The following is a 72,089-nucleotide window of genomic DNA, read 5'->3' as shown; positions in this document are numbered from 1 at the left end:
TTTGCACGTTCCCCCTCTGTAGCTTCCTCCTACATTCTGGGGGAAATGAAGCATAAATTACTTGAAGATAGGGATGGGCTATATGACTGAAAAGTATGTCCCAATATAAGTGTTTCATATTGGTCAATATCAATTTATTGTTTTTTTGTTTTTTCCCATTTTTGCCTATTGAAAATAATGACCTGTAGAAAAAGGAATTTAGGTTATTTTATTTTAACATAATATTTAACCTTTAATAAGAGGTCAACGTAACTACGAAAGAATGAAATAAACTGGTCAATATAAAGATGAAATAATCCTCCTTTACTTGTAGGTGTTTAATTGGGTTATCATGCATAATATCATGCACACTATCATTTTATTGCAAAAGTTTTACTGGGTCGACTGGTCATTTATTTGAACGAGGTTACGACGCGAGTGTGGCGCATGGCCACCGGGCGCGCACACATGCTCTGTTGGGTTAGCTGCCGCTGCTTCGTTGGTTTAGGCTTCTTCATTGGTTTAACTTCTTCATGTAGGCAGCGTGCATGCGCTCCCAAACATCACGCACCATGCCACGATCGGGTTTGTTTTCTAATTTTTTTCGAGCTATCGAACATTTTACCGAAGGCATTATCTATTGATATCGATCACGTGTCAACTGCGATACATGGTAATATTGAATTATTGGTCCAGCCCTACTTGAAGACTACATTGTCAATGGGTCTGAATACAGTTCTGAGCGCAGCCCTTCGGCCCAGTGTCAGCTGCGATATAGGTTCCACATACCTTGACACTAATAAGGAGTAGCAGTATAGAAAATGAACATTTATGGATGAATTGTTATTTTTACTCTTATATATTGTCTGTTGGCTTTTCCCCAAACATAAAAAAGAACTAATTCAGACAAATTAATTTGCCCATAAGGTTAAATGTCTGTACACAACCTTGCAGAAACGAAAGTAAGCTACGTGCACATCGCTTTTACACTGAGCACAGTTGGAACATTAATGGAAGTTCACAGAGTAAACAATCTATAGTTTATTATTTTTATTTTTATGTGGGAATGGAAAGAAAACAATTTAACACAAAGGTGCAGTACTACTAAAAGTGCAATTGAACCAGTAGCACATCTTTGCGTGTCTCTCAAAATGTGGTGGTGAGAATTGTGTTGTTTTTGTGTGTGTGTTTTAAACCGAGATAGTCCATTCATTCGCATACACTTCATAAGAGTGGATTTATACAAAACATCATAGCTTTAGTATTATAAAGCAGACAAGGGAAGTCATTTGCCCTCTATGCACTGTAAGCTCTAAGTTTTGGTTTTGGTGGAGGTAATAATAGACATCACTAATCATGTGAGTGTATGTACGTCGCTCGATGAATCAAACTAAATCAGTCACGATTTTAGTGGGAAGAAGGTATTGTTTATTTAGAATTAAAGAAAGATGGAAGTTTTATTAGTACAGTATATACAGTATTATTTGTTCAAATTGCAAGCTTGCTGGCCTGTCATATAAAATTGATTTGCTCTGTTAAATGCTTTCACAGCTACCGTCAGGCGCAAGCAACAGTTCTTGAGGCTCTGCCACTCTTGAACAAGCACGGCATTGCCACCAAGAGGCCTGATGACTACTTTGCCGAGATGGCCAAATCTGATCAGCACATGCAAAAGGTGACTTTACTCATGCACTCTTCACTTTATTGGGACTGGAATTACAAGGGGGAGGAAAATTGCCATGGGAAGTTTACCTTGGAAATGATTAAAAGCCGGACACCTGATAAAAGGGGGGTTAATGGAAATTGATAATTAGTTATTTATACAAATTTGATCGTAAACAAATATAGACATTTTTGTCATGAAGCATGACAGGAGCAACACAATGTTAAGATGTACATATAATTTTGTGATTTCCTCAGAAGTGGGCATCATCTGTCCGTCACTAAATTCCCGTCTGTATTTCCGTCCGACCCGCGTGGTCCCAGTCCGTCCTCGTCGGCGACAGTCAATCGGCGTGGAGAACATAATTTTCATGTCACGCAGGCGCTGCACCAGCAGACACACCGCTGAATAAAGGAAATATATCAAATAGAAACAAAAGAGACACAGACGCACGGCGTGGTGATCGGTGAAATAAAAACAATACGGGGCACATGTTATTGCATCTGTGGGACCGCAAGGTACACAACACTGTTTTATTTTTTATTTGTTTGGCTGTGTGTCAGGACTGCGGGCACCTGCGTATGACGTGGTACCGGTAAGTCCAGTGTCGATGCCGTTTGGCTGACTCGGACCGACCGGGCGGGCGGGCGGGCCTAAAATACAGACTGACTAAAGCATTGGTGAATGCCCACCTCTGGGTTTACCATGCAATAGAGCTGTCACTGTAGCTGCATGTTCGGGCATTATTATTAATATGAAATGGAGGTAGAAATTCAACTGCTTTTGCACGGAACTGGTCCAGATAACATATCGTTGCTGTCCTGTGAAAAACACCTATGTCCAATTTTGGAATTTAAAAAAAATTTCACGTCAATGCAATATCTGTAACGCAGAAACACCATTCATGTAAAAATAAGAAAAATGAAAAAAAAAATGGACATAACTGATTTCACAGGACGGCGACGATATGAAGATAAGGCGTTGGTGTTTTTCAATTGTACATGCTTGCGTGTGCTTTTTCTGTTATAGGCTAAACTACAATTTTGTTCATTTCCAGTTCATGTATATTAATTCGCAATTTAGAAATTCTCAGAAATTTGCAATCCAAACCGTGACTTACAAGTGCCTTATTGTGATGACTTTATGGACTTTCATAATTATTTTTTCTCCATTGATTGCCTCAGCTGCTGTGACTCTTGAATTTGTCTAAGCTTCACAGTCAACTTCAGCTATTTGCACACTCATCTTTTCTTGTCTATTCCACCTTGCAGATCAGGAAGAAGCTACTTTCAAAGCAGGCAATAATGGAGAGGTCAGAGAAGGCAAAGAAGTTACGCGAGCAAAGGAAATATGGCAAAAAGGTTACTTTTCAATGTTCTCTAATTATGAAGTGGAGGAAAAAGGTGTCTGTTTCAGTATTCGAGTCTTAAATAATTGTATTTTGGCCCGTTAGGTGCAAATAGAAGTGATCCAGAAGAGACAGAAAGAGAAGAAGGCAATGTTGTCTGCTGTGAAGAAATACCAGAAAGGTTGGTCAGGAGAATTGCGTTTGCTACAACAGTTTTTTAGCACGTTTTGTTTTGCTTTAAATGCAATTCGGAGCTTTTCTTTCTCGCTGTTCTGTAGTATGGTAAAAGAAACTATTGTGATCCTCCCACTTTCAGGAATGACTGACAAGTTGGACTTCTTGGAAGGAGACCAAAAGGCACCCAGAAAAGATACTTCTCAGAGCTCCAAAAAGGCATTGAACAAGAAGAAGTAAGGTGTTCGCTTTCACTTGGCATGCATCAGCTCTAACAATAGTTAATTGCTTCCCCGACTCAATACTTGAATTGTGACTGCTCCTTCAATAGCCCCAATGCCAAGAGAAAATATAAGGACCAGAAGTTTGGCTTTGGAGGCAAAAAGAGTGGAAAGAAGTGGAACACTAAAGAAAGCCACAATGACGTTTCCGGTTTCCGTGCTAAAGTGGCTAATGCAAAGGGTGCGAAAGGAAAGAAGGGCAAAGGAGGAAAACAAAATGTAAGTTACACAAACGCTGTGACAAAAAAAACATGTATGGGTCTGCATGTTAAAGATGCTGATTTTACTTTTCTCGATACTTCTAGAAACGTCCAGGGAAGTCTGTACGCAGGAAGATGAAGGCTCGTGCTTAATAAAGCACATTGTCAAGTTCAGTGTGCGTTTCCTTGACCACAACTCTGCCCAAACTTGACAAAAGGCCTGATGAATAGTTGAAGAACGCAAAGGACAACTCAATTCCTCATATTCTTTGGTTATTTATTTTCTTGAACATGGGATTTGGGGTTGAATAGGTTGCTAACCTTCAATTGAAACAAATGAAGATATGCATCAAATAAGGTTCAATAAGCATTTTCACAGGTTTTATAAAACAAATGTTACTAGTACATGTACACAAACAATTATTCCAGCATCTCAAACAATTGAATGAATTGAAATTTAAATTGACATCATACTCAAGTATTAACTTAACAGTTTCAGTTAAGTATTTTAAACAGTTTAAATTAGCAAAGGAAAATGTATTGAACTTGTACATTGCATTTCACTTCCTAAATCAACTAAAAAGTCCATAACACATCATTCGAGGTGAAAGTTTGTAATCCTACTAGTTGCGTCTTCTGGTTCATCAAATGTTGTGGTAAGAGGAGCAGGTCCAGGTGCAGTTGAGAGGCTAGCTAAGCTACTTGCAAACTTTTTATGCCATGTGTTTCCCAGTGGGTGCACAGATGAATGTGCTGCCTTTATACACTAGCACTTCCTGAAATTTAGTGACCACCCTACCCTCTAGCTTGGAGTGCATCCTGAATGTGGTTTGGCATTTGATCGCCCTCTGGTGGTCTGGAGGCCAATTGACTTAAACTTTCTGCTGTGGAGGCTGTTTCAATAACTCCAATCCTTTGTTTGGATCACACTTGTTAAAGTCCAATATACCATATTTTTGTAAAACTTCTAACTTTGTAGTTAAGACATTTTAAACCATTCTGCTTATTAAATGTCTTACAAACATTCGTTTTGGTGGTTGCTTTTTGTTGATGGTTTATTTTGAAAAGCGCAGGACAGACTCTTGGTGCTTGGTGATGTCTGAGCTGTGTCGGAAGAAATTTAATCTGATGTCTTGGCGATTTGTTGGGATCTGGATCACACGAATATACATCTGGACTTAGTTCTGCAGGGAGACTGATACCAAAATGTCCTTTAAGCTTTAAACTTTAAACATCCTCACCAGGGATGTGGACACCCATCCAATCTCCTGACTTTCAGTCAACGGCATGGCATATTTCTTCGTGGGCTCCTGTCGAGCTTTGTGGAATGCTTCAATGAACTCCGCTTGAGAAAAGAAAAGCGCGCGATCAGCAGTACTCCTGAAACTGTTTTTTCAATGACTCCAAAAGAGCTACTGTACCCCCCAGAGGTAATAACACTTGCTGTCATTAAAAAACAAAATGGATGTGTAAGAATTGGCCAACAGCCAGACCAGTACTTCTGACCGGATTAACACAGTTGAGGAGGAAGACACACTTTAAAGTGATCATAAATATTTTCATAGAGCCAGAATTAGACAACTCTTCCACTGAATCTATTAAATTATTCAGGAACACCTTTGGCTGTGGCCGATAAATGCAAACCCTTTGAAGCAAGCTAACTACAGATTTTTCAAAGAAATTGAGCATGTAAATGACGGCCGCGTTCAATACTTGCTGAAATGAAAATGAATTAAGTAAAACTCACAGTTTTCTGGAATCGCTTCTTGTGGTTTTCTGCACATGGGTTTGTCTGGTAGAATATGTACTGAAAACCATGATGGGAGAGAAAACAGTGATTTATTGACAAAAACAAAACAAACCACCATCAATTATGTGTTTACCTCTATGCCAACTATATATAATAGCTGTTTAGTAAAAGTCGAGTGTCGACTTACACTTTCTGTATGGGTTGATGCTAAATTCAGTGTGGAGCCTTTGTTGTCTTTGCTCTTTCCGGATCATCTCGATGTGAATTGCATTCTGATGGACCACATCTTTTTCCTTTGCTTCCATTTTGCAAATCCAACCAGCCATCTATTGATAGAATAAAATGTTAACCTCTGATCCGCGAAGCTATTTTTGTCCCGTACATGGATCGTTGCCTAGCAACAGAAAACTCACTCTCCTGCCGCACTAACAAATGTAGGCCACACGGTGAGGCTGCACGCTCAGCATTGAGAATTGTGTGTCACTGGATTCTTAAAGAGACGTCTGTATTTAATCACACGATGCTTGGCTCCTAAACGGTAGAGGTTTAACGCCACCATTTAGTGAATGTGTACTTTCTTAGGCACTTAAGTCAACATATTTCCAAAACAAGTATCATCAGAGAATTAAGCCTTTAACCAAGTTCGGCCATAACGTATACTGTACATGCATGTGTGTGTTTGTGTGTGAGTGTATTAAAATTAGATTTATTTACATAGTTCCATCAACTCTGATTTTGATTGACTCCATAGATTAATTTAACATTTGATTTTTATTGCTCATGTAGTCAAATAAGGGACCCAAATATTAGAAACGCCATTCGATATGTCGTGCAGGCAACAACAATATTATACAGAATGGTCAGGTAAACTATCTGACAGTATCCATCAAACAACAGACTGTAGGCATTTTAACATCTCTCACTGTTGGCTGTACTTGAGGGGAAAAAAATACATTATATATTTTGGTTCCCATTCCCCATACATTTTAAGCAAACAATACCACTGTAAGTACAGAATGCACAGTTCATGGTTAAAAACAAAAACAGAAAAACGAACAATTGATTAAACTGAACACTGAACTAAATATTCATAAAGTCCTTGTTTAAGTGGCATGGGCAAAATGTCATCATACCATTTCCCGAAATTAGCTCAACCACCCTTGAAATTTGCCCATGTGAGCCTTAGTTCAGTGCCTGTTTAAGATTTTCAGTTGTACTTTACATACTGCATTAGCTAAGAAGACACTTTAAGATAAAAGTAAATAGAGTAGGCAACTCTGTCTTTTTAATCTTTGATTTACTTCTTTCAGGGGTTGAAACTAAAATGACATCAAGAGTCAAACAATTACAGGTATCACGGTAAAACATTAATAAATTTGTAAAAAATGTCTCTCAGCAGCCAACATAATTTTTCCTTGTTTAATAGAAAAACATCAATGTTCAGAATTAAAATTATACCCTTTGCTCTATTTTGCAATAACAATACAACATTTTGGAAAAGTTAAGAGTTGCAAGAATATCCAGTCAGAAGTTATTTTCAACTCCCACCTCCGGCAGAACTTCACCCACATTCCGGGAGAGGTGGGGGATATTGAGTTTGAGTGGACCATGTTATGCGACTGCATTGTTGAGGTGAGGTGAGGAGCTGCGGCCCATAAGATGGTCGGTGGCAGCAACCCCTGAACGTGTTGATGGCAGTGAGGGATGCCATCAAGCTGAAGAAGGAGTCCTAATTGGGTCTTTTTTGCCTGTGGTACTCCTGAGGCAGCTGATGGGTACCAACTGGTCAAACAGAATGCAGCTTTGGTGGTCACCGAGGCAAAAACTTGGGAGTTGGAGCAGGGGCGGAGCCATGGGTGGATTGACAGACTGCCCACCAAGTGAGATTCATGAAAAAATATATACTTTTAAATTGTTAGTAAATTATTTTTGAAATTGTGTTTCGTTGTGTTGTTTTTATTTTATTGAATATTAAGAATAGCATAATTGTGGTTGTCCTGAGGAACATCTGAACTTCATATTTTTATTACATAGAAACTCTGGCCTTCTCAGCTTTTTTCTTTCCTTTTTGGCCATTTAAACATTTCCCTTGCTTCTTTAAAAATTTTCTCCTAGTCAGTTTTGCCGTGATTGTCCTTCGTAGTGATGGGCGTTACAGTTCTTTTAAGTGAACTGAATCATTAGAATCAGTTCATCAAAAAGAATTGTTCAAAGACTCGTTCACTGAATCGTTCGCCCCACCCCCAAAAAAAAAACAGGTCCCCGACGTAGTGAGTAAAAAAAAAAAGTGCTCACTCTGGTGTTGTAATAGTTTTAATTTGTGCGTTTTAATTTGTGCGTTTGTATTATTATTATTATTATTATTATTATTATTATTATTATTATTATTATTACCAATGGGCAAATGAGCCATATTTTACATAAAATATATTTACAAGTTTCCCTTGTATGTCTCTTTTAATATAATGAGTTTTTGAGATTTCTGGTGAAGACTGTTAAAACATTTTGTGGTTTGTTGGTGGACCTCCTGCTCTGCCTGTGACAGCCAGTCAACTATGACACTTATCACACTACAAGAGCATATTCCACCCACCCACCCCCTCCCTTTTCTCCTCACACACTGTGATAACATTATTTCTCGCAGTAGTAGAACGACTGCGGTTGTTTATGTATCTGATTATGGAGTAAGCGCTCTCCTGGCGGCACAACTTTTATGCAAGTGCATGTACATTTATGTACAAATACAATGGACCTGTATTGCTGGGTTTCTCAAGCTATTTATTCTGCTCTGGGAGCACAAAGTGATTGTGGGTGACATGTACTCGTCCATGTACACACACATAACCCACTTCTTCTTCCTTATTTGTTTTGATAGTCCTGTAGTTGTCTAGGCTCAATGGAGACACTGTGGTCGTGGGAAAGCTGCTACCATCAGATGGAAGTTATGTGTCACTGTCATTCTTATCTGTAATCTCCTGTTTTGTCTCGTTGACAGACACTTTGTCAGGAAGGACAAGCCTGGTAGAGATTATGGGATGGACCTCGTTGCAGGTGGTACATTATAATGTCGGCACCTAATGGATATTTTTTAGATTTTATGGATTTTTTTTTGCCAGAGTATTGTTCTGTGTCTTTGTATGTGGTCATCTTGCACAACTATTTGTATGAGATTAAAAATGAACATTAATATACTGGGGAAATTGTGCTTTTCCGCCTCAGCACCTGAAGAACAACACTGAGTTTTAACAACACATTGACTGTTTCAAATGACTGGTTAGCACATCCACCTCACAATGCAGAGGTTGTGGGTTCAGATCTGGGCTCTGTCCTTCCTATAGTGTGGAGTGTTCTCCCTGTGCGTACCATGTTTTTTGTCCAGGTGCTCCTGTTTCCTCACACATTACAAAAAGATGAAACGAACATTCTAAATTATCCATCCTAATTGCGTGAACGTGAGTGTGAATGGTTGTTTGTCTTTCTGTACCATGCGAGTGACTGGCCACCAGTTCAGGGTGTACCAGTGAGAATTCTGATTTAAAGCGGAAGTCAACCTAAACATATTTTTTTCAAGAATATGTTCCCAGCAGGCCGACTAGTTGAAACACGGCATTCTGAATAAGTTTGCGTTTGTGGAATATAAATTAAGCAGCAAAATGCACTCGTTTTTAGCCATCTCGGGGGGCGGCCATTTTGTCTTCTGTCGACTGATAATGACATCACAACTGCTCACAACGACCAATCACAGCTGACCTGTTTTCTTAATCTGACCTGTGATTGGTTGTTGTGAGTAGTTGTGATGTCATTTTCAGTCGACAGAAGACAAAATGGCCGCCCCCTGAGATGGCTAAAAACAGGTGATTTTTGCTATATTCCATAAATGCAAAATTAATCAGAATGCCGTGTTTCAACTAGTCTTGAAAATAATATGTTTGGGTTGACTTCCACTTTAATTCTAAGAATTTTGACTTTAAAGTCAGAGTTGTTTCTTTGAGAAAAAAGTGTGAATTGTCACTTCAAAGTCAGAATTCTGAGAATAAATTCAGACTTGAGAATAAAATCAGAATTCTTTTTTTCAAATGTATTTATTTCTTCACTGGCCCCAATCCTCTTCCGTACAAATTAATTGAAACTAGTTGTTGCAGAGATGCTAGTCTGCACCATGACTATTGTCAAATGTACCTACTGTATGAGCAATGTGCCAAACTCCACATTACAAAACTCAGCTCATGCTGGCATTTTTCCTTGCCTGTGTAGTGTCCGCCTCTTTGTGCGGTGAGCAACAGAAATGTACAGCACGATGAATCAAGATAATAATAGAAAAAACAAGTCAAAAATATATTGACTGGACCAATGATGTATACAGAGCCTCCTCAAAATCAAAGACTGGATCAGTCTGAAAAGCTCAAATCAACCATGAAACTGAAATCAAAAGGAACTGTTCTCTTGTTTCCTCTGTGCAAAATAACTAAAAGTGCAATAAATGTAAGGAGACAATGTTTGTAAATTGTAATTCTCTGATTAAATTAAATTTATAATCATATATGGGGACATGCAAAGCATGTTTTTCCCATCCACACACAAACACTAGAAAGGAACAAATATATCTGCCCCCCTTTACAGTAACAACAGCGTCCGCTCATCTGGTATGACACGGAAGGCACACTTGTCAGGTCAAATGTCACTGATGGTGGATGAACCTCTGTTCACAATCTTTATTGTAGACCTACAATCGAAAGTGTTAGATGAGATTGGGGTCAGGGCTCTCAAATTCCTCCCCACCAAACTCATACAAGCTCCCTTACTTTGTGCACTGAAAGCCTACACCGCCACGCCAAAAAGTTGGAAAAATTGAATTTCCCAAAATGAACTGGTAAGACTCAGGGGCAATTATGATGTCTCACCCAAACACTCGTTGATCGATTTACTCAATAATTGTGACCCAAATCATTTGTCATATAGTGTATTTAGTATCTTCCAGACTAGTGGTGCATCGCAGTTAGTACGGGTTCAATGTTGGATATTAAAAGCAAGAAAAATGAAAACTTACAGTGCACCATTCTCAGCTGCCAGGCCATTTGTCAACTTTTACAGTCTACGCCACTCTGTCAAATGCACGTCTGTCGATCCCTGTTGTAAACAAACAAAAAGATACTGTGAAGCAATGATGTTTTTCTTGGGCCAGGTCCACAATGATACAGAATCTCAGAGTAGCTTGGGCAGGTTGTCGTCTGGGACAGAGTGGTTACACTCAGATCCGTCATTAGACCTCAGTCTTTAGGGGGCATATGAAATGCACGGGTTTCAATTATTATTACTCTTATAAACAAGTCCATGTGTACGTGCATGTGTGGCTCGAATGCAACAATGCAACTTCTACTGATTCCTTGAGAAACATCCATCCATCCATCCATCCATTATCTGTACCGCTTCTCCTCACAAGGGTCGCGGGGCGTGCTGGAGCCTATCCCAGCTGTCTTTGGGCAGTAGGCGGGGGACACCCTGAACTGGTTGCCAGCCAATCGCAGGGCACACAGAGACAAACATCCGCACTCACAATCACACCTAGGGACAATTTAGAGTATCCAATCAACTTACCATGCATGTTTTTGGAATGTGGGAGGAAACCGGAGTGCCCGGAGAAAACCCACGCAGGCACGGGGAGAACATGCAAACTCCACACAGGGAGGCCGGAGCCGGGATCGAACCCACGACCTCTGAACGTGAGGCGGACGTGCTAACCAGTCGACCACCGTGCCGCCTCCTTGAGAAACACTATCTTAGTAATCATGTCTAGCTTCACACAGGACCTCTCACCATTTACGATGTTGCCCAATGCACTAAAAATATCATGTCGTGTTTGTTTCACGTGATGTAGTGTAACATAATTGTGCTGGCTTGTTTCGTCACAATTTTTACTAAGTGAGTATAACAAGTACAACACTTGAGTCTGGTTCAGTCTTTTTTTTTCGACTTCCAAATACGTACCGACCTACCTCCAAATAATGTTGTGTGATTTATTTAAATCCGTCAAATTATGTTCTTCACGCTTCTTAACTTCCAGCCTGTATTCCCCTGTGTGTGATGCACTCGTTGCTTCCGCCCTCTGGTTTGTCATTGGCTGGCTTCATCTGACGTGCCACAGCAAGCATAAAATGAGGTTTGTGGCTATGTTAAGCAAGGACCCGGTCTAGACAGGCATGTATGAGGGGGCAGACACAAATCTTGAGGGGGCATTGTGCTCCAGCACCTTTTACCATGTCTAACTGACAACACCGGCTCATTTGAATACTGAAGGGTGATTGGAAGTTGGGTCTCAGCTCGCTGCAGACAGCAATCCCTCACAGCGAGCTGGCAGCAGACCGATACTCTGAGGAGAGTGAAAAGAGGAGATGGAGCGGAGTCGAGAAACATGACACGAGAAACAACTTGATATATTTTATATTTGAGGGGGCAAGGAAGACATTAAGAGAGTTAGAAGTGGAGGCATGAGATAATAAAAATATGTGAAATATAATATATTTTGGCTGTTTTGGTTAGGGGGGGGGCGGCACGGTGGTCGACTGGTTTGCATGTCCGCCTCACAGTTCAGAGGTCGTGGGTTCGATCCCGGCTCCGGCCTCCCTGTGGGGAGCTTGCATGTTCTCCCCGTGCCTGTGTGGGTCCTCTCCGGGCACTCCGGTTTCCTACCACATTCCAAAAACATGCATGGTAAGTTGATTGGATACTCTAAATTGCCCCTAGGTGTGATTGTGAGTGCGGATGTTTGTTTGTCTCTGTGCGCCCTGCGATTGGCTGGCAACCAATTCAGGGTGTCCCCCGCCCACTGTGAGAAAACAGCTGGGATAGGCCCCAGCGCACCCCGCGACCCTTGTGAGGATAAGCGGTATGGACAATGGATGGATGGTTACGGGGGACACAGCATTTATTTGAGGGGGCAGGGCTCCCTGATGTTAAGGCACTTTCACTTAACAAGCCATATTAAACAAAGCGTGGTGAAGCTGTCAACATTAAAGCAGCACTTGTGGTTTGTGCTCTTATTGTGAAACAGAATTGGAGCCACTTTCGGTACCTGACTTAGCGACGTGACAACAACTTAAAGGGACACTTGGATGAGTTTAACATTGACACTTTTATAAAAGGTTTGCATTTAAAAATGATATCGGTACTAAAATGCCCCCCAAAAGACTCTGTAGTGATTTAAGGGGCTTTTTTGTATTAGATTTACGACAAATTGGCCCGCCCCCTTTTGAAGCTCGGATTGTTATTTTTGCGGTCTCAGCGGTCACAGGAGGGAGGCAAGTGTGGTAATATTGCTCGCTCAGGAGGCAGACGGCGACTGGCAGCGGGCAAGCAATCAGGCAAGCATGGATCTTTAGACTATGGCCAATTCTAAAAATGTGCGTACAGACATGTAAATAGCAACAATATAACTTACTAGTCACTGCTAAATGAACACCATGCAAATGCTAGCCCCAGGCTTCATGCTGTGTCGCTGACGCCACATGTGACACAATGCATTGGTAAGTTTGCAATTTTTTTTGTTTTAGATTTAGTTTCATGTTTTCCTGGTGTCCCTTGTGTCAGTGTCTGTCCTGTTAAGTTATTGTGTCCAACTGTGCTCGTTTACCCGATCCATTGTGGTACCCAATCAGCTCCATCCAAACCTTTGCTCCTTGTCCTGGTGTTCCTTGTTGTCTTCTCAGTTTGTTTGTATTTAGCTCCCGGTTTTCCTTTCAGTGGCTACGTTTACATGGACACATTTATTCGTATTAAATGCCTGATCGGAATAAAAATGCTTCATGTACCCCATTCGGAATATTCTAACCCAATCAAGTCCATTCCAATCAAGATTTGATTCCGAAAGAGAGAGTGTAAATGCTCCTAAAGGTTTTCCTCCTAGTTTAGACATACTTGACAAGTCGACCAATGTTCAACAGGTTTTATTGTCCACACATCCATTGCTGATGAACACCATTTTTGGGGTGAAAAACAACCAAAATATACAATTACGTAATGCATTAAAAAAAATCGGATTCTTTTTGTGCAAGCATTCATATTACATTATAAATGCGACCTCGACCTCACCAACAAGAAGCTCTGCGATCCTTGGTTCATTTTTATCTCTCACTCCAAGAGGAACTTGGGACCTGACAGCCAATTTGAGTCACACAAGTTTGACACCTTGAGCCCCATAGATGCATGGTCAGCAGGATTTTTACTTGTTTCAATCCATAACCACTGATTTGGGTCTGTAGGTTGTCTTATTTTCTATTTCTATCTATCTATCTATCTATCTATCTATCTATCTATCTATCTATCTATCTATCTATCTATCTATCTATCTATCTATCTATCTATCTATCTATCTATCTATCTGTCTATCTGTCTGTCTGTCTGACTGACTTTATGGACACTCGTCTGTTCCAAAGTTTCACTCCACATACAGACACACAAAAACATTTATGAGCAGTTCTAAATTGTATCGTAATCGTTATCGTAAAATCTCAGTTTGCTCTCAAATTATGATAAACTTCCTTTGTTATTATGAAATTTTGTTGGAAATTAGTTGGTAATAATTTGTGGAGTGCTTTATATCGACTGTGTTATACATTACAAGGTCATATCATTTAAGCAACTTAAACAGACCATGAGTGTGACCAAGAAATGCAATGCTGTGAAAAATGCGTATTGGTAAGTGCTACAGTGTTACAATGAACCGTTTCTCGAATTGATACACATTAACCGAGTATTTTCTTGATTTAGCATTACGCTTCGAAAATCTTCCCGGCGGGGAGAAATCGTGAAGAAGGCGAATATGACGTCATTGAGCCACATCTCTGACTTGCTGACTGTGATGTGTACTTCATTTAGTTTCTGCTTTGATTGAACAATAAAAAAGAGCGACCAATACTATACTGGCAGCTTGTTATTGCCATTTTCAGAGTCTGAAGAGAACATGGCTGGGCCAGTGACCTCACGCACGCACTGGGGCAAACAACTCTGGAGTTGCCCAAGGTGAGAGGCTCCGAGCAGGTGTGCGCATACTTATTGCCACCCTGGCTTAGTGTCTGTACGTTGGGGTTCACCCCGGTGGACAAAAGGGCAGCCTACCTCCTTCGGGGTGGGGGGATGGGTCCTGACTGTTGTTTGTGTCTACGCACCAAACTACAGTTCAGAGTACTCACCCTTTTTGGAATCCTTGTAGGGTGTGTTGGAGAACGTTTCCGCTGGAGACCCCATTGTTCTGCTGCGGGTCTTCAATGTGGGCAATGAGAGTGAAACCTAGAAGGGTGTGATTGGGAGTTCGATGAAGGCAGGCCTTGGAGCAGCAGCAGAAAGTTCCGGATATTGCAGTAAACACGAGTTAAAAAGTGTTTTATTTTTATTTGTGTTTTATTATTAAACAAAACCTGTTTTATTTTGTCTTGCGTTGATGCCAGCTGTGCTATATTCGGATAGTTTTTTTTGTATCTTAGGAACAATAATGAAAATTATTGAATACCAAATTAATTCAACATTCATTGGAAAAAAGCCTGCTTATATTGACACATTTAAAAAAACAATAGCCCAGTTAGCACTTATCGACTTTCTTTTTTCTATGTGCTAATTTATCCCACATGGACTACCGCACTTTCCAGGCTGGCAGCCTATGATGCTGTCCAAACTGACAGATGTCAGGCCACTCACTTCCAGAACAATGTCTCACTTTCACACACTTGCTCAATCAAACACCATCTTCATTCAGTGGTGGACTAGTGATATATAAGGATTTATATACTGTACATCCCGCTTCGTGACTCCAAAGGCCCTATTTTGGTAGACTGAAGCCCGTGCGCTCGACGTAAAAACAGGCGTAACTTCATTATCGTAGCAGCGCAAGTCTGGTCTAGTGTGTTTGGGGCCATGTTGCACTCATCTGGGCATGCCAGCGCATGAAGCAGCCGTGCCCCCAATGCACCTGATAGTTTGATCACTGAAAGTAGTCTGTGCTTGGTCTATGTAGTATACAATATCGTAAATAGGCGTGTTTGTGAATTTGGTAGATGCGGCACACCTCCCTAGGCACTTCTGCCTTGCCCCCCAACGCATCTGCAAATTTGGTTACCAAAAGTAGTCCAGATATTAGACTTTTTGAAAGAGGATTTGTTTTGCAGCGCATGTGGTCTAACGCGATTGTGGTGTACTTGATCGAGGCGCAGGCAGACAAATCGGCGCTCTGTGGTGGACGTCATGTATTCCATTCATAAATATGACACGAGTGTGGGACATTCCCTCAGAGTCATTGTAGAAATCAACTGAACAGATTATAATCATCATCATTTTATATATTATAAAATCACCTCCATCACTATTGTGGGAGTGGGGTGTTCAGGGGGTGAGCATCCACAGCAAATGCAGTAGATGTAACATGTACGTTGATCATCTGATCAATAATAGATTCATGTGCATGTTGAAGGGGCATCCTTCTGGGACAGAGGACGCGTACACTTCGAGAAATCCCCGTCCACATCCCGAATATGAAAATGTATGGGTCGCTTGCTCGTAGCTCAGAGCAAGGCATTCTGGGAGGTCTTTTTTTTTGTACAGCAGCCGTCTTGGGAAGTTACGCAGGCCCTGCATGCACGCATACAGAGCTGTTAACAGTGATCATAAACTTGTTTTATTATGACATATTCAAAGTATTTTGATGACTAATACATTTATTTATTGTGGTCTATATAAAATAATCTCTTATATCACTACGATTTCAAAGGTAAGCAAACTTAGCGCTCACAGAGTGATCGCTGCACATACGAGCCCAAACTATTGATTGGCCATGGAGCTGTTACTCAGCCACTTCACTTGCCGTGTTTTAGACTTCAGCCCATGGGGCACATTTATCTTCTAAATCTGAAAGAAACATTGATATTTTTCTCTCCTGGCATTGTTATACTACCCAATGACGCAGCAAGAGTGCACCATTTTAAGAGCAACCGAGAAACGGCCTGGACTTTTAGCTCAGCGGTTAATGTTATGTGCATCCAAGCTGTGCATCTGGGTACTATCCCCAAGGTGGGTGTTTTTATTGTTTCCGCAATGTTAGGTGCAGCATACTTGGGTTTGCGCCACGACACCCCTGATTTTGATGCAAATAAGGGATCCCGCGAGGATTGGCCAGGAAAAGTCCATCCCACAAAGGTGCAAACACCCTGTGTGAAAGTATAGCAAAATGCCAAGAGAAAGTAAACTCCATGCTGGACTTAAAAATAAGGTCCCAAGTGTTTACTAACAGAAGCACTCTTTTTTTCTATTGCCAAAATCTATTACCTCAGTTAGTTAGAAAGGTAATTGATGATGCTGTGCAAATGTAAAATGCAGTTTTATTTGAAATTGTTATGACAAACAATAAAATATCATCAAATTAAAACATCATTGACAGTGCCAGTCAAAAGTGGATGTTTATAAAGATGGCCTTGTATTTTGCTGCCATCTCTAACATGTATCACATAGTAACACACTCAATGTAGATTCCCGACTATATACTAAAAGATTATCTTAGAGTGGAAAAATTCTGCAATCACACACAAACTAAAACGGTACCTGGCACCAAGCAGTGATGTGTCTGACAGGAGGGGGGTAAATGATGGACAGATTGTTGGAGGACTGGGGAGAACATGTCGGGGAGGTGGAAGCGTCTGGTCTGACACGCAGTCTGACAATCAGTAGTCTTGCTGTCTGCATTTTTCTTTTTGTTTCTATCTGCCTGTCTGCTGCCTTCCCTTTTGGGCTTTATTCTATGCTTAAAAACATTGGGTCTAAATTACGGAATAGTTCTTAAAGTAAGTCAACCGAAACATATCTTTTTCAAGAATATGTTCTATGCAAGCACACTTGTTGAAACAAGGCATTCTTATAAATATTGCGTTCGTGGAATAAATTAATCCACTCCTTTTTAGCCATCTCTGGGGGCAGCCATTTTGTCACTTCTGTTGACTGAAAATTACATCACAACTACCCAGGGCTCAGGTAACGACCAATCACGGCTCAGCTTTAGAAAACAGGCGAGCTGTGATTGGTCGTTCCCTGAGCCCTGGGTAGTTGGGATGTCATTTTCAGTCAGCAGAAATGACAAAATGGCGGCCCCCTGAGATGGCTAAAAAGGAGTGGATTTTGCTGATTAACTCATATTCCATAAACGCAATATTAATCAGAATGCCGTGTTTCAACTAGTGGACCTGCTGGGAACATATTCTTGAAAAAAATGTTTGGGTTGAATTCCACTTTAACGGGTCTTTTTTTTGTGATTAGGTTTACGACAAATTTCCACGCCCCCGAAAGGGGCGTGGCTTATGTTATGTTTTCGGTCTCAGCGGTCTACGTCACGCGAGGAAGGCATGGTTGGTAATATTGCTCACTTTGTCAGTTCTGTTGTCTAAAACGGTGACTGATCCCCTCCAAAATGCAAATGCACATTACCAGTATTGTCCATTTCAAACTGTGAAAGTATAAAAGTGTACTGCACAATAGTTTGGATTTGTTGACATAAAACGTGATCTCATCATGATCACCTCCACAATATAAAAAATACCGTGGCGATTGCTCCTCCACTTTCACAAGCTGAAGCGGACAAGAGCATGAATGCGCACACGAACCCCGACTGGTTATATTTCGGACATTTAGCGATGCTAAACTCGTGTCTCAGGAGGGAGAGAGACGCGGCTTGCAGCAGCAGCAGGCAGATTGGAGCCCCCTGCTTCCCTCCCCGGTTAAAGGTAGGATTGGGACAGAGGAGGTTTATAAGAAACTAGCTTCAGGCCGTTAAAACAAAAGGCCTTAGCACAACAACATTAGCTCCTTACTGTCCGCCAAGCGTGTGGAGGTGAAGATGAGCCTGTCATCATGTCGCGCGCGGTGTCTCTGCTTTTTGCTTGCAGCCCCCTTCTGCCCGAGTGAAGCGGCTTGAGAGTGACAAAAGCCCTCATCGAACAGCGAACGAAAAGTTCCAGCGAGGTTGACTGCACAGCCGAGAGTGTGGCCGCATTGGAACGTGCCATTTCGGCAGTTACCTTCCAAATTGGACGGCGCCTTGTAAGCCGAAAATCTGAGGCACTCCTCATCCAAATAAATGTGCACATCGCATTTCCACTTCAGTCTCTGTAAATATCCTGACTGGTGTTTAATGCCTCACCCGTCCTAACCGTGATCAGCAAAGAAGCAGTGTTTTTTTTGTTTTTTTTAAGCAAAGAAGCAGTGTGCGCTGCTTCCAGCCTATGTATCTCTGCTGACTTCCACATTTGCTCATTCTCATATAAATCAGCCACGGAGAGGTTAATCCTTTTGATATGTTGAAGTGGGCATTAGAAGAGATGTCCACATAAATTTTGGTGCCAATTGATCGCCATAAGCAATGAAAGTACAATGATTTCCAATGGAGAGTTTGGAATCGGTCCCTCGCGTGACTCAGACCGAACAAGGATGGAATGGTAGGGGGTGCGGCCATTCTGCTCATTAACAAGGGGCGTTATTCACAGAGTCACTTATTTCCTAATTTCTCCCAAATTTATTGATAAAATAGAAAATGACAACTTTTTTCATTTTCCTGATAAAAAAATATATAAAATGAACTTGTTAGTGAAACCGTGGACATCCTGGCCCCACCGTCCCTTTAAGAAAAAAATATTTGTACCACCTGCACTGTGTTTGAGAAGAACAATACATTTCATTCCAGTGGATGTTTTCTTATTAAGAACAAGTCACTTATTAGTCATACACATTGCTTCATAATTAACCAAAAAATAATTTATTTAATGTTCTACAGTTGTATAATACTAGCGAATTTGAAATTCCATACAAATATACATTATTACAATGAGTCAACACTATGTTTATGCCTTTGCTAAAGTCTTTTGATGGAAAGGTTTCTTAAACGGGAAGTCAACCCAAACCTATTTTTGGCAAGAATATGTTCTATAGAGGCCCATTACTGTATTTTCCGGACTGTAAGTTGCTCCGGAGTACAAGTCGCACCAGGCTTAAAATGCATAATAAAGAGGAAAAAAACATATATGTTGCACTGGAGTATAAGTCGCATTTTGGAAGGAAATTGTGCGCTTAGTACGCATCACTTCCACCGAGCTACGATGCTACATGTAGCTTACAAGAGAGATATGGTAAGATAACTTTAAACTCACCAAAACGGTTGTAGATCGATTAAATAAGTCTTTTATTCATCCCCAACTATGTAGAATGTTTCCAAGTCTCCAAAAATATTCATGTATTCGGTCGTAATTATGTCTTCATCTCCTTTGTGCTCCTCCTTACGTCTGTGGCTGCATGATGCAATAACCCAGCCAGAGGCAGGCAACTGCCTGTTTGTGGTTCATTCTTGTTCAACCATCGCCTTGTAGATTAATTTGTATTCATTTTGTAAAATATTCTCATCTGAAGTTGATTGGACTGTCTAAATTGCCCCTAGGTGTGATTGTGAGTGCGGATGTTTGTCTCTGTGTGCCCTGCGATTGGCTGGCAACCAATTCAGGGTGTCCCCCGCCTACTGCCCAAAGACAGCTGGGATAGGCTCCAGCACGCCCGCGACCCTTGTGAGGATAAGCGGTATGGATAATGAATGAATGAATGAATTCTCATCTGAAAACAATATAATGTTATTTTAATGTATTTAGTTGTTCAATGGTGGTCGACTGGTTAGCTAGTCCGCCTCACAGTTCAGAGGTTGTGGGTTTGATCCCGGCTCCGGCCTCCCTGTGTGGAGTTTGCATGTTCCCCCCATGCCTGCGTGGGTTTCCTCTGGGCACTCCGGTTTCCTGCCACATTCCAAAAACATGCATGGTAAGTTGATTGGACTCTCTAAATTGCCCCTAGGTGTGATTGTGAGTGCGGATGTTTGTCTCTGTGTGCCCTGCGATTGGCTGGCAACCAATTCAGGGTGTCCCCCGCCTACTGCCCGAAGACAGCTGGGATATGCTCCAGCACGCCCGCGACCCTTGTGTGGATAAGCGGTATGGATAATTAATGAATGAATAGTTGTTCAATGTCGCTAACCCATCTATCCATCCATTTTCCGGCGCGTTCTAATTATGCAACAACTATGATGTTATTAATAATGCACTTGAGTAGGGTTCGAAAACTATGGTGAGTACACTATATACTGTAGTCCAGTATATTAAAAAAAATCCTTGGGATTAGGAGTAGGCAATCATTCCAAACACAGCCAAAGACTTTAAATCTAGCACAAGGAACTGAAAGAAACTTTATAATTCAATTATTTAACATACCGGAAAATGAAATAACAATACACCGATGGGACACTGATGATGGGTTATTTATTGAGCACCGTTGGAAGAACCACTTTGCCGCTTCATGGACCTGCACAAACACACACACACACACACACACGCACACAATCTTAGTTCAAAATGGCCTTTCGATTGAGGTTATCCGCAAGGCACTTCACTTTATTTGTGTGTGAACCCTTAAATATGATCAAGACTTGTTAATGTCAGCCTTACTTTTGTCATCCATCCATCCACAAACTATAATACTCCCTCATTTTCTGAGAGGAAAGTAGACCCATTTGTCAACACTGTCGCAGCTGTGTTTTCTCATTTGTCCGCCAGTGATTCGCCTCAGTGAGTTAACGGCAACCTGATTCTCTGCAATTTCTTTTTTTTTGTGTGTTCAGTCTCTCTCAGGTGTTTGAGACTCGCTATGGGAAGTGATTGAGCACTCAGGAACTTAACTACTTGAAAGACACACAGAAAATGAAGGGCTTTCCTCACTTGTGCGTTGATTGATAAATGGTAGTCAGGCCCCTCGGACTCCAAGCTTCTCTCCCCTGCTGTGGTGAGTGGTTACACGGTGAGCGGAGAAACACGACTAAATCCTTCCACTATTCTATCCTGCACTGCCTTTCTTGCTTCTGTGTTTCGTTCCTCTCACTTCCAACAGTGTCTACACTGTCTACAAATACACACCTGATCTGCAGTGAGTGAAGTTTTTCTGTTCAAGGCGAACACATTAGTATGATGGATTATTGGAAAACAGTGTTGACCATATGCTGTAATTCCAAGGCATTTTTGAGACACATTAAATTAACATCAATTTCATGTTCACAGCTGGAATATTTTGAGAACTGTACAGTATGTTGGATCTAAAGATATGTCAGAGGTACTTGCGCCTCGTCGCATATCACGTGACCACCGTACCTGTCATGATGCACCGGCGCATCTCCGGCTATTTAGTGTGAATAAAACATTTATTTTAAACTGTATTTTATTTCATTTGTTGTGCATATTTTCAGTTAAATAAAATGTATTTTTTTCGTGGTGTATAGTTACTGTAAGGCTTTGATGCACATGCATGTGCCATATTGTTTACCTGTTCACAATGCATTATGGTCTATATTAACCTGTTGAGTGAACATTGAGGCTCACCACTTTTCAAAGTGCGTTGCGGGTAATTTTGAGTGCCCTACATTTATCCTCCTTGGATATTCGGACAGCCCTACAAAATGGCGTAACAATAAGACTAAATAGTGCTCTTAATAAGGAATAGTGTACACATTCAGACACAGCTATGTGCCGGTATACATCCTGCCGTGATGGTGCATTTTTTACTAACAAGATCAATTTATGTATTTTTTATCAGGATAATTACATTACCTGGCATTTTCAATTTTATCAATTGGCTTTGAAGAAATGATTAATAATAACCATCAACCTTAAAACCCGGCCATGTGAAATTAGCAATATCCCCTCTCTCCAGCTCTTGGCTCATTTGTCCATTCAAAATCATTGTAAATACACCGCAAATAAAATCTAAATAATAGGGATTAACAGGCCCAAAAATGTGTGTGGACATCTCGATTTAGGGCCACTTCCACCTCTGAAAATATGTCACAATGATTAGCCTTTCCATGGCTTACTTAAAAGAGGATGTGGAAATGAGCATCTTATGTGCAGTTTCTGTCATGTCTTGTCTGCAATCTTTAACAAGTCACCAAAATCCGCAAACACAATGTGTTCCGAGAGGCTTTTTGTAAGCTTAATTGTTCGTAGGTCATTATATATTATATTTGAATCTATATGTATAAGTTTGGCTTACTTTTTTTCTCCAAGGCCACTCCAGGGGAAACGCCAGCATCACTCATACGAAAATGACGCGTCAAACGCAAAACGCAAAAATAATATTGATATGAAATATAGTGATCTCGCACCATAGAGTCGAAACATTTAATATTTTAAATATGCTCATTACAGGTAAACTTTACCAGCTACAGTATGGTAGCAAATTTTGCATTTTTGCTTTAAAGTGTCAAAATCATTATTAAATAAATTAACCCAAGATAAAAAAAAAAAAAAGTACTGGTAACTTAAAAGTAACTTAAAGTAACATAAACTTGAGAAACGCATTATTCTACAAATAGATTAATATTGTAAAGAAACTTATTTTCACATGCAAGTAACTAGTACTATGTAATATATTACATTTTGGAAGTAACTTGCCCAACACTGCTCTTTCTGTAAATGCCATGTCAAAGTCAAGTCTGTCAGAATTCTTTGCCAGGCGATTCGCAAGTCATAAACTCAGCGACTCAAGTCAATTTGAGTCCAGGTCATATGACCCGCACAAGACCCGGTGAACAATTTCCTATTTTGACAAAGACAAAAGCAAATTATGTCCCTAATTCAATGTGTACTTGTCCTTTCTGTCAGCGAAATTGGGTGACATCATCTGCCCTGACCTACATTCGGCAAGTGTTCAAAATGCATATATGCATGCATTATGATTATTACAATCATTGAACGTGGAATTTGATACTTTAAGTAATCCATAGAGTAATTGGCTTCATTATTTTTTGGGCGTATATGCGATTACAATAATTCAGACTCTTGAAACGTGCCTTTGATATACCTATACCGTTTTGGCCCTGGGGAGAATGTTAACAGTTGGTACAGTCGTCTAGATTCACAGACAGAAATTGATTCCTTCTGAATGTCATTTCTGACAGTCAAGGTGCTCTGAAAGCTTACTCTCACCACAGCCCCCCAACCACCATCACCATTTTCCTCCAGATAAATGTTTTTTTTTCCATCTTAAGCTGTGACATTATATAAAGTTGCTTGCAGCATAGAGCATCTCGAGGTAGTGATCCATCACCTGTTTGGTGGAGAAGACCGCACGAGCAAGTGGTTACTTACTCGTATGACACGTTAAGTGAGCCTCTGGTGTAACAGGTTATTTGTGAATGATTAAGGTGATTAATAGCTCACTGTCAAAAACACATGACAGTTCAACTTGTCTTACAGAGCAAACATTTTGTTGAAAATGTCTGTCCATGTTTGTGCAGTATTGCAGTGTATGTTCCACCATTTCAAAAGCTCCTGCCCACACACTGGCTGTCATCTTGGTCTTTTGTACTTGAAGCAAAATTTAATTTGTACTTGTAGGGGAAATACTATTGTACCTGTATGGATGGCAATTTGTAGTTGAAGAAGTCGCCACTTGGGGTCACGAGTGGTTTTTATGCTGCTATACGCACACGTGACTTTTGCACCACATTTACTTCGTGACTTCTGCACCACATTTTCCACTACCATATGCAAAACAGGTTTGTACTTGTAAGGCTGACGATTTGTACTTGTACGCTTAGAGGCGGGTGCTGGGGGGCGGGGCTAGGTGAAATACGCCATCTCGACCAATCAAGCGCGACGGATTTGGGCGGCTGAAGCTCAACCTCATTGGTTAACCTTGGTCGCCCAGCGGGAGCGCGCACGCAGGAGGACCGTAACCACCACTTTGGCGAGTGACGATGTTTCATTTGGTGTTTGATGCTTCAGGGTACGTAGTGTCTCTTACCGTTTTTTTTGTTGTGCCATGCATGGATAAATTTGCATCTACCGCTGTGAAATACTGCGGTTACAGTACAACAGTAGTCAATACGTGTACTCTGGTCCCCTGTGTTGGTTTAAAGCATTTATTAGCTGACCAACAAACGGCTAACATAACGCACACTCACAGGTGCACGATGCACTCAGTAGTAATTACAGTGTGTGCAATTTGTGCATTGACTTCATATTCTTTATTTGACTTATGCAGAAGGCTAAACGTGACGCAAATAACATACATACTGAAGTAGGATGCAAATTCCCATCGGAATTGTTTAGTAGCAGAAGAATGAAGTAGGGGAAAGTGTGCACAATCAGAGATACTTAGACGCACTGCAGTTTCATGGAATTGGCATGCAATTGACTATGACATTCAAACCTCTTACGTGTATTTATTTGTAGTTAAAATAAGGACTTTTTTTTTATGCATCAGCTGCATTTGTCTTTTACTGTTGATAATTAAATAAAAAAATGTAAAGAGAACAATTTAGAGCAACAATTTACCAAAGGCCAGCAGTCATTCAAACGCAGCAAAGGACACCAATTTTCACCTTCTTTCAAAACATAATTGCTGTAGGGCTGCAACTAATGCTTATTTTAATAATCAATTTTATTTAGTAACCTTATGAATAAAAACAAACATTTTATTCCTATCCGTTCATTCTAAAACACGGCTTTCAAATTTTCTGTGCAGAAAATGCACACATTCTTTATGAGTCAGTGATTAGATTTGTCTTTGGCACATCAGAGCATATTGAAAAATATTGATCATTCTTAATTAAGTAAAAGCAAATGTTTGCAAGTGTCTTATTTTTGAAGAAGCAAAAAAATAGGTGTTTTCATCAAAGGCTACTTAGACCTGAGAATATTTATTGTTGAGACTGTGAAAATTGAGGGATTTGGAATATTTTAAACCAAGTAATGAATCAATCATCATAAAAGCTTAATTTGATAGCTGATTAGTAGATTCATCTTTGAACCTATACTCGATTTATTTTTTCTTTTATGACTCATATGGTTTGCAATGATATCTACTTATCTTCTTTCTAGACAAGGGTATTTTAAAAGATGAAGTAATTAAATTTGGACTTGACAGAATTGAACTTCTCTGACGAGATGTCCACGCAGCAATCACCTGCCTCCACTACATGCCGTGCTGCACCAACTGGAGGAAGATGATCTGAAGCTGTCCAGCAGCGTCCACTTTTTCTGCTGTCAGTGTCTTTGTTCCCCGCTTACAAGCTTTTAACTTTTTAGAAGTTTTCAAAGATGGCTGGGACAATCATCCAATGAGCACTAAGTGAAATGGTACCGCTAAAAAATTGTGGCACATAGGACTGCAGCACAATTTACAGGAGTCTAATGATTGCGGAAGTCCTTTTGAACTTTAGTAAACAAAACATGCCGTTTTTCAGGCAACAAAATGAATTATTACACATCACCTACAGGGTTTGCACATCCCCATGATTAAGTGGGAAAGTAGTGGCCTTGTGTCCGTCCAGTGGTTCCAGCTTTGTTGTCCATGTCCCAGAGATTGACTTGCCCTTTGAGACCCGAGGAGGAACTGGCCGGACTTCATGCTGCTGTAGACCCAACAAAGCCGTCCACATGCTTGGGAATCGACAAATATTTAGCAGCAGTGGACACGCACAGCATTGTATGTGTAAGGCCCTGGGCTCCAGACATCTTTTATTTATTCAAGGCATAGGCATAACCGGAAATTTTAGTAGTGAAAGTAGAAAAATCAGTGGCCACATGAATCACAAATTGATATGCAAAATATATACAGTATTCACAATTGCACACATTTAAACTACATTACCTAAAAATGGATGGAAGTGTGTAGCATGAGTTAATCCCTGATAATAAAATGATCAACAATTTAACACCACAAATCACCAAATTTATTGGACCACATTTACTTCCGCAAACACACCGTCGGGCGTGACGTCGTCTCTTCTGCGCATGCGGGCCACTTTGACGACGCATGTGTTCATACAGCAGAGAAGACCGAGGTCGCATTTATAATGTAATATGAACGCTTACACAAAAAAAATCCAATTTTTTCAAAAAATCCGAATTGAGCATTAAGACCTGCGTGTAAGTGTACAAGTACAAATCTGTTTTGCTCCATATGGTAGTGGTAAATGTGTTGCAAAATTCACGTGTGTGTACAGCAGCAGGAAAACCACTTGTGACTCCTACTGGCAACTTCCGTGGCCATGGGCTGTCATCCCTCTCAGCGTGGACGAGCTCCCCTTGGGTACTCTTTCCTCATATGGTTTCTCTGTGCCCTGCCATGTCTCTTTTTAAGGTTATATGTGTGTGCGTTTGTGTATGTGTGTATGAGTGAGTGAGTGCAAGTGTGCTTGTGGTTGTCTGTCTTTGTGTATACTGCGAAGAAGGGAGGGAAGGTGGGAGCGGGTTTTCTTTTTATGCTGTATTTTGATGTTTTTAATGTACAGCACTTTGAGTTGCATTTTTTTTTTTCGGATACAAAATGATTTCACACGCCTTCAAATTGTTTTCTCTACGAATAGAATTTTTTACCATTTCCTTGTTACAAGTACAAATTTCCTTGGAACAAGTACAAGTTACTTTTGCACCAAATTTACCTACATACATAGCTAGCTCACTAATTACATGTTGAAATTTAACTACAGATACAAATGGAGGCATTCAAGCTCTTACACAGTAGGGGAGAGGCTACAATCAGCGAATCATTAATTGAACAGATTCTAATCATCTTGAAAATATATTTTAAAAGCACCCCTATTGTGTGCGTGCGTGTGGGTGTGTTGTGGGGCTTCCACAGCACCCGCACTCCACCCCCTCCTACATAAATGCACACGCTCACGATTCCTCCAGTCGACGTAAATATATTGTATGCACATTAATCGGCTGATCAATAATAGATTAATATGCATTTTGCTGGGATAGAGCGGGCGTATACTGAGAGAAAGGTCCTGGAATAAAAAAATGTAAAACGAATTCCAGCATCACTTGTACCTTTCATTGCAGTTATAAGGCAATTTGGCATGCCGGCGCACCGTTTTTTAGTTCAGCGGTTAGTGCTCTGGGTACGATCCCCAAGTTGGGTGTTTTTTTGTTTCAGCGATGTCAGGCATGACATACTCAGGGTTTGCGCTTCAACTGCCCTGATTTTGATGCAACATTGTGCAGATTGGAAAAGTCTACATCCATCCCAAACGCCCCATTATGCCCAATTCTACCGGAGCAAAGTCCAGCAAAATACCAAAACAAAGAAAACTCCACCAATGCGCACAGTTAACCTGTACTTTTGTGATAGATAGGGCCCATAGAGGAAAGGAGAGGTTCTAAAGACCTGTTCTCCTAGGACACTATGATAATGAAGTGAAAACGAAGAACTGCAACACTGAAACCACGGAAATCGAGAAATGTCTCTGGATGCTCCCCTCCATATCTGCTTTAAATGATGGAAAAAACAAAAGTGGTGTTCCACTCACAAATGATTTTGAAAAATGATTTTCCCAAAAGCTCAGTTTACATAAATATATGGGAAAATCTGTGTGTGTGTGTTTTAAGCATCTGTATTCTTGTGGACATGGCCATAGATATGAGCGTTAGCTGTGAGCCAAAACCTCACTGCATACCACATAGTGTGACACCTGGTCATTTTCCGTCCCAGTCGCTTCAAATTATTCACTCTTTATCTGTTTTTCTCCTCTTTGTGACTTCAGGTCACACCTATCAATTTCCTCCTTTTCAGATCGTATTGAATGTACTGTCAATGGTTAATAATTATACCAGACTGCCATAACATGTTTGGGAACCTCAACATTTAGAGTTGTTGTTTTTCAGGATTACTTCTGCTTGAAAAAGAGTCCTCTATTTCAGTGATTCAAGAAAGCAAGAGAGACTGAAAGGGATCTGCCAAGGTTGGCTGTCAAGAGCAAAAATTCATAACGCGAAGCAATCAAAGTGACAGGCTTTACATGATCTCATACCACCAAGAAAGAGTGAAGTGCATATACTGTCAGACTTAATGCTGTGTTCTGTATAAAAAACATAACACAAACCTGAGATGCAGAACATTCCATTTTGGGAAAACATTATAAAAAGAAAAAACGTAGAATAAATGATCAACCGCAGTGCTTTTCACTCTCTAAGTATTGGCCCTGGCCCAAAATGGTCTGTGAGCAAAATCTTTCTTTACTAAAAGGAAAATAAAATATGCTGCTTAACTTGGCAAGATGAATCACAGTTATGCGTTGAACTGATCTTAAGAGTTCCACAGCAATCACTCTATCTCCAATTGCCACACTTTGTTTGAATGTATTTGACTTCTGTCAAGCACTCCTGCCTGAGCCAACTGTTATTCGTAGAGGTCTGAGAATCTGACATCAAAACACAGTCTCATATGTCATTAAAATATCCTCTTTTACAACGAACTTTTTTGTTTTAAACAAACTTTGCCCGCTGTAATAATTATTCACTTGGGGTATTGTGCCAATGCAATTCTTTCAACATTCAAACGCGTACAATCAGGAACCGAAATAACGTGTAGGGATTTGATTACCAGGAATCTAAATGTGGCCAAGAGACTTGTTTGGATTTCGGTGTGTAAATGTTTCTATAGAATACAATCAAAACCAAGCTGGCCAAATAGAATACTGATGAAATGGCTGTCAAAACTGATTTTGTATGGATGTTATTGTTGCCACACTATGTCGATGAAGTTAACTTTGGACTTTGTGGTATCTTAAGCATATACAGTAAAATAAAGGTGGGGATAGAAATCATTTTATTGTGATGAGGTTGTCTGTGCAGTCTGACAGTGAAAACCTTCCAAAGGTACAAAAGGAGGTGTTGACACTTTTGTTAGGTCAATAACAGAATCTGAGAAAAGAGATCAGTTGTCTGCATCTGTATCTTCTTGTTACTATTTCTCACATTTTCACAGTACTCATTCCTATACATTGGTTACAGGGAGGTTGAATAGGAGGGTCAATTAATTTAGCAAATTTTGTCTATGTAGAAAAAAATCTTAATTGGAGACAAGTTGATCAATGATAGAAATAGATACAGAGGTAGAAAGAGTACAAACTTGACTCTATGCTGTTGGAAGTTGGAACACATCATGCTGCCTTTGCCAGCGTTACACAGCCATAATGGTTTGAAGTCAAATCAATTTGCGGCAATGGCTGAAAATGCAGTTGCAATCAAATCTATTATACTTGCTGCCCTCACCATATTTGATTGGAATGATGATAATTATCGATTATAGATTAGGCCGTGCTTGTCTCTCTCTGATGAGCATCACAACTCCCAAATAATCTCAAATATATGGATGCTGGATGTGTTGAAGACCCTCCTTGAGTTTACATGCACTACATCAGCAAGCTTTGCAGAAGCCTGATAACGTTCCTGATCATTTGAATCAGTTGTGTTGAAGGAGGCAAACATGTAAAATAGGCTGCATAAAGGCTCTTCAGGTCCGGACTTTTACACCGCTGCACTACAAGACATAAAGGATTTAGCCAACCGACAATTCAAAGAGGACCCAAAAGTCCTCACAGGCCTGGAGAGGCGGACATAGTGAATATAATTTGATCAAAGTGTGTTTGTAAATGGCGACGTACTGTATGACAACAAACCGGAAACCGGAGTACCCGGAGAAACCCACGCAGGCACGAGGAGAACATGCAAACCCCACACAGGAAGACCGGAAATCCGGAATCGAACCCACGGCCTCTGAACTGTGAGGCAGACGTGCTAACCAGTCGATCACTGTGCGCTGTGTGTGTGTGTCTGTCTGTCTGTCTGTCTGTCTGTCTGTCTGTCTGTCTGTCTGTCTGTCTGTCTATCTATCTATCTATCTATCTATCTATCTATCTATCTATCTATCTATCTATCTATCTATCTATCTATCTATCTATCTATCTATCTATCTATCTATCTATCTATCTATATATGGCTGACCTGTCACTGATAGTGTAGTGGTCCACCCGTCTGAGTTGTGTGCGGGCAGCGTGGGATCGATTCCCGCTCAGTGATGGTGTCTGTGTGTGTGCCCTGCTAATGGCGTAAAATGCTTTGCCAAATCAATGATGCGAATCGAGCGTGCGCTTGATTCTCTGTGGCGACCCCTGAGGGGAAAAGCTGAAAGGATAACAACAACATATATGGCTGACCTGTTTTCTGAAGCTGAGCCGTGATTGGTCATTACCTGAGCCCCGAGTAGTTGTGATGTCATTTTCAGTCGACAGAAATTACAAAATGGCCGCCCCCTGAGATGGCTAAAACGGGTGGATTTTGCTGGTTAACTCATGTTCCACAAACGCAATATTACCATATCTCCCGGGCTATAAGCCGCATCGTTATAACCTATAAGCTGCACCTACTCTATTTTTAGAACATTTTTGAAAAAACCTTGAATAAGCCGCACCTTTATACTGTATAAGCAACACAGTATACAGTGTTGAAAACTTTTATATTTACTGCATTTACAGAACAATTATGAACTGTAAATGTACATGTATGTACCGGAGCATATTCTTTCCTAACAGTGCCTTTTAACGCTGCAGCAATGTTGCTGATTAAAACAGAAGAGAACCAAGATAAAATAAACAGTACTTATCTTCATTTCACTGCCGACTGCCGCTCCAGTTTGTCAGCTAATGTCCACCAGACTCCACCATCTATTATTCTACTACATATGTACCTGTCTTGTTTTATGTTAATAAAGTCAGCCATCTAACACACGACGTGCTAAATCAACAATAGCATTTCACATCGAAACAACAGAACAGACTTAACATCAACCAATGGCATTCATGTGCACTTCCTGGACCTCTAGGTAAACATAGAATCAAAGCATTACAGCACCTAATGCAATAACCTAGTCTGTGTCGTCCTCACCTGTTGAACTCCTCCAGCTGCATTCACATCCGGTTAATGGGAAATGTATTGTATTGAATTGTACTGTCATTCTGGTTAGAGCACCCCGAGCGGTGGAAGAAAAATCCACAGAATAGCCGCACCAGACTATAAGCCGCACGGCTCAAAATGTAGGAAAAAATTTGCGGTTTATAGTCAGGAAAATACGGTAATCAGAATGCCGCGTTTCAACTAGTGGGCCTGCTGGGAACATACTCTTGAAAAAAATATGTTTTGGTTGATTTCCTCTTTAACAGTGCAGAATGTGATAACATTAGTCCAAACAGTAAAAATGAAATTGTTTGGTAGAACGGTCAGTGTAACGGGCATTCAGTAAGATATTTTGAACTGCTGTGCTGGATTTCAAGGAGGGTAGTGGTCAGCCTCTTCAGCACTAACGTATTTTCCATAGGTAGGGAGAGCACATGTGAGAGTAAGAGAAAGTGCAGTCTTGTGGTCTGCTTTGGTTTCTAATATTGCAGCGGTAGTTCTTCAGTGGCCAAGTGGCATCATGCAATGGTAACTGGATCACAACACAGCTGCAGCCACGGGGCACCCTTAGGTGTCCCATAGGCTGCTGGAAGGTTGACAGGGCAGCTCCGCACATATGCAAGCACACACATGCTGCATGCACGCTCACAATATGGCAAATGTGGAAAGAAGCAAATAGTACAGGATGGAGTTAAGTGGAGCGGTGGGGAATAGAACTCTACCCTGTCTGTTTCAATGATGTTTTTAAAGCTGTGAAATTTTGACTGCACCCACAGCAGGCTCAGTTACACATAGGGCTGTCTTTTCAAATGAGAGCCTGTGCGTTTGTTATTCTGTTAAATGAGTGGTGCAGGTGGTCAGCCGGGAACCCAAATACAGTAAATTAGTTTCAGAGGGGGAGAGCAGGCTAGGTGCTTGTTCTCTATTAGAAGCATGTTGCTCTTATTAGCTCTGATGGCCCTAGCTGTGAATTTATGAATTGTGTTGCTTCAAGATACCTGATACTTGAAATATCAAACACGTGGTGACTGTTTTGAGTGTCACTGGCTCAAACATGCATTCTGTTTTTGTGAAATTAGTGGACAGAGATGACATGTTTGTCTTCAAGACACCTCTATGACATTCTTTCACACTCCCAAGGGCGTGTCATGCTGTATTTAAATATATTAACAATGCTTCGTTTGTCACTGCCTTGCCTACATGAATAAATCTGCCTTGCCCATTTGTCCTATGGATACATTTAGCAATTGCAACAACAGTCTTGGTTTAGCTCGGCGGTCTTTTGAGTGTCATTCGACATGTTTGGATGGCGCAATGGAATTGTATAGCTGAGTTAACAATACATGGGTCAAATTACACAATTAGGATTTTTGCTCCCAAGTGGCACAGTTAGGATATCTTAAACGGAAAAAACTCTGGTAATCAGACATTATCAGATAAGAATCAGATCTCTTTTTTTCAGTGTGAGTTAAATCCTGTTGTGTATCAGTTTACTACCAATGCAACATAAACGGACAGATCTCAAAATGAAATAAGCCAATCATGATGTAGAAACGCCCGCATCCGCCTAAACACCACAAATAAACACAATGATTTGAATCTTTGTACCAAATCAGTATTCACGAGCTCCCTAATTGACCCAGATTGTATGAGCGGTCGGGCTAGCTGCACTGCTAACCACACACAGCGGACTTGTCTCAGAAAGGCAAAGAAAGGCAGCTGTATTTGTAAAGCGCATTTCATTTCCCAGGTAAAGCAATGTGCTTCATATAATTAAAGGTCCACCTTTTAAAACATTTACAAACCAAACTTTGAAAGACATTTAGAAGAAAAGCAAAGAAACAAAAAGTAGATGACTGAAATGAATTTAATTAAAAAATCACTTCTAAGTGCAGTGAGATACAGGCCTAAAAGAATGAACAGTGCAAGAAATGATTTTGGAAAACATGATTTTGAAAATACTTTGAAGGACCTTAATCATAGATACGGGAAAGACAACAGACTTGGATGATTTGGTTCATTGACTCGAGTCAGCTGGTAGTTAGGGGGTGGCCAACAACATGGACTCAAGTGACTCAAGCGAACCAGATCACTTTAGTGAATGACTCAAAGTAACCCGAGTCCACCCGTCATTTACCACCAGTCATGTCAACACGGTTTTAATCTCAGTTTCTTCATTACAAGCTTCAAGTAATCAAGTAATCAATTTTAATTGTGTGTCCTAGAAGATAACCAAGAAAAATGTCCTAATTTCTTAAAAAATTGATTACAGTTGAAAAGCTACTTGGTTATCAAAAAGAATGCACACACGCACGCACACAGGAACCACCCCCAGCTCCCCAACACACACACACACACACCCCCACACACACACACACACCAGCAAACACTTACATGCCTCTGTAATGTAACTTTACCCCAATGTCTCTCATTCTGGCTTGGCTAACAGATACCAAAAAGCATGCAAGGCGGTTGTACAGTTTGACATAGGAGAACCTAAAGTGCGTAACAAGCTGGCACACACATCAAAGATTTTGTGCTGAACTTAGACACTCAATGTTGCAAATACTTTGTTGAAATGATCAGAGGAAATACTGCCTGGAGTGTAATGATATCATCCATCAACACTCCACCAGCAGCTGTCTTCCAAAAAGGGTAGGAAGATAAAGTTGTTCAGCGTGATGCCTATCCCCCGCAAGTACTGTACACTATATTCAAAATATATGAACAGTATAGCTACTGACCATAATGAATATAGTTGAAGGAAAACAATATTTGAACAAAAAATGAAAACATAACCTCACAGGAACTTGCCAAGAGATCGTGTCCCATTACTACTACTAAGTACCATGTACCATTTACATTTTGTATTTGACTACTGAACTTACAGTATTTATTCTTCCTCTACCCTTTACCCTCTGTTGTTTAAGTAGTCCCACTGTGAGGATCTTTGATCGACCGACCAGAGCTGGGCATTGCCAGTTTCCCGTCTGCACATTTAAACGCCCTACGTGGTCCCAGTCGGTCATAGTCAGCCAAACGACGTAGAGAACGGACTTTACCTATGTCATCGTCACTTGCTTTATCAGCAGTCCGGGTTCTCTTTTGGAGCCACGCCAACATGTATGAGTTCAACTGTTTTCAACCAGTGACTGTAGAAATAACTAGTTTCAAATCGCTCTAATATATTTACATTCTTCACTCTTTATTCTTCATAATGTCATTTTTCTGCGAAACACTCGATTCGTGAGACCGCCTCTTGAGAGGCTGGCGTATGGCGCATACCGTTTCACACTGGCTAATGTAGTATAGCCAGAGGAGTATGAGTATCATAAAGCGCAAGAGAAATAGAACAAGAGAGGGGACATTGGGCTTTTGTGATGTCCCAGTACGCCATAAAATGTCTCGGTACGCTCGAGGCGAAAATTGAGAAGTGCTGGTATTCTGGTGGTGCTTACCAGCCCACTTAAAGCAGTGGTTGACACCAAGCAAAAGAATAACAAAGCAGTCCGGCATGCGAATAACAACTGCAGATTTCTTTCAAAACTGTGCTAGGACTAGCTGACTGCACCCTCGACTGGGCACTAGCCAATCTCAAGCGACAGGGGACCACAACAGTACACCTTGAATGACCACTAGGAAATCTATTTTAGACATGTTTTTCATATATTAATTCTAAATACTTCATAGCAATATGGATATCGTTTGAGGCATACTGATCATGTACATGATCATGATTATTTTTTTCACACCAAGAATTGGAAAAGGTTGAAGCCCCCTCGGACTGGAATAATCTTGCTCATTCTCTTAGATCAATAACCAGTTTTCATACATTTAAATCATCTCATCATATTTATTCATTGTCAAACATCGTGTTCTTCTTTTTGATTAAAATGTTTTACTGGACTAATTTCATTTGGACATACTTTCTACTTGTAGTTGTTTACCTTATATTATAGTTGGTTGTATTAGTATATACAGTGCTTCTATGTGCCTTAAGTTTTGTATACTATATATGGAACATAGTATTATTATTATTGCATAAATGATTGTTAAGAATATTCATGGGTGGTGCAAAGCTGGTCTTAGGGGAGCATCAAATGTGAGTGATTGGGTGTGAGTGTGCTTGGATTGTGATTTGTGCTTTCATGTTTTGTATTGTGTTGTGGATTATTATTATTTTTGAATAGATAAATATATGGCCATTGTGTGAGAGTGACTTTGAACGGTTTTGGAAGAAGAGGATCTCTTCATTTCTATTTCTCGCTATAGTCTTTATTCAAACCCTGTTACTATATTTAATGTAAACATATGAAGCTCAGCAAGAGAGAGCAACGCCAAAATAAAGCTTTTCTACCCTGGACCGAGTGAAATCAATCCAGCTGAAGTGGAAATTAGTCATTCACAAGGAGAGCTTGAACTGCAAGAGTTGAGTGGGCGACTACAGGTAGAGGGCAGGGAAACGAGATGGGTTGAGTGTGAGAGTGTGGAGTTTGAATTCAAAAACATGTTTCAGCTTGTCGAAATTGCTTTGTCAGCACCATGGCCATCAGTTAGCAAAGGCTCCATGTCCTTTCGACCGTTCATCTCGTCCCCTTGCCCACAAAGGATATTTTCTTTATTATTATACTGGTGACAGTGATTACAGATGGAACTATTTCCAAAGAATACAAAACAATGAAGCTAATCTTTCTTTCCCTGGCACAATTCTATCAAGAATGAACGAACGTGCCGTGCATTTTCGTGGGGAGAAACTCCCTAATAAGATGCAACGTATCTTCTCAAAGGACACACAGCAATGATACACTGGGGATAAATGAGCCTTGCCATTTGCTTTGCGAGAGAGAAAATTGATTTATATCCTCTGTGTTATTTTGCACAAAAGTCATTATCGTCCCTTTGTGATGTATGCTTGTCTTTTAATCAAAGAAGATGAAAATGTGTGCTTTCACAGGGAAAAAGATATGCTATATTTTTGTACAAGTCTCTGTTGATAATATAAAATGCAACACAATTTCATGTAGTCAATGCTTTCAAACCACAGTCACATCTTTCTTTGTACCAGCCAGCCCTCAGCTCGTCTGAGAGGAGATAGAAAGCATTCCGATGTGACGGTAGATATGAGCAAACAAAGAGAGCGCTATCACCTGTGTTGACGCCACGAGGTCCAGAGTTGTTAACGGTATCTGACCTCCATCTCAACAAGATTACAGAGTAGCGTAGGAAAAAAGCGAGGGGAGAAAAAAGTAAAAATCGGATATAGATCAAATGCATCTTCAAACAAACTGCCTGGCTCAGCATACAAAAAAATGCTCCCTTGGCAACACACTGGCTACGTTTACATGGACACATTTATTCGGATTAAGAGCCTGATCGGAATAAAAATGGTTCATTACAAACCCCATTTGGAACATTCTGACCCAATCAATCCCATTCCAATCAATATTTTATTCCGAACATGAGGGGTTGTTTATGTCGATTGATAATCCGATCGGGGTACATGAAAACACTTATTCCAAAATGTTGGAACAAACCGTCTTCACTGCGCGTTGCCTTTGACGTAAGTGTACGCATTTCTGTTAGTCCCAGAAACTAGTAGGAGCAGAGCGAGCGAAAGACATGACGGTCGCAAGACTGAACTGGTACGTTTGCAGCTCCGTTAGGAAGTGTTAACTCGACATTTAACAATGCTAATGGGAAAAATACTTGAAATAACGCTAACGTTTAAAGTAGAAATTGACGGAGCGGTATATATATCTTCACTACCTACAGTATGTATATCAATCAGTATAGCCGTCCATTCTGCACATACTCTGTCTTGCCGTCAATTTGTCGTTTTTTCTGCACTTGAAAATGTTGCTTTAATAAAAGTGTAAAAAGAAATCGCAACTACTGTGCTAAATAGATGGCTGAACTACCGACTGAACGTGTTGTGTTGACTTTATCCATTAATCCATTATCCATACCGCTTGTCCTCACAAGGGTCGCGGACCTGCTGGAGCCTATCCCAGCAGTCTTCGGGCAGTAGGCGGGGGACACCCTGAATTGGTTGCCAGCCAATCGCAGGGCACACCGAGACAAACGAACATCCGCACTCACAATCACACCTATGGGCAATTTAGAGTGTCTAATCAACTTACCATGCATGTTTTTGGAATGTGGGAGGAAACTGGAGAACCCAGAGAAAACCCACACATGCAAACTCCACACAGGGAGGCCGGAGCCCGGGATCTAAGCCACGACCTCTGAACTGTGAGGCGGACGTGCTAACCAGTCGACCACCGTGCCGCCCTCTACTTAAACAGTCTTAGAAAATTTGTTTCTTAGAAAAAAAGTACCGATACTTAATTTTCAGTTGCACGATTAAAATGTGGTAAACTGATGTATTTTTCAAATGTTCTCCTGTTTTCCTCATTAATAATCCATTTTTTTAATTTAGTAATCATGTGCAAGAAATGTACAGTACATGTTTGAATTAAATAAATCCAAAAGATTTTTCTTTGTGTGTAGATTTTCAATGGTTCATCATGTCTTTGTAGCAAGATTCAGACCAGACGCTTCATTGAAATGTTTTATTTACGAGCAATGGCATGATGGAAGAATCAGACACGAGCCTAAATGCTCAACAATTAATTCAGCTTTGTTTGGTGGATGAATACTTACAGACAGGTAAAGGGTTAATTAACTTGAAGTGATAAATAATTAATGTGGATGATAGTAAACATAATAACGGACAATGCTAAAATATATATATATTTTTTCACAATTCTAATACTATTTAAAATCCATTTACCGTACCGTAATTGTTTGTGTGTCTTGGAGCAAGGAAAACATTACATTTTGGAACAGCGTTTTTTGATACAGATGCATTTTTTTTCAGCCTTGGTGGAGCTCTGCACCCTGCAGAGTGCCACTCTAATAGAAACCAGCTCCTGTCAGTGTAACATAACTAATCATTTCTGCATGTATAGTTCACATGTCAAAGTGAGCTCTACACATAAACAAAGCCAAGTACGTTCCGTTGGCTTGTCAGGCCCTTAGTAGAGCCTCCACTGAGAAAGGTAGCGGCTTCACAGCTGGAGTCCTGCCTGAGCTGCCAGAAAGGCTCTTGACAGAGTTTTCCCGAGGATGCGCCAAGGCGGCAGGGGTGTCGGCACAGCGGCCTCTACCTGTCAGCGCTATCGGATCAAAGGTCCTGCTGGGGCCTCTGACATTTGGTAAGTTCAGCATCCCCTGATCTGATACAAAAATAGAGCATGTGACATTTGAGTCTTGATGTTCTCTTGGTTTTGAGTCAGCTTTTTTGAGGTCCCAACTCAACAAAGGGCTACCATGGTTTTTGAGGGTTTGTCGAGAAGGCAACGGTGTCAGCTCGTATGTGTCTTTCTTCTCGCAGTCTGTCCAGCCATGCCGCACGTCATCCTTCTGACCCCTATTTTGCCTGGAGCTTCTGCACAACTGGAAATCACTATAGTCACTTTCTGAACATGATGTGCCCTTAAAATGGAAACAGTGATAGAAATGGAAGTCACAGTCCTGCAGAGGCTTGAAGCTGTTACACACAGACCCAAAGCTGGCCGATGAAGGGACTTTGTTGAATAACTGCATGCTAGGTGTGATGGGCAAAGGCACTGGATGAATTGCTGGGTGGAAGGTCAAGTAGGAAAAGGAAAGGTCATTCTGGAGCTCTTGCTGTCTGAGCTCCCGCTCCAGCATCACGTTCTCCAGCTCCTTGTCAGCAAATGTTCGTCTCTTCCTCATGCGGGTACTAATAGTGGGGCTTGTAATATGCGTTGGGTCATATTGTGTCTGCTTTAAACAACAGGAACCGTTGCTCTCCTGTAGTGACAGCCCTGCAGATTCCACAGACACACGTTAAGGTTCGGTTTGTATTCATTTAGGTCGGTTAGAAATAATGAAGTCATTACAAGTAATTGCGCATTTACAGAAGACAATTACATTTTATGCCTGCAACTTGGCACAATTCATGCTAGATAAAATTGAGGTTAACTGCTTTTTGGTAGTCTTTACTTTACTGTAGTCGTCATGGCAACATCTTAATCCTTATTTCAAACTCATTGACAAAGGAAAGAGCTTGATTTGATAAAACTTTACCCTGCAGGAGGCTCTTGGTCTGTCGCATACTTGGCTCTGGCGGCCCAGTAGAGCGATGCAAAAAAGTTCTCTGTGAATTATTTGCTTGATACTTGACACCTCGCTTGATCTGAAAGACACACGGAAACTAGAGTTACACATGTGGACAGACAGAATAAATTGAGAGAATAAATCACTGCTGAGATGAGTAGCTATGCATGTGTTGTGCTTGACTAGCTGTGCAAACTATATATCGCTGGTATCAAGCGGAAAGCTTGCATCTCCAAAATCATCACTTTTCAGGAGCCCAAATATAACCTGAACCCTCTTCAAAGAGAGCAAGACATTTTCAACATTTTGGATTGGTCAATCATTTGTAAAAATTGTACAGGCCTACCCATTTAGGGACTGTCGATGATATAGATTTGTGAAAAGGTTTTAAATTGACCAACATTAGGTTTTAGCCTGATGCCAGCGATGTGTTCAAATGTACAATAAAACACATTTGCTGATATTTATTACATATACAGTTTGATTTTTCAATGTATTTATCTGCCTCATTTTGCATATTGAATTTTAATTAACTGTGTGTTTTTTGGGGCTATGCTTTTTATTATATATATAGTGACCTATTATATATATATATATATATATATATATATTATAAAGTGTTACATTATTTGTTTGTTCATTCCACGCTTGTGTCAGTGCAGTGCACTGATACATTTTGAGAGAAGAAATCATTGTATTTTTAGTTTTTCCCTCCCTGTTATACATGCGCCTACTTCCCAGCATGACATTGTAACAATAACACTTACATTTTCTGAACTAAAAATTACACATGATTGTCATTGTCCTCTTATTGTCCTATACAATTAATTGCAGGTAATTTATTTTTACAATTAATCATGTTATATAGTAAATGTATGTAGTTGGACATAAAACAATGAAAAGAAATTAATGATTTAAGTACCTCACTTTCAATAAAGTATATTCACTACAGATCATTTTTAAATTTAAAAAATCCTATCCTTTGATGACAGTCTTTTTATTTTATTTTATTGATTGTACCTGTACATGCAGTAAACGTGTTTATTAAATGAACCAAAATATTACAGTCTGAATCAATCCATGCTGTTACTAATCCAATCAACAATAACAAGCACGTTAAATCAATGCAAAGTAACGCTCAAATAGAAGAAATAGAATCGGTGAACTCTGCTATTGGACATCAATAAATTGTGCAGATAGCCCTGCAGTTGTGTTTTATGTGATATAGGCCTACATAATTATACAATAATAAAAAACAATTGGGCCTCTTTTTATGAAACAATATGGCGACAACTGCGCTTAAAAAACGATGGTGTGTTAAATTAATACATTTTATTTTGTTAAGTGGTCTCACGAAATAAAATCATCCGGATCCAGATACAATTTTCTTGCAAACTGAGTGTGTCTTTCTTTTTCGACTATTAATAGTAATAATCTTCATTGTTTTCCTTTGAATGGCTCCTTGACTAACCTTCCACATGCACATCAGTGCGCCCTCACCTCAGCAGCCTGTTGCCTCCTCAGTGCGACCTGCGCGGCCATGACGCGCTGCCGCTGCACCACCAGCAGACAGCAGGCACAGCCGCAGTCCCTCCAGCGGCATAAGCGTTTGTGACCTTTCAAGCACGAAACCACGCCATGATTGCGACAACGGGCGCATTTAGGACTTCGGGTCATCTTGAACGGCTTCTCCTGCAGCAACGATTTATTCTCTACGCCGTCCCCGCAGGTCCGCGACGGGCCGTCGTTCACACGCAAGCATCCATCAGCACTTGTCAAGATAATAAAGTCTTCATATTTCGCTTCATCTTGTTTTTGGGTTGTTTCCAGGTGCCGACTTCCTTCAAACTGAGTGGACATAACCACACCTCATCTAAACTACCTGCAGAATTTAAGCCTACAACGCCGCTCAGATGCACTACTTACATAAACAAAACGCATTTATTTAGAGTGTTGAATTTGAAATATGTAGTCCTTACAAAACGTAGTGCATGTAATGTAGTTAAATTAAATATTCCTAAACTATACGCACGCACTCCACGCCGTACGGAAACATTTATATTAATTGTCTACATGCAATTAACGAAAATTGTCGAGGGGGGAAAAAGGCTTAACCTGTTAAAAAAAATCCCCTTGCCTCGGTTGACACATATAGTCTACAATGTGGTGGTCCTCCTCCGCGAACTCCTACTAAACACTGAAGTGTTTTCTGATCCAGCCTACAACTGTAAACCGGTGGTTTAAGGTGGAAACTTTGCAGCCTACCGCCAGGCGTCTGAAATGTTAAGCCCCTCTCCAGCTGCTATCTGACGCGCCTTCTAAAAACAAGAGAGCCACAAAGCCTCCAAGTCCTTGCCAAGCACCCGTGAGCAAACCTATGGGAGTGACCACCTGCAAAGAAGTCACTTTCTCTAGTTAAAGGAACACTTGGGTGATCTTAACATTGGCACTTATATAATAGGTTTGCATGTACAAATGACATCAGTACTAAAGTGCTCCCCGCCCCCCAAAAAAGACTCTGTCTTGATTTAAGGTCTTTTTTGTGATTAAATTTACGACATATTGCCCCGCGCCCTTTTGGGGCGTGACTTATGTTATGTTTTCGGTCTCAGCAGTCTCGGCGAATGGCGAATGGTTGGGAGGTCAGCTCCGTATTGGAATGATCAGGAAGCAGGGGTACGCTTCAATTATAACACATTTTTTGTGATGCATATTTTAGTGTAGCACGCACGCAAACACACGCACATCCACACACGCACTCCTTCACACACGCACGCACACACACACACACGTACACGTCCCCGCGCACGCTCATGCACACAAGATGGTCTAAACCTCTGGTTCGATGCCTGCCTGCCTGCTTGCCTGCCTGCCTGCCTGCCTGCCTGCCTGCCTGGCCTGCCTGCCTGCCTGCCTGCCTGCCTGCCTGCCTGCCTGCCTGCCTGCCTGCCTGCCTGCCTGCCTGCCTGCCTGCCTGCCTGCCTGCCTGCCTGCCTGCCTGCCTGCCTGCCTGCCTGCCTGCCTGCATTTTAGGGGTTAGGGAGAGACACGGAAAAGGAGGGGTGGGGTTGGGGGAGAACCGTTTGTGCTGATACAAGGAACAAAAAGTAAAGAAAATACTTTTTTCTGAGGCCTGCTTAACTTTCCAAACCTGTGTTGCCTTATATGTAAACTAACCTGATGATTGTATGGAAGACAAGGTACATAAAAAGAGGAGGTGCTATTGTCAGTCAATTAAAAAACAAACAATTGAATGAAAACACAGCCAAGCGTACACAATAGTGTGCAAGTGTAATTCTGCTGTTTCATAGGCAAATGTGAAGATGACGTGGTATTACTCCAATGATTCAGTGGGCGGGTGTTGTCTGCTTTCCAAATAAATCCTTGATTTTTGCTGAGTGTTTGATCCACAGCCTTTATGAATAGAAATACATGTTCCTTCAATCACGATGCAGTCAGTAAGACATGTTTTACTTTCTGTTTAGACCCGAGCGTATGGTAGTGCGCCCCTTAGATGAGGGGAGGGGGTCTTAAAAAACATGTCCGAACAAGGCCGGAACAAATACCGTATTTTCTGGACTATAAGTTGCACCAGCCATAAAATGCATAATAAAGTAGAAAAACATATATAAGTCGCACCGTAGTATACGTCGCATTTTTTAAGAAAATTTATTTGATAAAATCCAACATCAAGAACAGACATGAGATTTAAAATTTAAATAGCGAACAATTTAAAATAAAAATAGAATAGAGACAGGCTGAACGGTATCCTTACGTTACATTACACAACGCCCCCCCTCCACATCCGGAAGCCAAGTTGCCTCCGTCGCATAACGCTGATAAATGTGTCCATATAAATTAAAATAATTAAATTGTGCGCTAAGTACACATTTCCACTGAGCTACGATGGTAGCATTTAGCTTACATTGACTATATGTGAATTTGGGGGAATTCACCGGAGCGCCTCATCCAAACAGTCATTCGAATCAAAGAGCGTGACCGGACACAGTGATAAGGAGCAATGTGGCTTCAGTTAGCACTCCAATCCATTCCACAGACTCAACAACTCGCTCAATCCCGGCTCATACATGACCACGAAGACGGCGGGCATCTGCCGCTAGCAGCTAATGGCTAACAGACTCCACTCCAAACGTCTCTCGTTAGGGCCCCTTAGCTGTCCAACAATATTGCCGACAAAAATCAAAGTAAAGAAAGGACCCAGTGGCTGCCCGAAAATATGTCTGGTGTAAAACACAGTAGTTAAACAGTAAACAAATGCCTGTATAAACTAAGCACTAATGAGGAATTTACAACAGGTATGTCAGAAAGACTGGGGGGAACCAAAGTTTAGTTCCGCCTTGGTGCGGAATCAATTGGTCTATACTACCCACTTCAGCCAGTGTAAATTCTCTGAATTAATGAGGACAACACTACAAGGTAAGATAACTTTAAACTCACCAAGACGGTCGTAGATCGATTAAATAAGTCTTTTATTTATCGCCGATCATGTACAATGTTTCCAAGTCTCCAAAAGTATTTATGTATTCGGTCGTAATTATCTCTTTGTTGTGGTCCACACCGTACGTGTGTGTAAGACCATAGGCAAAGCAAGTAGATGTATTGATAGTCAAATTGCCTTTTTATCATACTAGGCTCAAGCACTCCCTGCGACCTTTGTGAGGATAAGTGGTATAGATAATGGCTGGATGGATGGATATTTTAATTACTTATTTAACAAAATATTATGATTTAACTGTTTAAATTATCCATGCATTTAAATTGCATTAATGATTTATCTTTATGTTTCTTTATGTGAAATGATATTACAGGCCTGCCCAGCGCTGCACTACTGGTTATTCTGCCCGTTGTAAAGTCAATATACAATGCAGGTTTATATGCAGCCTTAGAACGCCCTCCTGTGGTTGTTTGGTGTATTGTTTGCTGATCTTGAAAAGGAAAGATATACAATATAATAATGTGTTAATAATTTCACACATATACGTCCGGACTATACGTCGCACCCCCGGCCAAACTATGGAAAAAAAAAAAAAAAACGCGACTTATAGTCTGGAAAATACCCGAGGCGATACAATGAGGTTCATATTACAGGGCCTAAAAGCATGTCTGAACTTGTCGCTCGTGAACTCTGCTAAAGCGGAAGCATGATGTCATCCATACCCATATTTGGTCATGCCGGAAAAGATGGCGGCAGCCGTGACGTATGGCAACGCAAAATGGCCGAACGGAAAAATCACGTCACTTCCTGGTTAATTCGGGGCTACAAAATGACGTCACTTCCTTGTAAAATGACGCCACTTCATGGTTAATTTGGGACTACAAAATGATGTAACTTCATGGTTAATTTGGGACTACAAAATGATGTCACTTCTTGGTTAATTTGGGGCACCAAAATGACGTCACTTCCCGGCCAGTTTGGACTACAAAATGACGTCATCAGGGGACATGGCCTACGGTGGATGTGATGTCATAAAATGGGCGTGGTTGAGGCGGGACTTCCGCTATACAAATAAATTTGACTTGACTGGGCTTTCTCTCCAGGAAGAAGAATCAATTGGAATTGTTTTCTACTTATTTGAGGAATCATATTCATGGCAGTTCAAATGTGAGAGAAATGATTAATGGTGTCCTTTATTTTGTGCAGATTTTGCCTTTAATTTGTGGAAAAACTGTACAGTAATATCAGTGCAAACTTCACAGGATGATAGTATGGGGCACAGGAACAAGAATCTACTGGAATTATTTTCTACTTACTTGAATAATTTTTATAGCAGTTCAAATGTGCCAGTGCTTAATGGTATCTTTGTGTGGATTTTGCCTTTAATTTTTGGAAAAACTGTACAGTAATACCAGTCCAAACTTCACCGGGTTATATTATTGCTCTCCAGGAACAAGAATCCCTTGGGATTATTTTTTACTTATTTGAGGAATGTTTTTTATCGCAGTTCAAATGTGAGAGAAATGTCAAACAGTGTACTGTTTTTTGTGAAGATTTTGCCTTTAATTTTTGGAAAAACTGTAGTAATACCAGTCCAAACTTCACTTGATGATAGTTTGGGCCACCAGGAACAAGAATCTCCTGGTATTATTTTCTATTTATTTGAGAAATGGTTTTTACGGCAGTTCAAATTTGAGAGAAATGATGAATGGTGTACTGTATTTTGTGCAGACTTTGCCTCTAACATTTGGAAAAATCATACAGTAATTAATGTCAGTTGAAACTTCACATGATGATAGTATGGGCCACTGGGAACAATAATCTACTGGAATTATTTTCTATTCATTTGATGAATGTTTTTTTTTTATTATGGCAGTTCAAATATGAGACAAATGACGAGTTATGTATTCATTTTGTGTAGACTTTGAATTTCATTTATGGAAAAACTATACGGTAGAATTTCACATGAGGATAGTATCCCTCTCCAGGAACAAGAATTCACTGGAATTATTTTCTACTTATTTGAGGAATAGTTTTCATAGCAATTCAAATGTGAGAGAAATGAGTTATGCACTGTATTTTGTGTAGACTTTCTTTATTTTTGGGGAAAAATACGAGTCCAAATTTAACAGGATTACAGTATGGGCCACCAGGAACAAGAATACACTGGAATTATTTTCTACTAATTTGAAGAATGATTTTTATGGCAGTTCAAATGTGAGGGCCGTTTTCCTGCATATTTTAGAGGTATCCTCCAGCAAAACACCTGATTCAAATTCAAATGATCGGTATCATTATCAGGCTCCTTTAGAACTTGCTGATGATCTGGTTATTTGAATCAGGTGTGTTGTTGGTGGGAAACTTGCATGCAGGAAAGCGGCCCTCGAGTTTGACACCTGTGTTAGAGAAGCTCAGCTCAAAATCATACAGTTATTAGCAGTCTTTTGCACAATATTGTCTCCCTGTTATTACGCAGCTGTTTGTTGAGTCGTATAAATTCCAAGTGCAGTAAATAAATATTGGCAAAGGTCTCCTGCAAAAAAAAAAAAAAAAAAAAAAAAAAAGATCACAGTAAACAAAAGGAAAAATGAAGTAGCTAATTGAAAAAAATGTTTTCTAATGGGAAAACGGTCCTGAAGAACTCACTTAACATTGGCACTGGGCATACAGGATTTCTCTGCTTTTATTACCGTCTAAATGTTGTGCGAAGTTATTTGTTGGTCAGATTGAGGAACAATGCTGACTTTGGAATCTCGCGATCGCAGCCAGTCTGAAGGCAACTCGCATTGGGTGCAGAAGCTCAAGTTGGAATGTACACGCACACGATATTTTTAACAGACGTTACTTCGTCTTTTGGTGAGTAACACACGCACTTACAGATGCAATGCTAGAAATCTCCTGTCCCATTTAGCCTAGTCCTTTCTCTCGCTTCGCTTTGCTTCATTTGAGCGCTGGCTGACTGCCGTCCATCTTCGGGATGCCGCCTGGCTCTCGTTGAGGCAAAGCTCCTAGCTGTTCTAGCATCATTCGTAGACAAATGATATTCTCCGGGGGAAAAATAAATTACATCACTTCTAAAATGCTGCAATAATGCAAACGGTTTATGGATTTGGCACAATACAAGAGAATAAGGGTGAAGAGTTGTTGTGACGGGCTGCCAATTCACAAGTGCACACAAGAACAAGCACCGATATCCTCTGCCCAAAAATGGCACGACTAAAACAATTGTGCAATCAAAAAAGGACAAAAAAAGTACAACAACAAAGACAATTAATCATAATTAATTAAAAACACATGTAGATGTCAAATATTGCTCCGTAGAGATCGATGAGCTGGGCAAAGTGCTGACGCTCATGAAGATTAGCTATATTAGCCTAGCTTGGCCTGGTCTGGCCTAGCCTAGCCGATTTGCTACGTAGAAAATGGCCATGAAAGGCTTCCACCTCCTCCTCTACTATTTCTTCCACTTCTTCAACCTCTTCTTCATCTGACTTTAGAGTCAGTGAGGATTTTGTTGTGGACGATCCATGCAGCGGGAAATTGTTGAACGCAGCTTTCGACGACTGTGGCATGACCTCCTCCACTTCCTCTATTATTTCTTCACTCTCATAAATGATGGGCACTATCTTCTTCCTCCTGTTGGTAGTGCCGATTATAGACTCGTCCATCTCAGAGACGTGGGACTTGATGTTGAGGTCGAGCTGACTCTCCGTCAAGGATTTGCCGACATCAAAGGTTCCTGATATCTGAAGGTGTGACAGCAGTTTCTCCTCCTCCTCCTCGTCATCCTGGTACAGGATGTCGCTTTCCTCTAGCAGGAGTTGTGACTGAAGCTTCTTCTCTTCATCCTGGTTGGAGAGCTCGCTCTCCTCCAGCTGTAGGCTGAAGTTTTCTTCCATCAGTTCTGAGCTGCTGCCGCTATCTCTGCACCAAGAGTCCACTCTCAAGCTGGATGTGGACGACTGCACGACGGACAGTTTTTTGCTCTGGCTGGATTTCCCGTCCAAGTTTGAGTCGTTGTATGTCAGGTCTTCATTGTCGCTGATGTGCGTAGAAGCTTGTTGATGAATTTTCTTTACTTCCTTAAAAAAGTCTTCAACTTCTCCATCATCAGCGCCACCTCTTGCTTTAACACTTCCCTTACCGCCTCCTTCCTGAAATGTAAACTCCTGACTCTTTTCCTGCTTCGGGGAAGTCTGGCTGTGTTCTATGAGGTTTTCAGGATTTTCTAGGGATGGATTTTCTTTCCCAGTGAGATCGATTGGGCTATTCCAACCCTGAAGGCCTCCTTCCTTCCTATCCCTAGATCGGTCTCGGCCCACCCGGGCTGGCGATGTACTGCTGTGGCGTGGCAAACATGTGAGACTGGATCTGGGCTTGCTTAATTTCTTCTCCTTCAATGGTTCTTCACGCTCACTTGCCGACTTTCGCCTCCATGTTGGCTCGGTGCTGGACTCCAAGATGGTTGCAAACTGCATATGCAGATCTGACTCAGCCTTCACCAGCTCCTGGGCCATCAGGACCCGGCCTTCGATGTACTTTTGCTCTTCTTGATCCTTCGGGGCCTCGTCGAGGTCCACGTTGAGGGAAAACATGAGGTCGTGATCTGAGATTCCGAACATGTCCATGGTCCGGAGGTGGGCAAGGTGCATGTCCAGGTCGGGGTCAGTGCTTCGGTGTTTGGCATGCAGAGACTGCAGAAGCAGCTGTGTGGAAGAGGACCTGGTGTCCTCCAGGCTGAAGAGCTCCCGCAGTTCCTGCTTGCTAAAGTAACGGAAAGGGTTCTTCTTGTCACCAGTGGTCTGCCGGATCAGCGAATCCTTGAAGATCTGCCGTCTGTAGATCTTCTCCTCCACTGTGCCGCATGTGATAAGTCGGTAGATGACCACGTTCTTTGTTTGGCCGATGCGGTATGCCCTGTCCACCGCCTGGGCGTCGGCCGCTGGGTTCCAGCTGGGATCATAGATGACCACCCTGTCAGCCGCTGTCAGGGTGATGCCGACACCACCTACCTGGGTGGTGAGAAGGAAGATTGAGTAGCTGTTGTCCGTCTGGAAAAGGGTAATTAGTCGCTCCCGCTCCGCCACCTGCGTGATGGTCCCATCCAGACGCAGGACTTTGAATCTTTGGTTCCTCAGGATGCGCTGGAGGATGTCCAGCACCATCCTGTAGTGGGCAAAGACCAGCGTGCGGTGACCTTCATCCCGGAGACGCTTGAGGAGAGCAACCAGGAAAGCCAGTTTACCGGACTCAGCTATCAGAGTGGCATCGGGAACATTGGTGATACTCTGACTTCCCATATCATCGTCGTTGTTGCTCTGCCGAGCCTCCCTGAGACCCAAGGTGGATGTGGCTCGCGCAGAGAGAAGCCTTGGGTGGTCGCACAACTTCTTTAGAATGGTCAGCTCGGCCAGAGGCGACCTGGAAGTCATGAGCAATTCCTTGATGTGTTCCAGGGAAATGAACTTCCAATAGATGTCCTCCTGGATGCCGCTGAGGTACGTCCACACAATGAGGTCATTTTTCCTGGTCAGTGTTGGCATGCTGGCCCCAAAGTCCTCCGTGTCCTCAGATTCCTTCTCCTTCTTCTCCCCAGCACTCTCAGGGTTTGGGTACTGCTGCACTTCAGCCTTTGTCCTGCGCAGAAAGTATGGTTGGATGATGGCCATGAGGTTCTCCGACATCCTGGACCCGAGGGCCTTCTCTCCTGGAGTGGCATCCTTCTCCCGAGCACGAGTGATAGGGTTTTCATACTGCATGTTGAAGGTTTTGGCCGTGCCCAGCAGAGTACCTTGACAGGCAAAGTCAAACAGAGCCCACATCTCTCGGAGATTGTTTTGGACAGGTGTGCCAGTGAGCAGCAATCGATTTTTGGATGGGATGGCGGAGGCGCACTTGGCCGTTTTGGTGGTGCTGGTCTTGATCTTGTGGGCCTCGTCCAGGATCATGTAGTCCCATTTGAACTCTCTGCCATGATAGAATGACAACTGCTGCCAGTTGTTCATGAGCATGGTGTACGTGGTGATGATCACGCCACTCCTCTTCTGGACCGTCTCCAGGTTCTCAGTCCGCTCAGCCTTGCTGGCGCCGTGAAACTCTTTGACCTGCATGCCGGGAGTCCATTTGTTAAACTCCTTGGTCCAGTTGGTGATGAGCGAAGTGGGCATGACCAGCATAGTGTGCTTGATCAGCTCATTGTCATACATTGCCGACAGGAAGGAAATTACTTGGATGGTTTTGCCCAGGCCCATGTCATCTGCCAAAATTCCACCTTTGCGCCCGTCCCTGTAGAGGCTGTACAAAAAGGCTACACCATGCCTTTGGTAGTCATACAGCTTGTTGTAGAGCTCTTTGTACAGCTTTAGACCACTCTTGTTGACGTCCACATACTCGGCGTCATTGTTATCCTCCAAATTCTGTGCCAAAAACTTCTCAATTTTCCCGATTCGCTTCTGCAGCTTGTCACTGCGGTGAATGTTGTAGGCCATCTTGAAGTGCTCCAGAGCTTTGCTCATCTCTCCCCGTTGGGCCGCATCTCTTCTGTCTTGGATGTGTCTGCAAGCAAAGAAGAGTCAGCACACTCTGAAGCTATCACCCGCGAGTGACATCATTAACTTATGACATCACTAACATGTGACATCATCACATCAAAGAGCAGTAGGAACCACACCAAAGCTTCAACTCAGCCGCAACTCAAACACTGACAGGCCAGCTGTCTAGATTAGCACCCTCATCCATGTACGTTGTCATAAAGACACATGCAGCATACAGATCCGTTGACACAATCAGACCTGGGCATTCGGCCCTGGTCCGTCTATCCGCCTGTGACAGACAACCATTTTGTAGGCAATAAACGGGAAACTTAAAAAAAATTGTTGGACTAAGCATAGTCCTAAGCCCATGTTTTCCACCTATGTCTAGGCTTCAATAGCTACGGAGAGGTTTCTGTAACAATAGTATTGTTAGATTGCGTTGTTGTTGTTGTTTGAGGGACAGATTTTAGTGAGGGAACAGGCGAGAAGAAGTGACGTTTTCCCTATGTTACGAGACTGAAACGGCTGGACTAAATGCGGCGAGGCACGAGGTCCTCAAAGGTACATAAAGGTCCAAAAGGTCCTGGAAGGTGCTAAAAGAAGATGCATTGAGTCCTGCCGCAGTGAGTCTCTCATTTCAAACATCGCTCAACAGGGATGGGGGCAGTGGTAGTTTGGTGAAGTTGGTAGTCAGACACGCTCACAGAAGCCTGTTTAAAATCATAGTCAAAGTATTCAGACCCCTTGAAATTTTCATTGCAGCCATTTTCCCCAAAAAGTTCATTTTATTTCACGTTAACGTACACTCAGCACCCCGACAGAAAAAAACAGAAATGTAGAAATGTTTGCAAATTTATGTTTTGCTGTAGGGATTGTATTGGGCAGGTGATGAGTAGTGTCTGGCTTTCTCCACACATACCTCTTAGAATTAACACCAAAAAGTTCAATGGAGTAAGATCGCTGCCAAAAAGGCATATCCGTGATTTAAAGATTCATATCCATAATAGTAAAAGGTATATCCGTGATTAAAGATTCATATCCGTAATAGTAATAATTTGTGAGTACAAATCAAAATTGTGACGGTTTGACTTCTTTTCTTGAGAGTACGAATCAAAATTTTGAGGGTTTGACTTCTTTTCTTGTGAGTACGAATAAAAACTGTGAGTGCCATTGTTTTGTGAATACAACTCTTGCTTCTACGACTACGAATCTTCACTACGCACAAATTGCCAGTTTACGGCAAATCACTTATGTGAGGACGAATCTGCACAACATGCAAATTTGGATGTCACGCAGAACACAGGCAGGTCCGAAGGGGAGCTAATCGATCCGCGATTCCTCTCCCCGCGCATGCGTAGAGAAGAAAACAAAGATGGCGAACGCGAGCGTATCGGACGGCGCTTCCAGCGGCTCAGTAGACGCATCTTCACAGCAGGTAAAGTCAGCAACGTGTATATCCAATTTATTAATATGTATTTCATAACGTCGTTCTGTCTCAAATAATAGCTTTGGACTCAGGCTTACGGCGATAGATTGCAATCTAATGATGCGTTTCACTGTTAGCATTAGTACTTGGCTAATGTAGCTCTGTTTTCAACGTATCTGTCACCATACTGTAGTTTAGTCACTTGTACCCACAATTCAGCACGTTAACAAAAATGTATGTATTGTATGCATGCTGTTAATAGCTCTTGCTAAATTGGGCGCTCCATTTTATTAATTTAAGTAGTCTCACAGAACTCCAAAAAACAAGGACATTATAGTGTGCTAATGTAAAAGAAAAAAAACTTGAGCAAAATGTCCCATAATGTGCTTTTACTCTTTTAGACATGTCGCTGAGTCCGATTGTCTTTAATCGAAATGTAGTGACACGAAAGGGTAGTGAGGTTTTATATTTTATAAAATTGTATTGTATTGTATATTCTAACAAATTATTGATTGTATATGAACAAAAAGAGCAAATCATTATATATCATTACACATTAACCAAGTATTTAATGGATTTTGAGTTACACTCCCCAAAAATCCCAGTTTACAATGCTGTACTGCTAAAATATTATTGACTGTCGGGATATCTATTTTGAAGGTTTCATGCACAAGCCAACAAAGTTGTGCACATTTTAATTGAAAATATCAATGCAATTTATTTGTTTTCTTTTATAGTAGTAGCAACAAGATAGCTCATGTCATGCCTGAAGAACAGTAGCAGTATTGATTCGATCAAAAAGACGAGGGTAACACTAATTCATTTTCTTTTCAACATACGGCATATTGTCATCTCTGTCCTATGAAAAACACGTATGTCCAATTTTTTAAATGTTTTTAATTTTCATGTTTATGCGATGTCTGTAAAGCGGAAACACTATTCACGTAAAATAATAAAATTGAAAAAAAATGGAGATAAGTGTTTTTCACATGGCAGCGACGATATGCAGCTAACAATATACATTTTTAATTCAGAGCCACATTTATCGATGTTATCATTTAGTTGAATAATTTATTTTGATTACATATCGAAGTTACCATCATCTCAAACAGTATACACTGCCTGATAAATATTTTTATGTAATTATATTTTCAGAAATGTAGCCAGTCATGTCCAGGATGATCTCTTTGGTGACGGTCGCAACTCTGACCCTGCATGCTGACTTGAAGTGTAACGGCAAGTCACTGGTGAGGGCTGAGATCCAAACGGAGTGGGCTGAAAAAACAGCAGAGTTGGAGATGGAGGCAAACACTGATGACAATCTAGATCGACGATGAACACATGCCCTCAGATGGACTGCCTGACTTGGGGGACGATGTCAATGACGACGTGGAGATTGAAACAGAGCCACGAGAAAATTACAACATAGAAATTAAAATATTTGACAAAATCATGAGTACTATATTGCATAATTATGCAACACATCAGAGTATAATAGACATCAATTATTTCACTGAGTATATTATTTTTAGGTAGGCATAACATTTATTATTCAGTATCATTGGACGCGATGAACAGGCAATACTTTTTGTGTGTGAAATTGTATTTGTGTACATCAGTTTCAATCAGTTGAAATCTGATTTCTGACACCACACATGAAGAATTTACACATTGTTTGATACATTTTCTAGGGACGTAACGATTAATCTAAAATCAATTTAAACTGCATAAAATATGCATCGATGTAAAAAATAAATAAATAAAAGAGATTAGAATGGATTCGCAACACCATGTTAACAATAGCCGCTCTCAAATTATTTGGCGCAAATTTTTCTCTCAAAAATGCCTCATCTCCCGCTGGAGAAAAAAATGATTGATGCCAAGGAAGGGTGAAATATGTTTACAAATCCGGTATTTCCTTTACTATTTATAGGTAGTTTCATAGTATTAGTGCAACTCAGCATAGTATATTGTTTTTTAGTTCCATTTTAAACTGCACTAAACATTCAGCAATAAAATAATTACGGTCACAATTCAATTTCAATTACTGGTACTCCACTAAAAACAAGTTAGGAATGCTGGTACAACCTGCACAGTTTAGTACAAGTTGAATGTACTATTATCTTGTCTTTATTCTTTTGTACGATTAAAGAGATCTAGCTGTAAGCTATTGATAGTCATATAAGAGCAGCAGCTTGCTGGTGCGATTATGCCGCAATTTACATATGATCCGATGAGTCAACTAATCGCAACTCCTGTTGGTGAATAGTCGACTAGCAAAATAATCATTTGTGGCAGCCCTATTTGACACTTGAATCTGGGCTGGAGTAAATCGTTACATCCAGGACATTTATAGTGGATCTATTAAAATAATTTCCGGAGAAAACGTAATGGGGTATGCTGAACAGGTAGAGGTTCTGATGATACTGCAGTGGACTTCGGGGGTGGTTTACAAAGTGCTGCAGCTGGGCTGATTTGCTCAGAATGAAGAAACTACAAAAGAAAAAGAGATCATTAATAGGATTAAGGGTAATAGGATTCAGATGGTTTTATATCATGCAACCACTTGTCAAAATAAAATTGAGTAAAGTCAACGTTTTTTTTTCCAGTCTACTGACAAACTATAATTTGATGCATATAAAACACACAGTGACATTTCATATATTTTTCTAGAATACACAATCACAAGTTTGCTCCATGGGGCGGATTCATAATTTGCTCTTATTATGCATACTAGATGTTATATAGAGACTCAACTGTTGTACAACTAGGTACCAATAAAGCTGCTAGTGGTTGGATATGCCAGAGTTACCGAGGAGACGTAGAGTGAACTTCCAGTCAGCCCTGTTTTAATGTTGAGTCACCTGCATTAAAGCCAACTCCGATGAAGCTGACGTGTGTGCATATATTTATTAATATTCAAAGATATTACACTACCAACTCGTAAAAAATATACACAACACACACTATCTCAGTGTCTACAAACACGGTATACTGTACTTATGAATATGTAATATTTGTACCAAAAAACATGTAAGGACGACAACAACACTCAGTAAGATGTTAAAGCGGATAAACCTCACTTGTGCCACTACATTTCAGTTTAAACTAGTTCGCAGAATAACAAAATAGCCCTTTGTGATATGTCTTCACTATACAAGAAATTATGTGCAACATTTTTTCTTTTGCATCAAACACTACATGTTTTTTTTTTTAGTTCTGTGAGAATACTTAATTAATCAATAAAAACGGAGCAACCAAATTAGCATGAGCTATTAACAATATCCATACAATACATTTTTGTCGACGTGATAAATTGTGGGTACATAGACACGTTGAAAAGAGAGCTACATTAGCCAAGTACGAACAGTGAAACGCATTATTAGATTGCAACCTATCGCCGTAAGCCTGACTCCAAAGCTATTATGTGAGACAGAACGACGTTATGAAATACATATTAATAAATTAGATATACACATTGCTGACTTTACCTGCTGTGAAGATGCGTCTCCTGAGCCGCTGGAAGCGCCGTCCGGTCCGCTCGCGTTCGCCATCTTTGTGAATCGCGGGTCAATTAGCTCCCCTTCGAACCTGCCTGTGTTCTGCGTGAGGTCATCCTAATTTGCATGTTGTGCAGATTCGTCCTCAAAAAAGTGATTCATCCTAAACTGGCACTTTGTGCGTTGTGAAGATTCGTAGTCACAGAAGCGAGAGTTGTATTCACAAAACAATGGCACTCACAGTTTTTATTCTTACGCACAAGAAGAGAAGTCAAACCCTCACAATTTTGATTCACTCTCAAGAAAAGAAGTCAAACCCTCGCAATTTTGATTTGTACTCACAAATTATTACTATTACGGATACGAATCTTTAATCACGGATATGCCTTTTACTATTACGGACACAAATCTTTAAATCACGGATATGCCTTTTTGACAGCGATCTTACTCCATATCATCAGACCAGATAATCTTATTTCTCATAGTCTGGGGGTCCGTCATGTGTTGTGGCAAACTCAGTGCGGGCTTTCATGTGTCTTGCACCGAGGAGAGGCTTCTGTCGGGGCACTCTGCCATAAAGACCCGACTGTTGGAGGGCTGCAGTGATAGTTGACTTTGTGGAACTTAAACTTTTTAACGTAGGGTTTTAGACCGGCCCATTTTGACGGCTTGTGCTTTGGCAAAGACGTCATCGCCTAAAATGATTATTCGCTGTTTGAGTAGCTATTAAAGGTATTTTATTTATTAAAAGTCTGGTTCTGAGTACATTTGAAATTGAATTATGTAATGTAGCACCTCCCTCTGGGACCACCAGTTCATTGAGTCCTGTCATTCCTCCTCTGAGGTAAACGGGTCGCGATAGCTCTTCACTGGAGAGAGGCTGCTCTTGCTTGGACTCGCTGTCTCAATCATCCGTAGACTCAGACTTGTCAACATTTTGGAACAGATGTAATGCTTCCTCTACTGTAAAACTTTTTTTTTTTATTGCACATGGTGACTTCTGAAAAATCAATGCTGTCGCTGAAAAGTTATAAGGACTCAAATATTTTTATACTTATTTTAATACAACAAAATGGGAGCACGAGAATAATATTCATGCAGACACAGATGAAGTTGAAAGGCCAATAACATCCTTTATGCACACAGAGTAACAAGAACACTTCAAAAGTTTGAGAATGTCAAACTAAGGCTGTGTGAGTTATAGTTGAACAAACAGCGCCCTTGTGTGGTTGACAGCTGCATTATTACATCAGCACACGCTGCTCATCAAAGTAGACTGTAAAACCTATTATCTGGGTAGGCAACACAGCAGTGATAGCTCCATGTACTGTCCTCTCACCTCTTCTTCACGAATACGTGCAACCACACACATAAAAATGATCCAGAAAAATACCCCCAAATAATTGATAGAAATTCCCTGAAGTAAAATTCCTTCAAAATGGTGCTCGACATGACCGGAAGGTGCGTTGCCCTAGGAGATTTTACCGGAAATATGTCACACCCACTCGGTGCATATACGTTTAGTCCATTATGTAGAAAATAATTCCAATGGATTCTTGTTCCTGGAGAGAAATAATATCATCATGTAAAGCTTGGACTCGTATTACTGTCCAATTTTTCCAAAATTGAAAGGCAAAATCTGCACAAAACTACACGGTTGTTTGTCATGTCATGTCATGTCATCTTCCAAACCGCTTATCCTATACAGGGTTGCGGGGAGTTGCTGGAGCCTATCCCAGCCGTCAATGGGCGAAGGCAGACTACACCCCGAACTGGTCGCCAGCCAGTCGCAGGGCACAACGGTTGTTTGTTTCTCTCACATTTAATCTGACATAAAAATGACTCCTCAAATAAATACTGTATGTAGTTTTTGTAACCCTGCTGGTGTAAAGCACGCCGGCTCAGAATTGCATTTCGTAACGTTTGGGTTTATTCAGGACGTCTGCACTGTCGTAATGCTAGTTGCTACAGTGCACCAATGCATTGGTATACAGGAAACAGGGGGGGAAGCGTTCTTGACCAATCACTCTACAACACTAGTGTATTCAATAACAAGGTTGATGCACACGTTTCTTGTTTTGGAGTTATGTATGTAACCTGGAGTTACTTACACGTCGAACGTGAGAGGGAATCTTGCTCTTCTGGAACATTCTCAAAATTTAAAACCTTATGATAAATGCTAACGTTTCACCAATATCCATGACTTCAATAAATGTGTACATTAAACACAAGCACAAAAATTAAGAGAAAAGTGCAATAGTATTCTTTTTAAATAGGGAGTTACTTTTCAGTCAGTCAGAGAGAGAGAGAGAGAGAGAGAGAGCTTGTTTTTTTTAGACCAGTGTTTTTCAAACTTTTTTGAGTCAAGGCACATTTATTTCATTGAAAAATCCCGCAGCACACCACCAGCTGAAATTGTGAAAAAAAAAATATTATTTTAACAATATAAGTGTTATATTGTTTATATAAGCATTTTTAACATTGAAGAATGACGTTATATTATAACGTCTTGAATAGGAATTAAATAAACACAGAGAAAAAAGTATTTTATAATGTTTCATATTGATTCTTACTCAGTGTGAAACATGAGCCTGTTTGGATAAACATGCGTCACTAATTCGCTTGTCTCTAAACAAAGACAATTAGCTACCTGCTGCTGCTGCTGCCACCTGCTGGTATGGAAGAATACTACAATGTAGTAAAGACAGGATTACGCTGCCAGGCGCTAGACCGCACAGGCATACAAATTAGATCATTTCCCACGTACGGCACACCTGACAATATCACACTGGTGTGCCGCGGCACACAGTTTGAAAATCACTGCTTTAGACTATGACCATGTATGAAATACAGTGTACGATATTCATTCACACCACAGTGAGGTCTACTAAATAACGTTAGAGAGGAAGTCCCAAAAATTTTCTTTACAAGAATATGTTCTACGGAGGCATTCTGATTTATATTGTGTTTGTGGAATACAAATTAAGCAGCAAAATCCACCTGTTTTTATCCATCGTAGGGGGCGGCCATTTTGTCACTTGCTGTCAAATAAAAATGACATCACATTTGCTCAATGCTCAGATGATGACCAATCATGGCTCCTCTTCAAGAAACCAGTGAGCCGGGATTCAGTCAATAGAAAGAGACAAAATGACCACCCCCTGCAATGGCTAAAACCTGCTGCTTAACTCATATTCCACAAACACAATATTAATCAGAATATCATGTTTAGGCTAGTGAAGGTGCATAGGACTTATTGCAAAGAATTTAGGACTTCCCCTTTAAATACAGTACACTTTTCAACTCTAGAGGTCATAGAGGAAGACCGGGGATCCCGAATTGCCCCTACTGCTTCGCGTTTCAAAATCCATCATTGCACTTATCTAGCAGCAGAATTAATGATTGTACCATGTGCTAACTGGTATAATAAAAGTGCACCAAATAGCGAAGAACTAGAGTCCACCCATTCCCTTATTAAAAGTTCTTGCGGTGCCTGTCGCTCTATGTGAGAAGTGCACCACTCAAAAAACAGAACCAAACGTGGAGTTCCCTCAACTTTGACATTTTGCTATGACAATTCCTGTCCCATGCACGTCCCTTCCTTTCTGCTCTCTCGACAGTGACCTGAGGTGATGCAGAGGGTCGTGCCGCTCATCCAACATGTCTGCAGCAGAGATGAGGTTTGACAGCAGACCCCTCTCCCCCAGTTTGGCCTGTCAGCATGTCCTGCTCTGTCTGCCTCTCCATCCATGCAAAGCACCCTCAATCATCTTTCGATGTAACTAAACAACAAAGACAGATAACCTGTGAGCTATACCCTCGAGGACAGCTACTTCAACTTTATGTATTGTGCTGACGTTTAGAAGTGGTAAACAGAGCAGCTCGTGGACTTGCTTTTTTTCCCAACAAAATCCTGAGCTGAATTTTAAGGCTCTTTAAATAGAGGTGTAAAAACATTGGGCTGCATTTCACGGTGCCTTTGAACAAAGCTTTTAGCAGCTTTATCCACCACTTCTAAAGAGTATAGAGAGCACCTGAGCAGTTATCAGCACAAGGCAGATGCCAATAAGCTGACAGCTTTAGCAAGAGAGGTTTAACCTGTATCTGGGAGAGTTTTTTGGGCTTTCAAGCTTGGTTAAATCATGATTCTACACACACCACCGAAATAAATGCACCTTTAACCCCATCACATTAGGCACGTTGAGGTTTTTTAGGTGTTGTTTTCATATGTGCAAATATTGCAAGTTAGAAACGGCACTGATGAGGCTGTTTAAAGGGGAAGTCAGCCCAAACATATTTTTTTCCAGAATACGTGCTATCCAGGCCCACTAGGCCAAACACGGCATTCTGATTAATACATATAAATGTATTACATATATAAATACATTAAAAATATATCATTTGTGAGTACAAATTGTGGTTGTGGAACATAAGTTAAGCAGCAAAATGCACCCACTTTTAGCCATCTCAGGGTGCGGTCATTTTGTCACTTCTGTCGACTGAAGATGACATTGAAGTTGCTCAGGGCTCAGATAATGACCAAATCTTGGCTCAGCTTCAGAAAACAGGTGAGCCGTGATTGGTAGGTGCATAGAACATAATATTGTAAAGAAAACGTTTGGGTTGACTTCCGCTTTAAAGGGGCTCAGCTTCAGAACACAGGTGTGCTGTGATTGGTCGTTATCTGAGCTCTGAGCAACTTCGATGTCATCTTCAGTTGACAGATGTGACAAAATGGCCGCCCCCTGAGCTAGCTAAAAATGGGTGGATTTCTCATATTCCACAAACGCAATATTAATTAGAATGCCGTGTTTAGACTAGTGGTCCTGCATAGAACATATTCCGGAAAATATATATATTTGGGTTGACTTTCTCCTTAATGTTCAAATTTAACCTGACATATACATATATCAGTTATAAAATGTATGTATATAGAAAGCCATAGAAAATGTTTCATTCTATTGTTGGAGAAGTGTGAAAGTAATTCTAAAATAATTTTTTTATGCTTATTCTGTTCTCGATACACTGTAAAAAACTATTATAAAAAAACATGTTAAACCTACCTGATTATTTTAGATAGAGGAATTATGAAATTACAGCGGGTATGCAATTACAGTGGGTATGCAAAGTATTCAGACCCCTTGAAATTTTTCACTCTGTGTCATTGCAGCCATTTCCCCCCCAAAAAATATTTTTATTGTTTTAAAAGGCTTCAGTGTAATATGACTGTAAATCTCTGACTTCCACTGTAACTCTTTTTACAAATATGTACAGTATCTCCCCGCAGTCACTAAGCTTTGAGAAAAAAGGGATGCCATCGTCTGTTACTGCATTGAGTACCTTGGGCAAAGGCAAGAAGACTTTTTCCAGTATTGCCAGATATGTTGTTGAATGATAATGATTGATGCTCTCCTACACTCTGTTTCCTCTCCTCTATCCTTTGTCCTCTCCTCTCTGCTCAGTTACAGCATGGAAATGTAGATGCAACAAGAATGATATTTTGAGCCCAGGAATTGTTGAAACAATGCATTTGTTTGTTTCTTTTCAACATGGAGGATGAATATGAGGAGCACTCCGACCAAATCATGAAGGCGCTTGTGATCCAGCAGGCTGAGGAGGCACCAGCAGAAGTGTCGTGATTGAGGGGAACTAAGTACTGACAGGGTTTGGATGCTGAACCAGTGCATGCGTTCTATTGACGGGATTAATCCTTTTCCTGGAGCATACCCGCAAATCTAATGAGGATTAGTTGCATTTTTAAAAAAATGATGCAAGGATGGTTTCATGTCATTATTATTGCACAACATATTTTCTCTTATTTAGAATCAACGGTTTATAATTGATATCATTATTATTATTACATTTCCTTTCCAATTTTGTCCCAAGTCACTGATGATGTCGAAGTGGGTTCAGCTGCTATTTAGCGATGTTGTCATTATGACTGTGAAAGTGACTGTGATTTACTGCTGATAATTTCAGTGTGTACCCTACTCTTGCCTAAAGTGAACTGGGATAGGGCAGACTCCAGTTCCCCATGACCCTAAACAGGATAAGGGGAATAAAAAAATCAATGGGTGGTATTTCATCCCCCAAAACAAAACAAAGGTTTGCCCACAAAATTAGATTTGAATGTATTTATCTTAAAGAGGAATATTGATTCAATCAATTCAGCTTTCCTCGTAGTCTCAACCCACTTAACACAATACCTTGCTCACTGATGAGAAATTCAAAGCTCCGCCCCCTTTCTTTATTTTCATAGATCAGATACCTGTACTGTAATAACTGCAAAACCAAAGTTTCCCAAATTGATTTGTCTTCTTGACAGTCATATCAGATTGATTCTTCTCCCCCTCTGCATTTATATTTCCTTTATTTTTCAGGTTGTCTCAGGCCGTCTTGAAAAAGTCTTTATTGAACGGAAAGCAATATCCTCATAGACGCATTGCAAAACACTCAGCTGAGGCATATTGTTACCATAATATTATGTGCTTTCTTCTTTCCCTGCCCATGTTCATTCCTCAGATATTCTACCAGTCAAAAAGCAAGGCACATCTTCTCATTCAGTAGCAGGAGAAAGTATTTTATAGCACGGCAAATTCATAATGCTGGCTATTATAGCAATGATGAAGCTAATCTAAATTACAATTTTGATAACAGAGCCTTTTTCTTATAAAATGAGAAAATACTGTATATTCTAATTCCCTTTGAAATATGATTTCTTTGAGGGAGAAAAACAAACTTGGACTGGAATCTGGGACACAGAGGAACAGACACAATTCTTGTCAAGTATTGATTTAGTTCCAATGTAGTACCTTCCTGCTCAAGTAGACATCCTTTATTAGCACCAGATGAGGAAAATTAACATTTACACTTTGCAATTGGAAACAACAATCTTTGATATGCACTAATGAATGTCAGAATGAGGGAGGTGGACATAAACGAGCCCCTTGAGTAGGTGAAGTACTTTGTGGATTGTGAATCTTGAGAAACATTCATTCATTCATTCATTATCCATACCGCTTATCCTCACAAGGGTCGCGGGCGTGCTGGAGCCTATCCCAGCTGTCTTTGGGCAGTAGGCAGGGGACACCCTGAATTGGTTGCCAGCCAATCGCAGGGCACACAGAGACAAACATCCGCACTCACAATCACACCTAGGGGCAATTTAGACAGTCCAATCAACTTACCATGCATGTTTTTGGAATGTGGGAGGAAACCGGAGTACCCGGAGGAAACCCACGCAGGCACGGGGAGAACATGCAAACTCCACACAGGGAGGCCGGAGCCAGGATCGAACCCACGACCTCTGAACTGTGAGGCGGACGTGCTAACCAGTCGACCACCGTGCCGCCTTGAGAAACATGATCCTTTTAATGGAAAATTCAACTTATTTTCTATTCATAGCCAGATCTCTAGTGCTGTATCAATGGTGATAAGTCATCAGTGAATCATCATTGACCGATAAAGCCCACACCGCAGACTGACATCAAATCAGTCGTTGTGGAATACTCACTTTCATGGCGATGTGACCACTATTTAAGCTTACTTCCTCTCCATCTTCAGATGAGCTGTGTCACTCAAGGCAAGTGCGGTGGTACACCCTGGGCAAGATTAAAATGTATGGATATGCTCATGCTGATATCCAATCAGCATGAGCATATCCATAAATTTGCCAATCAGTAAAAACAAAAAAAATTTCCCACGCTTTCTCCTCAGCAACTGTCTCAGTGTTGTGCTGGCATTACTTCACATCTTAATTAGGTGTACAAATAACCTATAACTCAGTTATGGATTTAGAAAAAAAAAATCCAGTAAAAAAATGTACATTGGACTTTAATTTGTCTGTGCCAAGCAGCTGAAAGAATTGTTTCAGTGAGACCAAACAGATGTTAACTGCACTGTAGCTCTGTGCAAGTCATGTGTTTGATCATGTGACACACATTGAACGCAAGCAGTTAGTGAGTTTCCCAGCACATTTTTCACGGTCCCGCTTTCAGCTACACAAGTGTAACATTGTCTTGTCTCCGCTCCCTGACGATTGCATTTGACAGCTGAGGGGAATTTATGGAGAACAGTCGCTAGGGTACATTATCATTGCACTCATGTGCCACTGTTTCTTCCATTAAATGTATTCATGATTCAAATTAGCTTTCTCTCCTCAACTGTCATTGTATTTCCAAGACTCTGCAAAGGAGATACTGCAGCCCCAATAAATGCTGTGATGGTGGGGGAAATTGGAGTTTTATATAAAAGGAATAACAGACAGAGACATTTTTTTGTGGGAGTTGGAGGGGGGCGCAGTCTTATCACCATCTACTGCAACTGCTGGAAACTAATTAGCATCCAGAAAAGTGCTTTTCCACTTTATTGGTTCCTAATTGTCGCTTTCTCCAACTAAATAGCTTCCTCCCCCGCAAGATAATGATGCAATACCCTCCTACATCTGCAGACAGTCAGTCTAGAGATAGAGAGGAAGATATTGGCAGAAAGTTACTGGAGCTGTTCATCTACATGCTACACCATGCTTTTCCTCTATCATCCAGTGTGCTCAGGTTGCATTGCATGAGGAGAGAAGAAATGGAATAAATAAGACAGAAAATACTGGGCACGACTTTACTTTGAAGGAGAATTCCTTGAACCTCAAAGAAAAAGAAGAATAAATCTGAATGGTGTCAAGTTGAACTGTTGCAACACATGAAAAGACACCTTCATGTATTTTTTATACATCGTGGTCAAAAGATGCACTTTTCATCATATATTGACCATCCTCATTTTATTTCTGCCTGGAATTTTTGTTGACACCGACCGCAACATTGCAGCCAATTTACCTTCACATTTAAATACGTTGATTAATAGTATTAGAAAGGCATGACACTTATCAGTTGTGAAGCTTTTAAAAATGGAATAGATGAACAGCATTTCAATACTCCAAACTCAAGGTTCATAATAGGTGGAGGTGGAGGTCCCTATAGTTTTGTAGTTGAGGATGACCCTTGACCTTCTTCATCAAAAGAATTGTGCTCATATGCATGAACCGATGAGCACACAGTGTTGTAGAGTTAATTCTTCCAGGGAGTATCCCTGCCGTAAGCCTAGTCAAACAGTGGTTAATATATTCCACCTGCGTATGTCATTAACATGTACAATTATACAGCTCTGATGATGGAGATACTAGAGTAGACAGATGTTAACACAGAAGGAGAGGTGCGCCCATCTAATCATGAAGACATGGTTAATAAATAATTTAAAAAAAAAAAAAGCCAAACTGACAGTCTAAAATGCATCCTCTCAGGAAACAGGGGGGCCAGCTATGGTTGTGGTTTTGGATGCAAAAACTGTCAGTTCCTTTTGTGCTTCCTCCTTCTTCCTATGACGTTTTAACGATAGGTTAGCCATTGTTGTTATTATGACACAAAACAATAATGCTCTTCATCAATTCATCATCAAGTGAATAATGACAGTGATTCGTGTCAAAGTTGTTATTCTTCACACGTAATTCAATGTTGTTGTTATTTGTGTTTGTTGCTATTTGTGGTGTACTATACATTCTTTGTCTTCTCATACTGTTCTCTTAAGGACCCGTGTTTGAGGCTAGGGCATCATTTTGTAGTGAGTGCTTAAATTGATCATAAACTAAGGCTACAGATTTGTGGCGTTTACAATATGTTAGTGTCCCATGATGCCAGTTCAAACTTTGAAGTTTGGAGGATTTAGGTTGAATTCTGAACTGTACAATCTTAAGAATACACCATTTTCCACTGTTTGTATAAAAACATTGTCCGAGATGAGATCAGCAAAGTCCGCTGATAGTGTAGTGGTACACACGCCTGAGTTGTGTGCGGGCAGCGTGGGATCGATTCCCGCTCAGTGACAGTGTCTATGTGTGCCCTGCGACTGGCTGGCGACCAGTTCGGGGTGTAGTCTGCCTTCGCCCATTGACGGCTGGGATAGGCTCCAGCAACTCCCCGCGACCCTATATAGGATAAGCGGTTTGGAAGATGACATGACATGAGATCAGCAAAACAATCAGCTTTTATCCCATATCAGGCTTCCTGTTTTTTTCCTCATGTACAGAGGGAAAATAACAATGTCAATGAAGTATCATATTGTATCTACAGGATAGAATGAAAGCTGTCGCAATTTAGCACAAGGATTCATATAGAAGTACTACTATGAATGATCAGATGAATGGGTTTGAGGCTGGTGGTGAACCATTCAAGGCAGATTGTGTCTTGGATTGCCAATAACTTGAACAGGTCTGTGCTGTTAAAATGCGATACAATATAAAATGAGGTCTCTATTGAATGCTATTAACCCATTAAGGACAGGAGCACATAACCACGTTTCTCCCTTGAAAGCCTGGAGAGCGTATACATCATTTTCTTTTTTTAATCAAATCCTCAGTCTCTTAGCCCATGAAATGCATCAGAATATACATGTGACGCTGTCGTGAGTTGTCGGAGCATAACCGGGACTTTTTCGAGGAGCAATGGCGGCAAAGTCGACCGCGGGTACCCTGATATAAGTCACGGCAGTGATATAGACGACACGCTTGCAGACTTTAAAGCTGTGAAACAATCCAAAGGTGATGTATGGTTAAGATATATGTTTGTAGACAGTGACGATTTCAATGTCTTTGTAAGAGAACACAGCGTGGTAATTACCACTCCATTTTGTAAAATTAAAAACAGTGCTTCACTTGCATCTTCAATTGAAACAGTAAATATGAATAATCCCGGGCCTGTGTGAAAGCCACATGTCTAAGCTCTCAAATTTTGGGGTAATTATGTTTATCTGCTACAGGATCTGAGATATTAATTATTTTGTAGGTGGTGAAAATGTCAGGTTTTCAAGGGTGATTCCAAAGACGACCGTAGGTTTTAGAGAGATGTCTCAGGAGGGGCTTCAGGCCTTAAAGGGGTAAAGATGATAATGTGACAGCCCAAGATAATATCATGAGATCTATTTATTCTACAAATCTGTCTCTCACTGGCCCCCAAAAGAGAACCTATTTTATAATTTTAACAATGAATATAGAGTCCTATATCTAATTAAACGTGGTGTTTGTGGCTGCTGCGTTGATATCATGACCAATTTATGCTAGAGTGTAAGTGTAACTAAATGTGTGGAGTTTTTTCGGAATGCAAATTCAACAACAACAAAAAAAAAAATCTGGTAAATCTGCCTGTGGCCCCGTCACCTCTGAAAGACTGCTTCTGTGTTCACCCTTGTTTTGTCCATGTCCTAACTTTTGTTGCTAACCGGTGGTGGATATTCTGTGATAGTTTCTGCAAAGCTCCTGAAGTGCAAGGAAGCATATCAGCGAGGGGCGGGGGGTGTGGTTGTGTGTGTGTGTGTGTGTGGGGGGGGGGGGGGGGGGGGCGGTGCGAGTGCAGACCAAACGACTGACACTTCATTGGTCACACCTTCTGTCTTTGATTGGTTGTGTTTCCTCAGACATGGTGGTTTCTTAAAAATGTACAGAGGTGGGTAGAAACGAGTTACATTTACTCCGTTGCATTTACTTGAGTAAGTTTTGGGAAATTTTGTACTTCTAGGAGTAGTTTTAAATCACTATACTTTTTACTTGAGTAGATTTGTGAAGAACAAACTGTACTCTTAATCCGCTACATTAGGCTACATTAAACCCGTTACTTAAATCCACTCCGCATCCGTAGACGTCCCTCTCTTCCTCTCTCTCTCTCTGTCTCAGAGAAAGGTGTATTTATTTTGTCAGAGACCTGCGCCAGGCTCTACCATGTGACTGTGTTTCACCAATCAAACGTAGCGATATGGCAGCCTCGTCACGTGATCATATTCAACTTAAGCTGCGGGAAATAGTTGTTTTCGGATGAAACGGATCGAAAATGTCTGCATCTGCAGCCTGTGAGAGACTTTTCAGTCATGCTGGACTCCTGTTCACTGCTAAACGATCACAACTTCACTGTAAGAACCTTGAGAGCCAACTAATGTTAAAGCTTAGTGACATCACTGAGTGATGTTTGCTTTGCATGTTTTGTCACATACACACAGACTGAAACACACCCACATACACCCCACCACACACACACACGCCCACACGCACACACACACGCACCCTGTTGTGTCTTGGTACAGAACATAATGTGCCTTTAAGAGGTTGGTCCTGGTTGGGTCACGTGTGACATTGGCAATTCTGAAAGGCTCCTTTCACCGAAGTATACCGTGAAAACCCATAAAAATAATCACTTAAAACTTGTTTTTATCAATTTTGTAACATGATCCAGTTTTAAATATGTTATGCTATTTGGTAAAGAGTTTTGACGATGTATATTTTTCCAGATAGCAGCAACACAACACCTTTAAACACATTCTTTAGGGCGGAGGGCGGGAGTGGGTCTTCCTTTTTATGTTGTTTATGTTGTGTTTTGGACATTTTTTACTGGACAGCACTTTTAGTTGCATTCTTTTTGTATGAAAAGTGCTATATATATAAATTTGATTTGATTTGATTCTTTTATGACAGTTCCATGGATTGTGAGAAGAAAAATGAGATACAAAGTCATTATAATAGAGATCTACTCTGCAGTGATGTATCAGATCAGACAGAGGAACTATTTCTAAGATGCAGGGCTCTATTTTCGTAGACAGCGCAGCTGCGATCGAGCGTAAAACTGCCACGTCTTGTTTTCTGTGTCGATGCAAGCCTTGTTGCGCCTGTTTGGGAATTTTGATCATGTCTTTGAACCATGTTGGGGGCTCCGGCGTACAGCGAATGACTCATTTGACATGTGTCTGGCGCGACTGAGATTTTGGTGGAGGAAATTCATCCAAACTATACACATGCAGGAACCACGTCTTCTTTGCCAGCCACGTTCACTCACTGACTCGTTCGTGAACGGGAAACGCAGCACGTTCACACACTGACTCGTACATCTAGGGGAACTGCAGTATGTTCACTTGCTGACTCATTCGTGAACGGTAACTTACGTCACTGATTACTTTGTGAACGCCAATAGTGTGGCAGTATGTTCATAAAATCCTTCCTCCATCTGACGCCGGCTGCTGATTGGTTGTTAGCGAAGATAGACGACATGCGCGTGGCTGAGCTCAAATGAACGGAGAAAAAAACGAATCGCTGTGTTCTGTACCTGTTCTTTGCTTGAATAAAGGTGTATATACATATATAAAAAAGAATGAAACACTTGAGAAAGTGATCCATTCACTTACGTTCACTGAAAATATTCTTTATTATTGAACGAATCGTTCAAGAACGACTAAACACTACTCCTTTCATCTTAGGCAGCTGGCAATGGTAAAGTCCCTCTTTTCTCATCAGCACTTAGAAACAGTAATCCAAGCCTTTGTTACATCTCGACTAGATTACAGTAATGCACTTTATTTTGGAATCGATCAGTCTTTCCTGCGTCTCCAGTTGGTCCAAAATGCTGCTGCTTGCATCCTAACTGAAGCTCAGAAGAGGGTGCAACATAACCCCAATTCTGGCCTCCCTTCACTGTCTCCCAGTGCATTTTAGGGTTCATTTTAAGATGCTTCATTTGTCTACAAATCTTTAAATGGCCTTTCCCCAGCCTCCCTCTCTGAGCTCCTCCACCCGGACACACCTGCCTGGTGCCTCAGGTCTGTCGACCAGGCTGTACTTGGGGTGCTGAGGACTAAGCGGAGCCTCAGAGGGGATCGAGCCTTTTCTGTTGCCGGTCTTTCCCTCTGGAATGACCTTCCTTTAAATGTTAGGCAAGCCCCCTCATTGTCCGTTTTTAAAACTCCTTTGAAGACACATTTTATTCTTACGCTTTTGACGGAATGTGAAATTGACACTTTTCTGCTGTTTTTCCGGTGTCTACTGAACATGTGTCATCTTCCAAACCGCTTATCCTATACAGGGTCGCGGGGAGTTGCTGGAGCCTATCCCAGCCGTCAAGGGCGAAGGCAGACTACACCCCGAACTGGTCGCCAGCCAGTCGCAGGGCACACACAGACACCGTCACTGAGCGGGAATCGATCCCACGCTGCCCGCACACAACTCGGGCGTGTGTACTACTACACTATCAGTGGACAGCTGTCTACTGTACAGTATTTAATAAATTGTGGTTAAATTTGTTGCCTTCACTGTCTTTGTTGTTGTATTATTGATATTTTGTTAATGTAAAGTGCTTTGTTACAGCTGTAGTTGTTATGAAAGGCTCTATATAAATAAAGTTGTATTGTATTGTATTGTATATACGCAGAGTAATAACATATCAAAGTTTGAAAACAGTCTCAATGGCTACTCTCATAGTTCTAGTGTTAAGTTTTCCATCTATTGTTTATCGCTTACAAAATGAGCATCTGTCATCGGCGGAATGCCCAGCTCTAGCAATTTGGGTCAATCTCTAGAGTGTAGACCTGTCTATTTTGTAGCCATTTAAGCAACAGACATTTAAACAATGGTGCAGTAACAAATGTAGACAGACAATATTACAATTCTCACAGGCATATACAGGTATTCTTTATCCTCTGCAAAAAATGAATAATATTATTGCATCTTACTGAGCAGCTGTCACCGCATGAATATCAGTAAGTCTGTTTTATACCACACCCCGATGGACAAGGCATGCACACCGGAAGAAGCCGCACGATGCATTAATCATGAAGCAAAACTGTTCAACTCTTTAAATTGTATTTAATATTTCATTATGTTTTCAGTGTATGTTTTTATTAAGAGCAATACTATAGATAGATAGGTTTCTTAAAAACATTTTTTTTTTTGCAAAAAATATTTGCAGAATGTTCACTAGATGATCGGCAACAGTTTTAGTGTTTTTTCTTATTTTTATGTTGTACATGTTCAAAATTCGCTTGTGACAATAATAATAATAATAATAATACATTTTATTTTTATAGCGCTTTTCAAACCACTCAAAGACGCTTCACAACAAGAATAAGTGAATAAAAATAAAACCTGCAGTTAAAACAAAAACTAAAAGGATAGAAAAAAAATAGCAAAGATTAAGAGATGTTAAAAAGCATGGCGGAATAGGTGAGTCTTGAGGAGTGTTTTGAAGGATGTGAGGACTGCGCAATTACGGATGTGTTGTGGAAGGGAGTTTCAGAGGGTGGGGGCGGCAACAGAGAAGGCTCGGTCCCCCCAGGTTTTGTCCTTGGTCGAGGGGATGGCAAGGACTTTCGCATTTGAGGAGCGGAGGGTGCAGAAGGAGTGTATGAGTGGAGAAGATCGGAGAGGTAGAAGGGGGCCTGGTTGTGAAGGGCTTTGTAGGTGAGTCGGAGGAGTTTAAATTGAATGCGGTGGGAAGCGGGGAGCCAGTGGAGGTTTTTGAGGATAGGAGTGATATGATCATGGGAGCGGATGTGAGTGAGAAGGCGGACGGCAGCGTTCTGGATGTATTGTAATTTATTAAGGAGTTTGGAGCTTGTGCCATAGAGGATGCTATTACAGTAGTCAACGGGGTGGAGTTGTATATATTTCTGTATATATATATATATATATATATATATATATATATATATATATGTGTATAAAGTTGATTGGACTCTCTAAATTGCCCCTAGGTGTGATTGTGAGTGCGGATGTTTGTCTCTGTGTGCCCTGCGATTGGCTGGCAACCAATTCAGGGTGTCCCCTGCCTACTGCCCGAAGACAGCTGGGATAGCCTCCAGCACGCCCCGCGACCCTAGTGAGGATAAGCGGTATCGATAATGGATTGATGGATATACATATATATATACAAACGCTTCCTGATCAACACCAATACAGTATAAAAATGCTTTTGTTTTACATTTAGCCTACATCAAGTAAGAGCAAACGCCGTTTCATCTGTGTAGATTCTCTTTTGTTGTGAGACCAGATATTCAACATTATAAAAAGATGAGACTAACTGCCACATGCCCTCAACAGGCAACAGCCATAGGATATGAAAGCCAACTTACATCATTTGTTTGAAAAATAAATAATTGTTATTGTTTTTGTTTCTTCATTTTTGCTTTTTATTTCAGCACACGACACAGGCATTGCATGCTACCTGTTGCTTCTACATTCTCCCCCACTGTAAATACTGATGTGTTGGTTCAGCATTAAAAAGAACAGATGTGACAGATATTTTTAAAGTTCTGTATTTCAGTTCAGCTAGTGGTGAGTAGATGTCACAAGACCTATCTAGCTAAGTAGAAAAAAGTAGACTACAAATGTTTGTGGAGAAAATTATCCTTTTTTAAAAAAAAATTATTACGTTGAGCAGACATTTTTTTTACAGTATGAAAGTAACTCATGTCAACTGAATGACGGTTTGTTCAATTTCCACTGAGAGTGAGAATTTAGAGCTCTCCACAGCACAATGAAGGAGTTGCATGCTCCCAGTGCTTCCCTGCCTTTCAACATACAGGAAAATAGTTATAAATATGTTGGACTTATAAGATTCCTCTGCCTTGTCGCGTTGGAGGTCTGTCTTCAGGAAAAGGAATTACCGACTCGAAGGTGCAAATTCTGACATTCTTGTTTAAATTCATAGCATCAGTAGTTGAAACAGGACATAAGCGCACAGACATACACAAGTCCTGTTTTTCGCCGAAGATCTGTGCCGCCTTTACGAGCGAAAGTTAAGGGGGGAGATGTGAGGGGGGCGGATCAAAGTCATTTTGAAAGTGCGGGAATGTCTCCCCCCGTCCCCAGTACCATCTGCGCCCATGGTGTAAACGCAGACTTAATTCAAAGCTAAATAAATTCCTGCTCAGAAACTGTAGAATGCAGGGAAGTATAACATCATGTCAGCAACAGTTTGAAGTTTGTGGGATGTACGTGTCCAGGCTGTCCAATGAGCATTATAGGTTGTGGTGGCCATGCC

The 72,089-nt window shown here is 40.9% G+C and overlaps 4 protein-coding genes across 5 annotated transcripts in view; 1 reads left to right on the top strand and 3 right to left on the bottom strand.

Annotated features, from left to right (window-relative positions):
* The window catches only part of ebna1bp2 (EBNA1 binding protein 2), a 5,661-nt gene extending 990 nt beyond the window's left edge, over positions 1–4,671 (top strand). Inside the window, exons 4-9 of the mRNA XM_086048306.1 lie at positions 1,531–1,654; positions 2,914–3,003; positions 3,096–3,171; positions 3,307–3,400; positions 3,496–3,664; positions 3,751–4,671. Of these exons, the coding sequence (XP_085904432.1) occupies positions 1,531–1,654; positions 2,914–3,003; positions 3,096–3,171; positions 3,307–3,400; positions 3,496–3,664; positions 3,751–3,798 (601 nt within the window). The 3' untranslated portion in view covers positions 3,799–4,671. The remainder of the gene's footprint in view (positions 1–1,530; positions 1,655–2,913; positions 3,004–3,095; positions 3,172–3,306; positions 3,401–3,495; positions 3,665–3,750) is intronic.
* On the bottom strand, positions 3,757–5,754 carry cfap144 (cilia and flagella associated protein 144). The gene is made up of 4 exons (XM_086048307.1): positions 5,583–5,754; positions 5,393–5,452; positions 4,887–4,990; positions 3,757–4,796 (listed from the first exon to the last, which is right to left on the bottom strand). The coding sequence occupies exons 1-4, from the start codon at positions 5,719–5,721 to the stop codon at positions 4,701–4,703; spliced, it is 399 nt and encodes a 132-aa protein (XP_085904433.1). The 5' UTR covers positions 5,722–5,754; the 3' UTR covers positions 3,757–4,700.
* Positions 5,755–37,847: 32,093 nt separating this feature from the next.
* On the bottom strand, positions 37,848–41,659 carry LOC147138124 (uncharacterized). 2 transcript variants are annotated; one of them, XM_086047374.1, is made up of 4 exons: positions 40,837–41,659; positions 39,307–39,415; positions 38,523–39,044; positions 37,848–38,429 (listed from the first exon to the last, which is right to left on the bottom strand). In XM_086047374.1, exons 1-4 carry the CDS (start codon positions 41,194–41,196, stop codon positions 38,221–38,223), a joined length of 1,200 nt encoding a protein of 399 aa, XP_085903500.1. In that variant the 5' UTR covers positions 41,197–41,659; the 3' UTR covers positions 37,848–38,220. The 2 variants fall into 2 exon arrangements, with proteins under 2 accessions (XP_085903500.1, XP_085903499.1); XM_086047373.1 differs by having other exon boundaries at positions 37,848–39,044.
* Positions 41,660–47,166: 5,507 nt separating this feature from the next.
* Positions 47,167–50,591, bottom strand: LOC147138123 (DNA excision repair protein ERCC-6-like). Its single transcript, XM_086047536.1, has 2 exons — positions 50,584–50,591; positions 47,167–50,347 (listed from the first exon to the last, which is right to left on the bottom strand). Exons 1-2 carry the CDS (start codon positions 50,589–50,591, stop codon positions 47,167–47,169), a joined length of 3,189 nt encoding a protein of 1,062 aa, XP_085903662.1.
* Positions 50,592–72,089: the final 21,498 nt, after the last annotated feature.

This window comes from Filicampus tigris, chromosome 12 (assembly GCF_054856515.1).
Source record: "Filicampus tigris isolate MCC_2025a chromosome 12, RoL_Ftig_1.0, whole genome shotgun sequence".
NCBI classification, from domain to species: domain Eukaryota; kingdom Metazoa; phylum Chordata; class Actinopteri; order Syngnathiformes; family Syngnathidae; genus Filicampus; species Filicampus tigris.
Note: the sequence above shows the minus strand (reverse complement) of the source record. Positions and strands in the feature narration are given on the sequence as shown.

What these genes read in the sequence shown, in the direction of transcription:
- LOC147138124 (XM_086047373.1), bottom strand. Translation starts at nt 41,196, where the DNA reads ATGTCCACTCAGTTTGAAGGAAGTCGGCACCTGGAAACAACCCAAAAA. An exon ending in GGAGGCAACAGGCTGCTGAG is followed by an intron (nt 39,416 to 40,836) that starts GTGAGGGCGCAC and finishes TGTGTCTTTCAG; the next exon opens with ATCAAGCGAGGTGTCAAGTA. An exon ending in GACCAAGAGCCTCCTGCAGG is followed by an intron (nt 39,045 to 39,306) that starts GTAAAGTTTTAT and finishes TGGAATCTGCAG; the next exon opens with GGCTGTCACTACAGGAGAGC.
- cfap144 (XM_086048307.1), bottom strand. Translation starts at nt 5,721, where the DNA reads ATGGCTGGTTGGATTTGCAAAATGGAAGCAAAGGAAAAAGATGTGGTC. An exon ending in AGAAGCGATTCCAGAAAACT is followed by an intron (nt 4,991 to 5,392) that starts GTGAGTTTTACT and finishes TCTTTTCTCAAG; the next exon opens with CGGAGTTCATTGAAGCATTC. An exon ending in GATGGGTGTCCACATCCCTG is followed by an intron (nt 4,797 to 4,886) that starts GTGAGGATGTTT and finishes CGTGTGATCCAG; the next exon opens with ATCCCAACAAATCGCCAAGA.